The 72,089-nt window shown below is 44.1% G+C and overlaps 1 protein-coding gene across 1 annotated transcript; it reads right to left on the bottom strand.

The window, feature by feature from the left end:
- Positions 1-22,635: 22,635 nt before the first annotated feature.
- On the bottom strand, positions 22,636-37,988 carry DUSP5 (dual specificity phosphatase 5). The gene is made up of 4 exons (XM_032793516.2): positions 36,787-37,988; positions 31,592-31,734; positions 28,069-28,288; positions 22,636-24,284 (listed from the first exon to the last, which is right to left on the bottom strand). The coding sequence occupies exons 1-4, from the start codon at positions 37,178-37,180 to the stop codon at positions 23,884-23,886; spliced, it is 1,158 nt and encodes a 385-aa protein (XP_032649407.1). The 5' UTR covers positions 37,181-37,988; the 3' UTR covers positions 22,636-23,883.
- Between the last annotated feature and the right edge of the window lie 34,101 nt (positions 37,989-72,089).

Genomic DNA, 72,089 nt, shown 5'->3' on the forward strand with positions numbered 1-72,089 from the left:
GCCCCCCTGAAGCAAGACGTCAATGACAGTTTAATAGGCATTGTTATTAGGCAGCAGGTAGGGGCAGCTCCAGGCCCCAGCAAGCCAAGCATGTGCTTGGGGCTGCAAGCTGCGGGGGGTGCTCTGCCAGCACCGCGAGGGTGGCAGGCAGGCTGCCTCCGGTGGCTTGCCTGCGGAGGGTCTGCTGAAGCTGCGGGACCAGTGGACCCTCTGCAGGCAAACTGCCGGAGGCAGCCTGCCTGCCGTGCTTGGGGCGACAAAATCCCTAGAGCCGCCCCTGGCAGCAGGTTTAAAACAAACTTAAGGAAGTACATCACACAACACATTGTCAACCTGTAAAACTCATTGCCATGGGATGTTGTGAAGGCCAAAAGTATAACTGGGTTAAAAAAAGTATTAGATAAGTTCATGGATGCTAGGACCTTCAATGACTATTAGCCAAGATAGTCAGGGACACAACTCCATTCTGTGTGTGTCCCTAAGCCTCCAATTGCCAGAAGCTGGGACTGGATGACAGGTGATGGATCACTTGATAATTGCCGTGTTTTTGTTCATTCCCTCTGAAGCATCTGTCACCAACCAATGTTGGAAGACAAGATATTGGGCTATACGGACCATTAGTCTGACCCACTATGGCCATCATGTTTATGGCAACTGCACCTGTATTCCTCCTCCATCATCCACCAGGGAACTCACTTAAAGGTTTACGGCTTCCAGCCATCACCTCTCTTCAGCAGAGACTCCCTGCCAACTATGCATCTGATGAAGCTGGTATTCACCCATGAAAGCTTATGCTCCAATACATCTGTTAGTCTTTAAGGTGCCACAAGATCCTTTGTTGCTTTTTACAGATCCAGACTAACGCGGCTACCCCTCTAATTCCCAACCATCGTTTTTCCAGGCTGCATAGTTCCCTGCCTACACTGTGATATTCCCAGCAAGGCTGACTGCACTTTGCTTTCTCTCCAAAGGCTATGTACCATCACTACCCTCAGTTACAAGTTACACACAGCTCTTCCTAAGCAAGCACTTAGATTCTTAAGATGAAAGCATTACAGGGAAAACATTAAAAGAACCTCCATACATGCTACCAGGGGTCACCCCAGTTTCAGCCTTGGGCTCTTGTAGATGTCCTTCAAAACCCACCGCTGAGTTTTCCCTATGGTTCCAAGTTCATTACTAGTTCAGCTTCAGAACCAGAACAAGCAACTGGGCAGTTCATCTGTTTCTTTATACATCTCAAGCCTTTGATCTCCAGTCTCTAGGAACAAGTAATCTGCAAAGACTTTCTCCTCATGGTGTAGCTTCAAACAGGCAGGATTTTTGCCTAACCAGAGTTGGGGAATTTGCATTACCTCCCCATAGGTATTCCCCAGGAAATCCATTTACCATGTTATTCCAGAAGTCTATTATTGACGGTCACATTTTCAGTATTTTAACTATGTTTTCAGACCCAAAGGAGAGCTGTGTGGCTTGAAAGCAGTGCTCTCTCTCTCACTGCAGAAGTTGCTCCAATAAAAGATTCACCCACCTTGTCTCACATTTTCAATATAGACCTTTGATCTCCACCACCCCAGCCCCAAAAGAGGTTACATACTATCCTGGCCCACAATAATACATAAACTTTGCCTTTAATACAATGTACCCCCAAAGATATTGAAACTTAATTCAATAAGATTTTTCAAAGATATTGCAGGGAATTGCTGTCTGGATCACAATCATGATATCTAAACACTAAGAGAAAGATACACACCACCTACTGGTGGAGCTGCTATTTGCACTGATCATTACAATAATACAGGGGTCGGCAAACTTTCAGAAGTGGTGTGCCAAGCAGGGCTGGCGCTACCATTTAGGCAACCTAGGCAATGGCCTAGGGCACCAGAATTTTTGGGGGGCACTCTTTTGCTGGGGGGGGGGGGGGTACACGGCTCCGGGGGACCTACCGCAGTCATGCCGGCGGATGGTCCGCTGCTGTGGCGGCTCTGGTGGAGCTGCCGCAGTCGTGCCGGCGGACGGTCTGCTGGTCTAAAGGCTCAGACGGACCTACCGCAGTCATCCCTGCAGCAGGTCCACCGGAGCCTTTAGACCAGCGGACCGCCCGCCGGCACGACTGCGGCAGCTCCACTGGAGCTGTGGGGGGCAGTGAAACGGCTGTCCGCCTAGGGCGTCAGAAACCCTGGCGCCGCTCCTGGTGCCAAGTCTTCATTTACTCACTCTAATTTAAGGTTTCGCATGCCAGTAATATATTTTAACGTTTTTAGAAGGTCTCTCTATAAGTCTGTAAACTATTGTTGTATGTAAAGTAAACAAGTTTTTTTTAAAATCTTTAAGAAGCTGCATTTAAAATCAAATTAAAATGCAGAGCTTGTCAGTTTAGTGCAGTGGATCTTAACCTGGGGCAGGGCCGGTGCAAGGATATTTTGCACCCAAGGCAAAACTTCCACCTTGCCCCCCTTTGACACGCGTGCTGTAGGTTGCCGACCCCTGCAATAATATCACATTGACAGAGCTGTCATTGTTCCACCGAAGTTGTATGCCTCCAAACAGGGCTGGCTCTGGCTTTTTTGCTGCCCCCAGCAAAAAAAACCAACACACACATCTGTGGGGCAGCCAGAGTGCAAACTTTCAGCTAGCGGGACTCCCAGCGCTGCAGACGTGCCCCGGGCAGTGCAGTGCGTGCCCTGGCTAGCAGGGGAAAGGGGGAGGGAGTGGGAAGGGGAAGAGATAGAAGGGGGACAACCAGAGCTTCCTTCAGCAGGAGTACTTGCCACTTGGCCCCTCCTGATGCATCACCTGCGGGGAGGGCTCCGCACTGCTCTGGTCAGCAGGGAGGGAAGGACGTGGGCTGCCGGGCTTGCTGCAGACCTAGCACCGGCTGGGGCAGACGAAGCGCACAGCTGGCTCCCAGCAGGGCGCTCCCTATCTCTGCATCACCGCCCCGTACAAGGTAGCCAGAGCGGCGAACAAAAAAAAAAAAAAAAAGGGCGGCCATGCCGCCCTAGGATTGGATGGAATGCTGCCCCTTAGAATCTGCCACCCCAAGCACGAGCTTGCTTGGCTGGTGCCTGGAGCCAGCCCTGGCTCCAAGACCCAAGCCTAATCTTGCTTACTTTACTTGTGCACCCAGATAGCTCTGAACTGAATGGAAATTTTGAGATCCTGATAGAAATTTTTTACCTTTACTCGATCATTGGCTTACACGCTACTAAACACAAAATATTTTGTACCAGTATAACTGTGTTGATGAGAAGCTTCTTTTGTACCAAAATAATTATACGGTTAAAACCCTTAGTGTGTATAGATGCCTTATAGCAGTATAGCATATTGCCACACAGAAATAAGCTTCTCCAGCATAACTGAATCCACACTAAAGCAGCTGTACCACTTCAACCAGTGAAGTAGTGTATAGCGTTTAGACAACACCTTAGTAGTGTAGGAAACTATGTACCTGTACACTCTATTCACATTTATTTTATACAAGGTAAGAATAAGAGGAAAATACTACTGACTCCTTTACCATCTCCTACAAAGGTTCAGAATCATTTAGTGAAGAATTCTGAACACAGAAGAAAGTGGTGGATGTGCAAGTATCCTTCTTTGTTCCTATATTCTCTATGCAGCTAGTTGGAAAATACTGTACAATAGCATAAAATATATTGAATTTATTTAGAAGCTTTCATCCAAGGATCTCAAAGCATTAATTAAGCACTCATTTACTCATCAGGCCTCTAATATCCCTGAAAGATAATTATCATCTCCATATTTCTATTGGAGAAACAGAGGCACAAGCATTAAATGATTTACATTTATACAATGTATCATTAATAGACTCAGGACTAGAATACAGGAGAACTGCATATATGTTGCTTTGACCATTAGTAACTATGTTTATCTGAATTTCAGACCCTAATAAAGTTGAAACTGGAGATTACATTGAGAATTTCTAGCAGCAGTACCTATAAAAAAAAAAAAAAAAAAAAAAAAAAAAAAAAAAAAAGAGAGAGAGAGAGAAAAATCTATTAGATCTAAAATCTATTAGAATTTTTTGAGAGCGTATCAACAAATGTGGACAGGGTGATCCAATGGATATAGTATAGTTATATTTTCAGAAAGCCTTTAAAAAGATCCCTAACCAAAGGCTCTTTAGCAAAATAAGCACTCAGGGGATAAGAGGGAAGGTCCTGTCATGGATTGGAAAAATCATTAAAAGGTAGGAAACAAAGGATAGGAACAAGTGGTCAGTTTTCACAGTGGAGACAGGTAAATGGCAGGGTCCCACAAGGATCTGTACTGGGATGACAACTTATTCATAAATGACCTGGAAAAAGAGTAACCAGTAAGATGGTAAGATTTGCAGATGATATAAAATTACTCAAAATAGTTAAGTCCAAAGCAGACTGCGAAGAGTTACAAAGGGAGCTTACAAAATTGAGTGACTGGGCAACAAAGTGGCAAATGAAATTCAGTGTCAATAAGTGTGAAGTAATGCACATTGGAAAATATAATGCCAACTATATATACAAAATGATGGGGTCTAAATGAGCTGTTACCACTCAGAAAAGAGAGCTTGGAGTCATTGTGCTTAGTTCTCTGAAAACATCCACTCAATGTGCATCAGCAACCAAAGCTAATGAATTGTTAGGAACCATTAGGAAAGGGATAGATAAGAGAAAATATAATGCCCACACCTGGACAACTGCATGCAGTTCTGGGCACCCCATCTCAAAAAAGATATATTAGAACTGGAAAAGGTTGAGATAAGTGCAGCAAAACAGATTAGAGGTATGAAGCAGCTTCCATGTGTAGAGAGATTAAAAAGATTGGGACTGTTCATCTTGGAAGAGAGATGACTGAAGGGGAATACAATAAAGATCCTTACAATAATTACAAGGTATGGAGCAAATGACTAGGGAAGTGTTATTTAGATCTCATAACACAAGAGCCAGGAGTCATTCAATGAAATTAAAAGCAGTTTAAAACCAACACAAGAAAGTACTTCGCACAGTCACGGGCAACCTGTGGAACTCATTGCCAAGCGACGATGTGAAGGCCAAAAGTATAACTGGGTTCAACAAAGAATTAGATAAATTCATGGAGGAAAGGTCCATCAATGGCTATTAGCCAAGATAGTCAAGGATGCACATGCCCAGTGCTCTGAGTGCCCCTGTACCTCTGACTCCTAGAAGCTGGAACTGGACAACAGGGATGGATCACCCGATAAATTGCCCTATTCTGTTCATTCCCTCTGAAACGTGGCAGCAGCCACCACAAGACAGGAGGATACTGGGCTAGATGGACCATTGGTCTGACCCAGTATGGCCATTCTTAAATGCTTGTAGTTGTAAGCAGTGTCCCTTCTAAAATAGAAATAAAATAATCATACATTTTCAGAGACTAGTATGTTAAATTTAGAAGTTTTGCAACTTCTGATTGAGAATACTAGCACTAACTCCAAGAAATCAGACTCTCTGAGCTAATTAGATCTTTGTAACAGCATTAACTATTCTGGGATTGCATCTACTTACCCCAAGTCTTAAGTGCGGTACTCAAGTTGTTCTATTGCCATGGTGACAGAAGCAAGATAAGATCTTCTTTAAAACAGGCCTTTTTGGTTGGTTGTGTTCTTAAAACCAGAAGTCTCTTTTTAATGCAATATGTTTAAAAATACTTACTATAGCAAGGCTAGGATCTGAATGGCTAAAGAGAAAGTCCAGAGGAGCCCCAGCATAAGCAGATCAGATCTCCCCCAGAACTTTCTGATGTATTAGAATTCTTGTTAAACCAAATACAAAACAAAGTCTGACGGTAACCATAGTCACTTCATGCATCTCAACAGGCTGTATATTCCCAATAAACAATGTAAAACCAGACAACATATGCCAGACAGCTGTTAGCTCACCACAGCTCCCTTTCCCTCCAGGCCAACAAATCCCCAGTTCCCATCAAAAACAATCCAGCTCCACCCTCACCTTCCACTGCCTTAAAGGGTTGAGTCCAAGTTGTCACAGCTGCACCTGATTGATTCAGCTCAAGAAAGTACTCCCAGCTGAGACACTGAACAGCACTCCCTGAATAACTCCATGTGTGGGCACTCTTATTTCAGAATAAGGCTGTCCTGCTCCTGTTTTGCTTAACACATGTAGATTGAGCAAAACAGGAACAAGGCTTTATTCCAGAATAAGGGTGTCCACATGGAATTATTCAGGAAGAGCTGCTCCTGAACAGCTCCAAGTGTAGACAAGCCCTTAGCCCCCTGCTGTGATTTACCCTCCCACACAGCCTGCCAAAATTAAAACATGCTGCTGTCTGGATCAGTGAGATTTTCTGTTAGGAGCACTGCTGGTGTGGGGACTAACAGGACTGGAACCTCCTCCCCAGAGCACTAACAATCCATATACCCTGTCTTAGTTACACAGTGGCTGCAGCTATACTAGCAAGTTTCAGAACAGTAATACAACAGCAGGTGTGTGTGTGTAAAGATATTGTAAAACTAACCTTTGCATTTCCTTGATCCTGGGCAGCTGCATTTTGGATCAGCTCGCTTGACATAAATTAGAGCAGTATAATCTATGTACACTGCTAACACAACCCTAGAGGAACTGATACAGCAACTAAGCGCTGCTAGGGATAGGGAAGCCCTGGCTGTGCACCCTTTCCTTCAGCCACACACGTTATAGTACTTAAGCATCCCAGAGAAGAGTTGGCTTAGAAGCTGCTGCACCATCTCTATCCACTAGAGGATCCCCATACACAGGAGTGATCTTCCGTTAGCCAGCTAGGCTAGCTCTACATTCATGGTCCTTCAGTTATGCACTGAGAAGCAATGGAGAATATTATCTGGTAACTCCTACGTGTTTTGAAAGACAGTCCAAGTGCACATTCTTAGAAAAGGATTTTTAATGTGTTGGGGGTTACGACACTCAGAGCTGGAAGCAGTGACCTTCAATAGTTTGGATAACCAGATTGGTTAACTGAAGATGTTGAAACATATTTGCTTTCACTAGTGTTCTGAAATTGAAGCGCTACATGTGAATAGCATGCTTGGCTTTGCTGCAGCATTTGCTATTAATCCATCTTTGTTCAAGGCAATAACAGGAATGATGTGCATATTCTTGGGAAAAATAGACCAGGCAAGACTAGCCTGAGTCTATACCCACTCATTTATCTCCCAAAGAGCAAATGATCTGCTCAAGAAAGTGTTGGCAAATGCACAAAGTAAACAAACCAAAGAAAGAGAAAATAGTTTTCTTCTAATCTCTTTCAATTACAGTAATTTTAGATGTCACTTATAACAATAGTGGGGGGGGGGGAATTTTCAGAAGGAAATGTCATTTTCAACTTGACTGTGCCCCTTCAAAACTTATAACTGTTATCAAAATTAAAGCATCAGTATAATAGAATCCCTATTGCTATCCTCTTTCTCATTAATAAAAAATTGTTCAAATCATAATTGGCTGGTTCCTGCATCTCCTAGAATAATAGTCTGTGAATTACTTCCTCTAATCAATGTCAACATCCTCAGTGCACCTAGCCATCTTAATTTCCCTCTTAATAAAGTGTTTGTTAATGAATATCCATCAGAAGTACATTTTACCTATTCCTTTAGAAGAAATTGTCTATTGCAGTTTCTGCAGAAAATAGAACACATTGCACAATAAACAAAGAATGAACAATTACAGAAAGAGATGTTTGCAGACATACTCAGCACCTCTGCGCTACATGCTGTAAACAAACTCAGATTACTACTAAAATCCATGGGACTAAGAAGCAAAAGTTAACTTTGCACAAGTTGCACTTGCCGAAGCACCTTTCATTTTAGGATTTCAAAGGGCATTACATACATTATTAAATTCAGAGTCTCACAGCACCTCTCTGAGGTATGTGAGTGCTACAATAGTTTTTAATCCTTATTTTACAGAAGTGTGAACTGAACTACAGAGAGGTTAAGGGATTTTGCCTGAGGTCAGTGTCAGAGTCTTGGATCCCAACCCCCTGATCAGCCCAATAATCATACACCACTAGAGCTGGTTGGGATCGGGGGGCGGGGGCAAAGGTTGCAGACAATACAAAATTACTCAAGACAGTTAAGTCCAAAGCAGACTGGTGAAGAGTTACAAAGGAATCTTACAAAACTGGGAGAGTGGGCAACAAAATGGCAGATGAATTCAATGTTGATAAGTGCAAAGTAACGCACATTGGAAAATATAATCCCAACTATACGTACAAAATGATGGGGTCTAAATGAGCTGTCACCACTCAAGAAAGAGAACTTGGAGTCGTGGTGGATAATTCTCTGAAAACATTGGCTCAGTGTGGATCAGCAATTTAAAAAGCTAACTGTTAGGAAGCATTAGGAATGGGGTAGCTAATAAAACAGAAAATATCATAGTGCTGTTATATAAATCCGTGGTATGCCCGCACTTCTGGTCACCCCCATCTCAAAAAAAGATATATTAGAACTGGAAAAAATAGAGAGAAGGGCAGCAAAACTGGTTAGAGGCATACAGCAGATTCCATATGTGGAGAGATTAAAAAAAACTGGGACTGAGGGGGAATATGAGAGGTCCTCAAAATCCTGAATGACATGGAGAAAGTGAAGAGGGGAGTGTTATTTACCCTTTTACATAACACAAGAACCAGTGAGTTACCCTATGAAGTTAATAGGCAGTGGATTTAAAACAACCACAAGGAAATACTTTGTCATACAATGCACTGCCAACCTGTGGAACTTGTTGCCAGGGGCTGTTGTGAAGGCCAAAAACTGGGTTAAAAAAAGAATTAGGTAAATTCATGGAGGATAGGTATTACCCAAGATGGTCAGAGACAAAAATCCCATGCTATAAAATTACCCTATTTGTAAAAGAGTGTGATGACTGATAACTGGAGTAAGGGAGTGGTGGATGTTTCAAACACCTGGGGAATATAATTTTTCTGTTCAGTGCGTGGAGCTTTAGCTACACACCTCCCATTAAGATGAACTGGAGGTTTGTGACTACATTTTGTTTTCAGAGCCCGCTGGAAATGTCCCCCCTCCCCACTGAAGTGTGATGTGTCACTTCTTTATTCTGTCGTGCCGCTGTTGCTGTAGGAGTACAGCAAAATGGCAGCTCATAGTACACCACACTTTAATAAGTACCTGCAAACGTATAATCGGTGCTTACTACGTGTGGCGTTCACATCAATGCAGCTCTTTCAATACGTGCTGCAGTGCATACATCTTTTTTCATGGCCCTATTTTCTAAGTAGTGGTTTTCTATAAATATACTAGAACTAAACATTAGCATTAGAAAGGGGACAGGAAGTAGGCATGGAGATTTAATTCATTCAGATTCCACAAGTGAAAAACATACACTAGTTATCCCTTTGACCAATCAAGTTCAGTGCCAAGGAATATAATAGGATTTCTCTTTTCCTGTGTTTATTCTCTTCCCAGTTCTGGTTTTTATTGTCAAATTTTTGAGACACAGTAAATATCTTATAAAACCAGTGGATTTTGTGTGTGTGCGTATTTAGATAAAAAGCCATCAAAATTCATTATTCATACATTTTAAACTACCTAAGATATTAAACTGTTATTTTAAAACATTGATTTTAAAAGTCAGAACTTAATAGTGCCACTGAACAGTATAAAGGATTAAGGCTACATTATTCCAATTTGTTAAAGCTGATCATATTTTTAAGGGAGTCTTTAGTCAATCTTGCTTTCTCTTTCTTCATTAATAACAGATTAGTTTTAGAAATTCATCACCCCATGTAAGCACTTGATACAGAAAGAGTTAAGATTCTTAGTGTGCAATCCACCAACTCTGGCCAGCAAAGATCTGCAGTTCAACACTATTCAGCGAAAACTTAGCAAAATACATACAAAATTTTAAGAGCACAATATTAGTCTCATTAAAATGATCAAATAGAAATATTCAATTTCCATAATTATAGAAAAGTGTCCCTTTTGAAGAGTGTTAAATATCTGAATATATTACCACAGTGAAGCTTGATTGACAGCACTGTTATGGGGCATCATTGCTGACCATTTATCATGCAGGATGGGAAAAAAAGGTCAAAAAGTTTCCTCCAGGAGCTGCTGCTTCTAAAATGGCAAGCAGACCACTGAAGCACACGTTGCTGAAGAATACTTACAAAAATTGCCCTTAAGGTTGCTCTTAAACAATAGTCTGGTAGTCTCCCCAACCATTTTAAAAAACCGATATACAAAGGTGTCTTATCATTCTAACCACTTCTTAATATCCATGGTGGGAAACATACTTTCTGTTAATTTTTCATAGAATATAGTTTACAGTTATTCCTTTTTGTACAGAGCATTTTGCCAAAATTTGGGGTGCTGGGGGTTGTTTTGGTTTGGAGGAGAAATTTATGATGGAGACAGATATCTTTGATGCACTCCTGTTTATATGCAATAAAAATGTTCATAGTCCTGTTTCCCTTAACATAGGAGGAATCAAACAACAAGAGACAGTTTCTTTGCTCACAGTTCCTCCAAGCCTTTTAACCAGAACTTAGCCCAAAAAGTTCTCCACTTTTCTCAGGGCCATGCTCTGCATGTTCAGGTTGGGTCTTTGGCTTTCTACTCCTTCTTTATCTCTGTCTCTGTGGTGTTTCTCATGGTTTCTCTCTCTCATAACATCTCTATTAACACTACCCAGTAAAACCCCCTCCGCTCAGGTGTGTGCCTTGCCTGTATCTTTGTTTTGGGTAGAGGCTCCTATTTGTTTCAGCTATCTGGTTCCATAAAGAAGTTTAATAGTTTCTTACACTGATCCTACATGATAGGTGGTTGTTGCAGCCCTCAGTTTCAATGAGGTTTAGCCCAACCTATCACAACATTTTTCTTCAGCTGACTGTTTAATGGCAGGGTAAGTCTTCACACTTCTTTCCTGTGGCAGCCTCCTTAGTAAAAACCTCAGAAAATGGTCTCCACATGGCAATTTGTTTAGTACTTTCCAGCACAGAAACTCGTGTGCCTATGAAAACTAGTGATAATGCTACTATTTTGCTCTCTTCCCTGCTGAGTGTATACGTATGAACTCACGCGTGTAGTTAAATTAGTGCCCTAGACATCAGGAAGTCAAGTATATTTGGAAAAAAAGTGGAGATTATTGTGATGCAGACTTAAAATCACCATCCAACAGGTGGCAATGGGGCACACAACAGGCAGCGTTGGTATTAATTTGAATTTCCACATGTGGTTTTCTGAATTGCTGCAAGTGCGAGCAATGTCTTCCCAGTTATTCCCCCTGGTTCGGGATTACCTGGGTTCCAATTCTGCTTACATCAGTATTTACTTCAAATGCTTTTTAAACAAAATTTGTAATAGCATTTATACTTTGGGAGGGGGGCCAAAATAATAATAATCAATAACATATTGGGGACATATTTACTTTAAAAAAATGATACATTGTATTGTTGATGTCCAAATGTTTTGAATGTTTATTATGGGGAAGGCAATTTTTCTGCTCATTGCCTTTCAACACAACCTCTTTATAAATAAAATATGGCTTGTGGCTCCATGAAAGGATTACATGTTTCCCTAATTGTCTGAGGCAAACCGTACACCAATAAGAAATTAAATACAGAGCTCAGAGATCATTCTGAACACATGTAATGGATTTCTACCAGCAGGTGGCGCAGGTGAAATCCCACAGCATATTTCCTACACAAAGTTGATGTTTAAAGGATATTAGAAGGCCTGATGTTAGCTGGCAAAAACCAGAGGGGTTTCTATAATTTTTTCTAGGCTTGTAAATTAAACGCGGACAAAATGTTTGCAACTTTTGTGAAGGAGAAGCTATTGATTCAGAGAAATTTTTTTCCACCTAGAGCTCTCTAAAAAAAAACACAAGTGAAGGGCTGGATCCTGCTATGTTCAGACTAACCTCCCCTCCCTGCGCCCCGCCCCCCACACACTTTCCCCGACATGATAGTGCGTTGAGTATACACAAGATCCTCAGCACCTCACTGGATCGGATCCAAACAGTATTAGCCCCTACACAGTGGTTCTCAATCTTTTCAATCATCTCTAGCAGATGATCGGACTGAGGACTTAGCTTCACTGCAAAGATAACTTGCGTTATAAGTGAGAGGGTGCCCCTAACTTGAGGCCCACCCACACCTAAAACCTCTTAGCTCAAGTGCAGTGGTGTTTTTTACTCAAGTTGCTGGCCCAAGAAGTTTACAGGCTAAAACCCGAGTGGGCACCACTCATCAGCATCTAGCACAACCATTAAGTATAGATACACTACTCTAATACCTTACCACAATTCCTCCTGTGTGCTAGATCAGAGAGACAAGCTCTCTCACAGTTCCCTGGGAAAGAATTCATAAAGCGGCTCAGCTTAGTGCAGAGCTAAGAGCCATGGGTTGTGCCCATGTGTTCTAGTGTCACAGTCAGCGTGGCCCCAACAGCCGTAGTGTTATTTCACAGCATGGCCAAGTGAACACTGCTGTGAAGACATGCCCTAGAACTGCATCGGCACTAGCTATTTCCTTCCCTCCTCCCATTCATTGTGTCTCCCGACGACAGAGCCTGGGCTGCGCCAACCCCCTCTTCTGCCATTTGCCAGACTTATGGCTCATGGGAGAGGCAGTGTGGACCAGTGGCTAGGGAAGAGGACCGGCACTCAGAAGACCTGGGTTGTATTCTCAGGTTGGCTGTGAGACCTGAGGCAAGTCACCTCACCAATCTGTGCCTCTACTACAGATGGGTAACTGATGGGAGGCATGCAGCAGTGCATTGAGCTCTGCCCAGGGGCCTATTATTGAGACAGAGAGGAGGAGCCTAGAACAACGTGCTCTAGCTAGCTCTCCTACATAGGCACCCCTGCCCCTGGCTTCCCCTTGGAACTTTCTGGGTATCCCAATCATTGAGGCACATTGTGATCACGGAGTCTACAAGAAAAAAATGTCCCTCAGCTCAGGTGCATACACTTTGGTGATTGCCGATGGCAATGCAAGGCATTCCATGCGACTCCCATTTCCAGGGTGAAGTACATCCTGGGGCCTAGTTTCAGGGCCTGTCTGTATTGGGGATATTTGTACTAGGGTAGCTACATCAGTGCAAACCTCCATGCGGATGTGGTGTAAAATTGGGCTAGCAAGGGCAGGGACTAACTCTGGTTTCAAACCAGAGTGTGCTACAGTGGTATAAGCACTTTGTTACACTGGTGCAGACCCTCTGCCTGGGAGGGTGGTGGGGGTTGCCCTGGTTTAGCAGCAGTGTACCTGCATCAAGGCAAATAGCCCCATTACTGACAGGTCCTATATTTCTGGAGATTGGATCTGTACATCTGCCATTAACTTGAGTGTACTCAGGGAGTGCCCCGGGAGTGGGAATGGGGAAGAACTGTTCCTTGTCATAATAATAATAATGACAACAGTAGCCTTACTCACTTACAGAGAATATCCCCACACCAAGATGCTGAGCAAGCTGAACAAGCAATTGCAAGTCTTCTTGATATAAATGAGAGAACTAGTGAACATGAATGAAAACATTATAGCTGCACGATCACTGCTTGCACTGAAGCCATGTCTGGGAAAAGACTCATTTTCAGACACTGTGGAATGGTGGGTGAAGGCCTGTGGGAAATCCAGTAACTATTTGAGGGAAGGACAGGCACATTTCCAGGTACTGTAGGTGTCTCCTCTGGGCTGATGTCAGCTGCAAATCCACCAGCCAGTGGGCTGCTTAACCTAAGAGATATTTTGAAACCCCATCCCCCGTTCCTGGCTGCGCAAGCATATGCTCTAACAATGGGCTGTGGTGACACCTCAGCCTGTAAGGAAACCAGCATGCTGCCACAGAGAAGTGTCTGAAAATCCCGAGGAGAGTCATATGTGGTAAGCTGAGTTGCGGGATGAGGAGGAGCAGGAAAGTTTATGTGCATGAGCTCAACCAGTGCCATATAATTAAAGGGCAGAGTTTTGATTGTTTGTTTGTCTTCAGATGCCAGCTCATTTCTTACTGATTCAGCTAACAGGGCATTTGACTGCCACAGGAAGCTAAGAAACACAGACAAGTCCCTCTTCCCATCCTAGTGCCCACTCATTGGCCCCTTGAAAGGAAAACTTTTGCATTAAGGTTAAATCTGAAGTCCCTCACCAGAAGCTCTTAAGCAAATAGCACCCAGGGATAAGAGGGAAGGTCCTCTCATGGATCGGTAACTGGTTAAAAGATAGGAAACCAAGGGTAGGAATAATTGGTCAGTTTTCACAGTGGAGAGAGGTAAATAGTGGGGTTCCCCAAGGATCTGAACTGGATGGGACCACATATTCAAAAATGATCTGGAAAAAGGGGTAAACAGTGAGATTGCAAAATTTGCAGATGATACAAAATTATTCAGGCTAGTTAAATCCAAAGCAGACTGTGAAGAGTTACAAAGGGATTTCACAAAACTGGGTGACTGGGCAACAAAATGGCAGATGAAATTCAATGTTGATAAATGCAAAGTGATGCACATTGGAAAACATAATCCCAACTATACATATAAAACGAAGGGGTCTAAATTAGCTGTTACCACTCAAGAAACAAATCCTGGCGTCATTATGAATAGTCCTCTGAAAACATCTGCTCAATGTACAGCAGTGCCAAAAAAGCTAGCAGAATGTTAGGAACCGTTAGGAAAGTGATAGATAATAAGACAGAAAATTTCATAATGCCACTATGTAAATCCATTATTACCTCACACCTTGAATGCTGAGTACTGTTCTGGCACCCCATCTCAGAAAAGATACATTAGAATTGGAAAAAGTACAGAGAGGGGAAACAAAAATGATTTGGGGTCTGGAACAGCTTCCCTCTGAGGAGAGATTAAAAAGACTGAGACTATTCAGCTTGGAAAAGAGACGACTCAGAAGAAAGACAAATCTATAAAATCATGACTGGTGCGGAGAAAGTGAATAAGGAAGTGTTATTTAATCTCTTCACATAACAGAAGAACCAGCAGTCACCCAATGCAATTAATAGGCAGCAGGTTTAAAACAAGTATAAAGAAGTACTTCTTCGCACAGTGCACAGTCAATCTGTGGAACTCATTGCCAGGGGATGTTGTGAAGGCCAAAACTATAACTGGATTCAAAAAAGAATTAGATAAATTCATGGAGGACAGGTCCATCAATGGATATTAGCTAAGATGGTCAGGGATGCAACCCCCATGCTTTGGGTGTCCCTAAACTGCTGACTACTAGAAGCTGGGACTGGACAACAGGGGATTTATCACTCCATAATGGCCCTATTCTGTTCCTTCCTTCTAAAGCATCTGGCACTGGCCACTGTTGGACTAGCTGGAACATTGGTCTGACCCAGTATGGACATTCTTATGTTCTGAGTTTCCACTTCAAGTGCAATTTTGGGTCACCCTCTTACATCCACCAGCATGTCAGATTGGCCTCTACATTACATCTGGAATCATGTTATTCTACCTGGATCTAACTCCCCTTTTGATCAAGTGATGATCACTACACCCAGATCCATAAAATCACAAGCTTCCCAGATCAAACACATGGATGGAACCAAAATCAGCACCTTGAAATGACAGTTGAAGTTTTGTTAGGCATTTTAATGCCAAGGCAGAGGCGCCGTTTTATAATTGGCACTAATTGGATCCCACAAACAGCAGCATCCTTTATGGGCACCTGAGTGGCCCTCAAAATGAGTGAAATTTATTTTCATCCTTTGAAGATCAAAGGGAAACAAAGATGAGTTGCAATCTGATCCTGGCAGCTAACTACCCCAGTGTTACACCTGGGAGCGGTTTGGTCCTCTGTCTCCCTGAACCTTGATGGCAACATTACATAGCACTCTTATCTCACTACTCCTTCCCATGGAAGGCAAAGGAAAGAGCAACTTCCTCTCTTAGGCCTGGTCTACACTGGGGGGGAGGTCGATGTAAGATACGTAACTTCATCTACAGGAATAGTGTAGCTGAAGTCAACATATCTTATTTCGACTTACCTCCCGTCCTCACGGCGCGGGATCGAAGGCCGCAGCTCCCCCCGTCGACTCTGCTACCGCCTCTCGCCCTGATGGAGTTCCGGAGTCGACGGGAGCACGTTCGGGGACTGATATATCACGTCTAGATGAGATGTGATATATTGATCCCCCATAAATCGATCGCTACCCGCCAATCCGGCGGGTACTGTAGACATACCCTTATCATGTAAACATTGCCCCGGTCTTACTAGTACTATTGAAAGTGACACGTTTCATTCAATCCAACTCATCATAGGCATTCAAATTACTTTTTCTGGTCACTCTTTCACCTCTGCAAGGAAGTGACTTAGCATAATCACCATGCGTTTGTACATTTTTCTATAGCTAACTGGTAATGCAGCTTTATTTTATAGAAAGACTCTCACACAAAATGCATCTCAAAATGCTTTACAGAGCTAACTGGGACAAGGCAGTGTTTGGGTAATAAGCTACAGAAATCAAAAGGTGTTCGCTCCAAATTCTGCCCTCTTTTACACCGACTTTAGTGGGGGTCACCTTTGGAGTCTACAGTGGAGCTATTGATACTTTCTGTCATCTCAATATCGTTTTCTTGTCCATTGATGAAGCCTATAGGAATCGTCTCTCTGCTGAGCTAGAGTATTTCAGGGAGTAAGGGATTGCTAGCTTTGGCTTCTTACTTTGCTTTATTCATTTGTTGTTGCCTCGTTTCCTGAACCCCTTTTCCCACCCCACCCCTCCTTCCTCTCTGCCTCCATCAAAATTCCCAGCCTCCTTCCCAAAGCAGGAATTTCCACAGAGGAGGATTCTCTGTTGGCTCTCGGAGAGGGCTGAAGGAGAAGGAAGTGGGAAAGGAGGCCAAGATGGGGAAAACATCTGAAGTGGAAGACTTGGCACCTTTCTACTAATGTCTGTAGATACCTCTCATTTGTCTTGGTGACCCTTTCCCACACAAGAGCAAGTCAGACATTCAGGCAATGCAATGCAACATTACTCAAAACCATTCAATTTCTCTCTTCCTGGCAGGTTTCCTGACACCTCCTCCTGCCCCTCCCCCCACATGCACACTTTCTCTCTCACATGCATTTTTTTGAAGCACATCCTCACCAGCCATCATGCTAAACGCCAGAAAAGCAAGTACCCTTCACAGCTGGGTTTAGTCATCAGAACCGTGAGAAGCCACTTCAAGCTCAATAGCACGCAGACTAATACGCTCTCCCATTTTAATTCCCCCCTACAAGTGGCCCCCGATCAATGCTCTGAAGCATATCCGCCTGCGTATGTCATGCTGGCAGCCAGAAAAACAGCTGCTGTTCACAGCTGGATTTAGGAAGCTGAACCATGTCCAGGCATTAGCACTCTGTAGCCCACAGACTTTTTACCACCCACCCAGGGCTTTGCATTGTCGACTTACTGGTAGAGTGGCTGGCATGCCCTGTAGTTTAGTAAACTATTTTATAAAGTGCTGCCTGATGTTTTTGATTTGAAGTAAAACGTATACTGGAAACAAAATCAGTTGAACATTAACAATCTTCTCTCTTATTGAACCTATGGGTTCAGGGAGGACAGAACTTAATAAATAATAGCACTTTACACTTCTGTAGCACCTTCTGTCTCAAAGTGCTTTGCAGACATTGATGTTTTTCTAAAAGACAGGCTCTTGTTCAAACAAGAATTAACTCAGGGAAGTCCTATGGCCTGTGCTAGACAGAAGGTCAGTCTAGATCATTACAGTGTTTTTTTCTGGCTTTATAATCTATGAATAAAGCTTCAAAGCTCCGCTCAGAAATAGGTATCACTATTATGAGATGAGACATAGCGTCTGAATGAGAGCCCCAAGCTCGCCCAGAGAAACAGTGGCAGAACCCAGAACTGCTCCCAGCTCACCTAACTCCTAGCCTGTACGTTAACCAGAGAAACATCCTCCCTCTTTGTCAATTGTTTGAGTGCACTGTGAACATTGCACAAGAGACCACAGTTCTTAGGATTCAAAGCATCCCTAAAAGTAACAAGCACAAGTTTACTGCATCTGTGTTAGAAATCTACCATGCTTAAGCAACCTTTTTTTTTATTATTATTATTAAATCACTCCTTTGAGTGGACACTTCCAGGCTTGTCTAGGCCACAGCTTTTGGTTATATTTTAAATCCAATGAATTGGTTTCCAATTAGCTTGACTTAATTAACATGATTGCAAGTGCTAATGTAGACACTCAAAAAACAATGGTTCTTGGGTGTGGTTCTCTCTAGTCGGAGTTCTATAAAAATAACTCAACAGAAATACAGCACAAATCGGAATTCCAGTTACAGGGACCCACTTTTAAAGTAAAGCTATTCGGAGGATGGAGTGAGATTCTTTTGCCATATGCCTTACCCAGAGCCCAGTTAAATCAATGGAAAGACTCCCACTGCCCACAATGGGTTTTGGGTTAGGCCCCATCAGTGAAATCCAGTGTAAGTTTAAGGACTATTGCTGACTTGTTATCCAGTGCTGTCAGCCTTGCACAGAAAGCTCAGAAACTGAGTGTCACTTAATGACAGGCATAAACCACAAGTCATTTGTTTAACAAAAAGAATAGGTACACAGAAAAAAACCCACAATCCAGCTTTGCTGTAGGGACACAGGGCCCAGAGCTGTAAACACCCACCCACGTGAGTAACTTTTAACACGAGTAGCCCAGGGACTTCAAGGTTGGGAACGATGACCACGCAACGTACTTTGCTGAAAAGTTAATTGAGGCAAATGGAGAGAGAAAAATATTAAGGGTGGGATTTTCACCTGCTCGGCATTGGCTTAACTCTTCTCCCACTGAAGCCTCTGGAAGAACTAATGATGTGCTGTCCAACTGGTATACTGAGACGACTGCCTATCATGCAATATTGTCTCATTGTTTCCATGTGTTCCTTCCTTTTCCTATTGTCTCTTGTCTTATACTTAGATTGAAAGTTCTTTGGGGCAGGGACTGTCTTTTTGTTCTGTGTACACAGAAATTAGCACAATGGGATCCTGGTCCATGATTAGAGCTCTTAATGCAAATAATTAATAATAAAAAAAACCTCCCACTGATTTCAGTATGAGCTGTTAGGCCACTCCTGACCACTTCTGAAAACCCCACCTTAAAGGGATATTTTACTGACACAAACGCTCATGAGAACAAAGTTGAAACAACAGCTGAACATTTAGGACATGAGCATAGAGGCTGTTTTGTTCTGTAGCCTTTATATTCGTTGCATGTACCTGTACACTTCGTACATTACGTATACAGCCAGGGCAGAGAAATGCATCATAACTGGTAATGGAAAACTGAATTTATCTCATAATCCTTAATGCCTCATGAATGGCTGAGTACTTACAATTTTTAAGTTGAGATGGAATCGGCGTGAAATGGCCCCATCATTTATAATACGAATATGAAATAAAGTGGGACTTTACAACTGAAACTCAAGTACCAGCACTTCATTTGATTTACTTCGATGACTCAACCTATCTCAGGAGCTATTTTTCATATTCCTTGTTTAGAGGACTTACTCATGTCTCAGAGAAAGCCTGCAATGTGATAAAGCAAATGTCAGGGAAGTGTAATGTGTGATGGTGGTGGTAACACCTCCCCTGCCAAAAATCTTACTTCCAGATTTATGTGGCTCTATAAATTCATTCTTGCTTTTCCTCCCAAAAGAATGAGAAGACTTTGTCTTTCCCTTCCAATTAGCACAGCCCCATGAAAAAGGGGTCAAACTCCTCCTGGGTGGCACTCCATTGACTTTCACTGAGTTATGCTTAGTGTGAATTTGGTCCTTTGAATTTTCGGTGCCCTGAGTGTTATTTTTAACATACGAATTACAATATTGGCAGAGAACCACGTTCGTTCAGTTTTTGTCTCCTGAAAATTGTCTTCAAGGGAAAGCAAGGAATTAAAAAATAAACAACTAAAGTAGGTCATACTCAGGCTATGGCTTCACTGCAAAAAGAGTGGAATTATAGTTAATTTGATGTAAAATCCCAATGGAAACCAAGTGCAGGTAAATTTTAACCTTCATGTAGCTAGACCAGTTTAACTTTAGACCCCTAAGTTTACCTCAAGGTAGCTAGCCAAGGTAAAAACTACATTGCCCTATCTCCGCTAGGATTTTACACTGAGATAACTAAACTCATTGTAAAAATACACCTGTTTTTCAGTGAAAACTGCCTCAGTGGAGTAGCTTCTGCAATGCGAAGGCCCATAATCATATAAATAGGGAAAAAAATCTATTGCCGCCATCAACACAGAATAATATAGACCTTCCTGAAAACCAGTTGGATGAACATCAGTGCGAGAAGTGCATGAACTTTCACCAACCTTTCTCCATAGTCAGACTTCTAACCCTTTTAAAAGCCCGGGGAGCTGCTAGAGTGTGACTTGTGATAGGAAAAAAAAACCCTTATTAGCAAGTCAAACAACAGTTCTCAAATGCTTTTCAACATAACTGTTGCTTGCATGGTTCAAAGACCAAACTCAATGGGGGTAGAGGTAAGCATAGTGTTGCACTTGCTTATGCCAGGACTTGATTTGACTCAATGTTAACAGGGGTTAAAAATCTGGGCTTCTCAGAGGGCTTAACACGTATACCTCCTGAGCTGCGACTGTTCCTTACTAGTACCACGTCACACTGGAAGTGAGGATTAATGGCTCTAGAAGATAACAGCTTATGTTTATAAAGGATCCCTCTCTCACCAGGGCACAAAATGCCTCACACAACCCCTGCTGTGCCAAAGAGGAAAAGGAAGTCTGATAGTGCCATTTGGAGAGAGGCTGTGACTCAGAAGGGGTGAAAAGCTCCAGACAGATGGGACAGCATCAGTGAAAGAGTAGCCTTTGGCTATGGAGAGTCAAGAGGATCAGCCTAGGCCTGAGCTTGCTGAGTGTGGGTGAACGGGGTGTGAATAGGATTTGGAGATGGATAGGAAGCCAGTGAAAGTGTTGGAGGATGGGATAGAGGCAGAGAGTGGAGATAGTTGTCTGGGACCTCTGGGGTTAGAAAGCTGTGTCTACAGCAGCACAGCAGCTGAGGAAGAGTCAGCCAGGTTAATAGTATGGAAACCAGCCAATTGATTATGGGGTGGGAGAGGCGCAGCAAACAGGGGAAGACAACTGCTGTGCTGTTGTGCGTCTGCTGTAGAACAATAGCGGATAGAACAGTTTCTTGGCTTAGCTTTTTTCTGACAGCTTGTAGATGTATTTGCCATTAGTAGCTCGGATTGGACATCACACTTTCACTGGGGGACATAAAATCATCTTCTTTATGTGAGTCACTGGGGAAGGGGAGGGGGAGGAGAGGAAAGTGGCCTTTAGCAAAGTGCCTAATGCACAAAAAATACGTACTAGAGCCATACGTTGTTTTGAGATAGGAGAAATACAAATGATGGATAATACTGCAGAGCTTGAGATGGAGGCAGCCTGGCGTACGGGAACCACAGGAATGGGAGGCAGGAGGCATGGACTCTCTTCCCAGCTTCGTCACGGACGCACACGGTGACCTCCAACCAATTTAACACTCTATGCCTCAGTTTCCTCAGCTGGAGGGAACAGTTCTGGCCCCTCTCTCGTAAACCATTCGGCCTGCCTCTGATGAAAGCTGCCATAAAGGCACAGAGTAGTACTTACATTAAGGCCAGAGCCAGACACTCCAGACAGAAGCAGCCAGAGGAGGGAGGCGTGGGTATAAAGAGCTCCAGCTGGGGTCACCCTTTTCTCCAGCACCCCACTGGACCCAGAGACCTCCCCCACTCTCAGACCACTAGGACCCAGGTGGTGGCTCCCCGCTGCCCTTGGAGCCAGCCAGAGACTCCAGCTGGAAAGAGCAGAAACAGCCAAGGCAGGGATCTCTGGACATTCAGAGCTTTGACTTGACTTTTTCTGCCCTGAGCTGATTGGCTGTTTCTTCCAACCCTCCCCATCTCTTCACCTTCGCTTCACACCACACCTGCCTTGCCTACTTTCTTCCCCCGTGCCCTGTCTCTCACTCCCTTTCCCTTTAGTTTAGCCTGTCCTACAGATGGATGAGCCATCACACAGTGTTTGGAGGTTCTGCAAAGGAGCCAAAACATTTCCTTTGGATAACTGAGAAAACAGGGTGCAGTGCTGAGCCAGAAACATCACAAGGGCGGCTTCATGGCAATTCCCACTTGCAGCTGGTTCCTGGACAAGAAATGGCTCAGGAACTCTGACATGTCACATGAATTTCCGGGTTCCAAACATCACACCCCCACAGTCTGCTGTGCTCTACATGTCCCTCCCCTCACCCCTTTGGGCTCCATTCACAGAACTCTTAAAGCTCCCAGGTACAGGACCTAAGTCATTCAGTTCAAGATGTAAAAGGCTCATGGTTTGACTCTGGGAATCCCCAGTTCAGTCCCTGCTCACAAACAAAATGGCAGCTGTCACACAGGAGCGTTCCCACAAACCACCTGGAAATAAGCCACCAGGTTTCCTGTGGTTCAGTCTTTTTAAAATAAAAATAAATACATACATACATACTTCTGGGGCCTTCTGCAGGTAGCCCACTTGCTTTTACCCTCTCCTCTTTCAATATACCTGCTTTGGGGTTCCCATGGCCCAAGACTGCTTTCACTTCTCTCCATGGCACAAGCTTTTCATGAGCCTAATGGACTTATTGCAAGCAAAGCAAGCAGAATTTTTCAACAGTTTTTCTTTTATTTTACACTCCATAAAAACATTGCAGTTTTTCTTTCACATTCACAAGATCTTCAGGGAATTATTGCTATTTCCCATATTTAAAAAAATAAAAATAAAAAAAAAAAGTCAACGGACAAAGCAGCAGCACACACACCGAACTCCCTGCAGACACAGAAACTCAACACAAAAGACAGTCAGTCCCCTTGTGAGAGACAATTTTATCAGAAGAAACATTAGGTGGGAGCGACCGTACATATGACAGCAAGCCATGTAACACTGAACAAGACCACTTTTCTCCACATAGTACGAACCAGTAACACTTTGAAGAGGTCAGAGGATGGGGCTGAGACTTTTAGTCTAAATTCCACCAATTACAGTTTCAATGGATGGAAGAGTGACTTTGAGGAGGGTTAGATAGATGTTCAAGTATTACAGGGCAGTTCTTAAATAACAGATGAGATAGTAGCTCAGCAGGATAGCCTGATCACGTCATTTAAAGTCCCCGGTTCTCTGCGTTAGGTAAAAGCACATACAGTACAAAGGCAAGTGCAGAAACACAGGAAACGCCACACCTATATAGATCAATGGTCCATGTAATCAAATATCTTGTCACAGAGAGTGGCCAATGCCTGATGCTTCTGAGAAAGGTGAAAAACCCCTCTAATGCCCCTGATTCTGCAAGAATAGAACCACAAAGGGAAGTTTCTTCCTAACCCCAACTTCAGATCAGTTTAATCCCTGACGCATGAAACAAACAGCAAGGAAACAGGCAAAACAAGTATTAGAGCGCTTGTCCTCCCTGTCATTTCAAGGATTGTGCTTTTCATTTCACTCGCTCTTTCCTGATACAGTTGTTTATTGCTTACACTTTAAACAAGGCTGTTACAATTTTTGAAAGAGACAGGAACCAAGAGACAGTTGTATGGGTCTGATCCTTTTACATGGAAGGGGTTCCATTGTTCCATAGGGATCTGGAAGTACAGTAGTGGTTGCACTCTATTAAAAACTTAGAAAAGCAGTGTTGTTTTGTTTGTTTTTAAAGAGGACATTAAATCTCTAGAAAGCCAGCCCTGCGTACATCACTTTTCTTTGTAGTCAGTGTCCATATACACAAGTTATCACCTACTATGACTATTCGTTTTGGAATAAAACAGTGAGGCCTTCTGTATTGCACGTTCATGAAATGTTCTTATTGGAATCACAGTTGGTATCAAAGGAACATATTATTTCTCATTTCCAAAAGGGTTTAGCATGATGAAGATGCAGTAATAGGACTAAGTTTTAGCTGATGGACAGGAGAACGAATGGGCACAGAACTCAAGACTGAGGTAGGAAATGTGTAACATGAGCCTTCAAAGTTTTTGCTTAAAGTCAATTCTTCTGCAAAAAAAGACACAGCTTCCCTTTTGCATGAGGCAACAGGGGGGCTAGGAGTGGAAGACAGGATCTCTGACTCATACTGTAGCAATTGGCCCATGAAGCCAAAATTTGGTGAGATCAGACTCCTACGTTGTTTGATGTAATCAAATGCCTCCTCCAGGCGGAACTTTTTCGTTTTCATGAGATAAGCCATGCAGATGGTGGGGGAGCGTGAAATTCCGGCTTCACAGTGTACCAGGATTTTGCCTCCAGCTCGCCTCACGCAATCTGGAAAGAAATAATTCATTACAGACATTAGTTCTCCTTACGGACAGGAAGCATGCTGCAGTAGCCACTTCAAGTGACACTGAAAACAAAATGCATCATCTAGAAGAAGCTACATGTCCAGTCATCCAGGAGGAGGGTGAGTCCCCCTCTCATTTGATACACAAACAATTCATAACCAAGCAGAGATGGGTCTGAGTCAAAATACAGATTGGGGTCTGCTTAAGAGTTGTCCCCTTGGTCCCAACACTAATTTTAAGAAGTATTTTTCCCTTCTCTTTTGCAAAAAAAATTAAACAAATTCTCTTTTCCTACAAAGAAAAGATGGAAAGTAATTCCCTAGTAAGCAGAATGTTGTATTTGTTCAGCTTTGTGGGACAGAGTTTTGTACCCAACAGGCATCTGTATGATGCTGCCCTTATAGCTAGCATAACATTTTCTTCGTTAGTACTCAAAGTCGTCAATGCATGGGGCCAGTTCTTGTCCTAAACTGGACAAAGCTGCAGTCATATTCAGTAGGAGTTTCACTTGGGATGGGACTGCAGAACTGAGTTTGATTGGGTAAGTTCACTTGGGCAACTAGTGTTTTTGGAAATGATGAACCTGAACCTCACTTTGGTTTTAAGAGACAACATTACACATATTTGCCTTCATTTGACAGCTGTGTTGCAAAAATACCCACAACACCCCAACCTAAAACTCCTCTTAAATGGTCCCAAACTAGAAGATAGACAGTTATTAGGTTTGCACTGGGCAAGTATCTCAACCCATCTTTGAAAGTCTCCCAGTGAGCTGTTGAGCGCAGTGGGTGAAGATACGTAATTGAGGGTTCATCTACATAGCAAAACTGACTGTTATAACACAAAACTAGAGGAGAAATACAGCACCATAACAGAGCTGTAACAAAGCATGCACCTGTTTGCTTGTAGGGCTGAACTGCTGTATAACATGGCTGGGTCACTGCTATGTAATAGCAAGGTCTCTCACCACTGCTAAGATAGGCTCCTAGCCAACGTGAAATACCATCTTTGTGCCCTGCCTTGGATCTTTCTAAAGTCTCTAATTATAGCCCAGTTAAAGGATACTTGGACTTAAGTCAGGATATAAATGGCTTTTGTAAACTACCATTTTCCACATCAGGAGGCACTGAGGTTACTCACACAACACAATTATTGTTGTTAGATTAAAGAAAAATGCTTAAAATAAGCTCCTTCCAAAGAAATCTAGTTTGAAAATAGAAATTCTCTGGTCAGGCTGACTTGAGAAATATGTTCCCGAGTTTGCTGAGAAATGGAACATGAGTGTGTGCTCTATACATGGCCCTGAAACAACACAGAAAGCTGAACACGTTCTCGTTTTCCTTTCCCCTTTTGTTGTCTGGCAAAGGACCAAATCCATGGCAGTTGGTTAAATTTAGTCGTTGTACAAAATAATCAATGTGCTTGAACTGTCACAGAAATCTAGAGTGCCCACCATGTTAGAAATAAAAAGGAAAGCCAAACGTTACGCCATCCTCAAAGTGTTTGGAGAGTTCGAAGTGACTCACTCTCTACCAGAAAGGGGGTGGGGGGAATAATAAAAAACTCCCTACTGATTGTGGTGCACGGGAGTTTCCTCATAAAAATGTAAAAAGCCCCATAAGTCATCAGAACCAGAAAGCAATTAGAGGCTAGAAATGTATTTTACAACCTATAATCTACCCCTGGCTTTTTAAGAGTCAGCTGAATCTGAAGGTCCGAACTAAACTACCAGCAACAGAGAGGCAGAAAGAAGAGACTTCAAAATTAACTTTGTGATTCCTCTGTTTTCCTTTCAAATGTTATTGACAGCCACCCTTTTACGATGATCAATAGCACAAGTCTCCACCCAGGGTTACACCCATCTACTCGTGTTTTGCACTGTGCCTTCCTTTTGTACTGCTCCATACAGTTAACTGCCATGCCATTAACCCTGTCTAAGTCTAGCCAATATCCTGGGGGTGAAAGGGGAGGTCTGGGTCTTTCAGAAGGCCTCCCAATTTTATGCAAGATAGGGTTACTCTAAAGCAAAAGTTAAGGGTATGTCTACAGAGGGATAAAAAACCCTTAGCTAGCCTTGGTCAGCTGACTTGGGCTCACAGTTATCACTAAAAAAATGCTGTGTAGATGCTCCCCCCTCCCAGGATCCCAGAGCTGAGGCCCTGGCCCAAGCCCAGAAGTCAACACAGTAATTTTTCCCCATGCAGTCCATGCCTAGTGAGCCCAAGTCAGCTGACCCAGGCCCACCACAGGTAAGACATGGGTCTTTTATCCCTGTGTAGACATACCCTAAGTTACTAAGCACTTGTCTACATGTAAAATGCTACAGCGGCGCATGTGCACCAATGCAGCTGTGCCGCTGTAGCATGTCATTGTAGACACTGCCTACTCCGACGGACAGGGTTCTCCCATTGGCGCAGGTAATCCACCTCCCCGAAAGGCAGTAGCTAGGTCAATGGAAGAATTCTTCTGTCGACCTAGCTCTGCACCGGGACTTAGGTTGGCTTAATGCTGCCTCTCAGCATGTGGATTCCTCATCCCCCTGACTGAGATAGTTGATAGACCTAATTTTCTTATGTAGACTAGGCTTTACTAATCAAAAGGACTTAAAGGAGAAGCAAAGCCAAAATGGCTCTGCAATAATGGGGACAGCGCCTGCCACAATGGAGTTCTGGTCCCATGAGTAGGACTCCTAGGCACTACTGCAATACAAACAAATAAATACTAAGCTAACCCTGTATTCATGGGCCGTATCCATAGGCCAAGAAAGCCAGTGGGAGTCTTTCCATTAACGTCATAGGCTTTGGACAAAGCCCGATGTGCAGAGGACACCCCCATACGAAAGCTAGAAGGAAGACCATTGTCTTTGGAAACATCCCTTATTGTGCTAAAATTACATACATGTTTGCTGCAGTCTTACAGACACCTAAAGAAACCTCATTTAATTATCTCCAGCACCATTCCATTGCCCCTGCCCTATGCATGCCTGTAGTCTGTGCAACTTGATGTCACTGCGTTGCCTTGTTCTGTCTTCTCCCGACAAACCCAAATATAAATCACATTTGTCCTCAAATTCTGCTTTCTACACAAATCTAGAAAAGAGACCCGGGAAGAACCTATGCTCCCAGTCCATATTTTCCTTATTTGCCTGCTTTATATTCCTCTGATGGTGAGAAAAAAATATCCGTCTCATTTTATACATGATTACAGTAAGCTTGGGCATTTGCAATGACATCTGGGAATGAACAAAAATAATTTGTGCTTTCCCTTTTCTGGGAATGTGTGTAAATTAGTTGCCACATTTAGCTAGAAGAGATCTTTTTTAAATGACTCATAAGAACGAATGGTTAAATGCAGTTTTCCCTTTCAAAAGTTAATTTGTGTGCCAATTCCATATGGATTTTGCACATAGATCTAGATTTAGTATTTAAACAGCGATTTTCATATTCAGACTGATGTAGATCTAGTTTTTAGGTCTGTTGCCTAGTGGTTAGGACAAGAGAAGGCAATCAGATTGCTGGGTTTTGTTCCTAACTTTACCACTGACTTATTAAACCTTAAACAAAATCCTTAACTGCTCCATATGTCAATTTGCCCTTATGTGAAATCAGTATAACACTTGACCGCATCATGGGCCTTTCATGATTTGAAAAGCACTTTGAGTTCCTTAGCTGAAAGATGCTATAGAAGTACAGAGTATTCCAGATTTTTTAAAATGCAATGACTCTTTTAAATATTTTTTAAAGATACAGGAGAATAGCTATACCTACCAATGAAATCTATGGCTTCCTGGAAGTGAGAGCTGATGTCTGCCATGTGACTGTCCTCCACTGGGATCCATTTATAACAATACTGCTCTTTAAAGGACTCTGAACCTTTCCTGGAGACATTGAGCAAGGCTGTGATGTGCAGGTTGGCTAGGAACTCACACTTGGAAGCATGGTAGGCACTCCCAAGGTAAAGGAAAGGCAGGATTTCAACTGGACCACCCTGGAAGTTAAAGATAAAAATAGTTATTTTGCTTTTTTGCCCCCCCCCCAAAGTGAGCTTTGTCTTAAGTGATGGCAGAATCATTGAACAGAGAAATTCAGCAGAGCCAGCGTGGGTGCTGACTCCCCTGTCTGGTGGTTTTAGGTCCTGGCTAGTGAATCATGGTTAATGGCAGAGCCCACACAGAAAAAGGCTTTCATTTTCTTGTCCGTCCACATCTGTAAGGTCCGAAATCAGTTCCAGCCCACTCGTGCGCATGATGTTTCCTGCTTTCTTTAAAGGCTTCCTTCCCCTTAGAACCCACCCAAAGTGCTTTCATATGTGAAGCTAATTTCCCTGGAGATTTTGTGGAGACAAAAAGGGTGGTGCCATTTCAAAGTAGTGCATAAAAGGTGTGCCCAGAAAGCCAGTTAGTGCTTTGAATGCAGGGCTTGGAACCCACACACCCCAAGTATGTTAACAAGAAACCTCACAGTACCTAATTTGTAACCAAGAAAAAAAAACCAAAAAAAAAACCATCCCGCCACCCCCACCCCACAAGACTTCCGAATGCTTAGATATGTTTGTGTGTTGATTGTATGGCTGCTTTGAAAGCAAACCTGAAAACATAAATGGATTGAAGAGTAAAGCACCTTTTTCACCCACACTTGCACAGTGACAGCTGGTGCCTGTTTGCAGAGCCTCCCCCGACCTTGGTGACAAAGCTTAGCTTAGCTGCCTCCATTTCCTGCCCCCCTAACAGCAGTAACACGGAGGCACAGAACTCTGCCACGTCATATGCACCAAACACTCACTCCTGCTGCTCTGGGCCACCCACAGCTCTCTGCCACCAAAGATGTAATCTCTGTTGCTTCTTCCACAAAAGGAAGTAAAGACTAGATGCGGGGGAGGAGGGGGAGAAGGGGAACAAAATCCAAAACACAGCCTGACAGAGAAGCATTTCAAAGTGACTGAATTTGGCAGGTAACTTTCCCACCGTAAGCTCACTGCACAGAATATCAGGGTTGGAAGGGACCTCAAGAGGTCATCCAGTCCCACCCCCTTCTCAAAGCAGGACCAATCCCCAAACAGATTTTTGCCCCAATCCCTAAATGGCCCCCTCAAGGATTGAACTCACAACCCTGGGTTTAGCAGACCAATGCTCAAACCACTGAGCTATCCCTCCATTCTACATACTAATGCTGTTATTCGGCACATGCTGGGAAAGCAGCTGGAATCCAAGTATTTTCCCATTACAAGTCATGTAGAGACACCCTCCAAAAAGAGTGCCGTTTAGAAAATGTTTTGTTCAGCAGTAAAAAGGAATGAACATTCTCAGCCTGCTCAGGACAAAAACGGCCTCCAGGTTCAAGAAACAGAACCCTACTGAATGAAATCATCTTGATCCCAGACTGAGAGCTGTAAACAGAAGTGTTCCCCTGGGTGTGTTTCTGGTTATGAGGATCTCCCCAGTGGAAATCCCACAAAGAGGAAGTACCTACCCTGTGTGTCCTCATCACGGAGAAACTGATCTTCTAAACAATATACTATTCACAGAACCTAGTCCTCCCACTCTCACTCATAAGAACGGCCATACGGGGTCAGACTAAAGGTCCATCTAGCCCAGTATCCTGTTTTCTGACAGTGGCCAATGCCAGGTGCCCCAGAGGGAATGAACAGAAAAAGTAATCATCAAGTGCTCCATCCCCTGTTGCCCATTCCCAGCATCTAGCACAGGGGTAGGTAACCCATGGCACACATGTCAAAGGCAGCATGCAAGCCGATTTTTCAGTGGCACTCACACTGCCTGGGTCCTGGCCATCGGTCTGGGGAGTGCTCTGCATTTTTACCATAGAATTACAAAATAAATCAACTGGAATATAAATATTGTACTTACATATCAGTGTATAGAATATAGGTCAATATAAAAAAGTCATTGTCTGTATGAAATCTTAGTTTTTACTGACTTTACTAGTGCTTTTTAGGTAGCCTGTTGTGTAAAACTAGGCAAATATCTAGATGAATTGATGTACCCCCTGAAAGCCCTCTGTGTACCCTCAGGGGTACACGTACCCTTGGTTGAGAACCACTGATATAGGGGAGTGAAAAGCATTGGAGATCAAAGGTAGATAGGTGCGCAAGTCCTTAATGGCTGATAATACATGTGGCAGTTCTTTTCTTGCCCCTGCTTTAAGATTTAAGTCCCCTAGGGGGACATTTGCTGTTTGAGGATTTTGAAAAGGAAAGTCTCCTTTTGCTGACTGTGATGTACCTGTCAGTGTAATGAGAAAGTCAACAAAATAGAATATTTGTGCTAGTTATGTTGGTTTGTGGGTTTCCTTGTTTTGAAAACACTAGTACAAGGTACTACTGAGCAGTATTTGGAAGGGCTCTTTATTTGACATGTGGATTGTGATTCACACTACAACGGCTTTTTTACTAGACCCAGCTCTGTTTGCATAGTAGTTGTATGCAGATATTTCACAAGTTCGATGCAGCTATCATTTGTGATCTACTTGGGCTTTAATTCAAGAGGCATCATGATTCCTTTGGCTGGCAGTACCTCCAGAAGACTTGCCGCAGTTTCTCAGATCAAAAATTGGTTATTTCTCAATTGGGGGGGGTGGGGGAGGGGAATCGGATATGTACAAATATTGTTGTCCCAAGATACCACAAAGACTATCTGGCACATCTGTAATTATGGATTTTTTTTAAATAGACAGATGGTATTTTGCTTTTTTTCCTATTGCTTGGGATAAGTGAAAGCTCTTACTGTGGGCTCAGTCCCGTACCATGGAAGTTAATGGGAGTAGAAGCTGGCTGCTGTGAAAATATTGTGTATCACACACTTTATATATATATTTTATATAATAAAGTAGTTAGATTCTAAGGTAACTAGATTGTAAATTTTTTTTGGACTTTTGCACGAGATGGAGGCAACATGTTGCGAAGAGGACAGAGGATTCCCCTAGTGCCTTTCCTTTTAAGCCCCTAAGAAATAACCTGCAACTAATCTGAACCTCAGAGGTGCCACAAATGCTACATTCTCCTTACCCGTTTCCCTTCCCCTACAACATTTGTCAGATCATTTTGAATTTGTTTGCTCTGTTAAGTGGTATTTGCTGGCTCCAATCCTAGTCTCAAGTCTTCAGCACTTAAGACCCCAGGAAAACAGGAAAAAACACAGACCCATTCTTTGACAGCTTAATTGAAGCACCAGATGAAAATAACAGAGTGAATAGTCAATTATAACAGGAAGCCCTGGAAAATGTCTATGTGGGGGAGGGGACAGAGAGAATTATTCACAACTTCCCCTAAACACACCTGATCATAAGCCGGTTTGTGGTTGGTGCTCTGCTTCTCACAGTGGCTGTTGAGGTTTCTCTCGGTTTCATTTCTCTCTGGGGAAATGGGTTTTACATCGACACAGCACTCAGGATATTGAGAGTAAAAGGTTTCATATCCCCCTAGGAAAAAACAGAGAGAGAAATATGAATTTTCAGGTTTCTGAACATTTAGTTAATTAACCTGGCTCAGAACTTAAGCTTACAATAAATCAGAATACTGCGTAATAAATGACCAGGCCCATTCGGTGTTCAATAACAAAGGAAGTTCCATTCAGTCAACATGTTTGTTTAAAAAGGCTTTGTGCTCTCAAAGAAAAACTGTGCGACAGCTAACAATTATTAACTTGCTAATAAACTGATGGATGCAGACTAAAACCGCTTGTGAATGTAAATCTCTTGGATCTGGCAAATATTAACTTCATGAGGACTAAACGTTTAATGTGTTTTATAAATGATCAGAATTTCTGGCATTTGAGACAGAAAAGGAGATTTCTATATACAGTTTTCATCCTCTTTATGTCAATTATTACTCTATGCATTGTGACAACATAAATAAACAACATAAATGAATTCCATATATTTGCATTTTTATACGAGTATAAGCATATAGGAGGTGTTTACACTGTGATGATTAATTACACAATCACCAGGGATTGCAAGTTAATGAAGATGTTTTGAATGAAATCGATCCATTAAATAACAGCCATAAAACTTAATGAAATCCTGTGATAGCCTTTGACAACTGGATAGCCCCACATGAGCTATTCTGCACTGTTTACGTACAGTGTTATAGTCACTGCATTGCTAATGAAAAGGAATTAATCCTATTATTGCATTGTAACTCAAAGTTTGTCATTAGCTAAACTGACATCTATTTCACCACCATGAATATTCTGCACATCACTTTCAAGTGTGAATGCAAATAACAGTTGGAACAGAAACCATTTAAAAGCCATTTTTGTACTATATTAATTGCACCTTTTAGTGAGTTTCCAGTAAAAGAAAAAAGGAAGAATAAGTCTTAACAGTAAATTTAATAATCCTTAGGAGTGCGGCCCATAAGTAAATAAGACCTCTAAACCAAATAAATGCAAGATATTCTTAGCTGACTCGCAACCCTTTTAATACCACTATGCTATGTCAGTGCAGGGTACCATATTAATGGAATTCCTCAAGAACAACAGAAGGGCTAAAGTTTTGAATGACTGCATAAGAAAGCTGGATGTATTCGCTACCCAAATAAAGATACAGACATCTGAGGCACAGGTTAAAATGTCAGCATGACTAATAAACGTATGCAGCGTTTGAAGGGACATATTCTGAAATGCATGCTGCTCTTAATAACACAAGTGCTGGAGTTGCAATATCTTTTCTATTTTCTTCAATGGGCTTTAGATCAGGCCCTAGAAGGACAGTAATTCCATCCATCCATAATTCAGAAGTATACCTTTCCACCTACTGCAAAACAGGGCAGCCTTTTGCCAGTGAGTATGCAGAGAAAGTCACTAGGTCAGGAGGCAAATAAATAAATAAAATACAGGGCTTTCAAGGGGCTAATAAAACAATATCCAAGGCAAACAGTGTTGGCTTTTTAGGTAAGTATTACAAGCCCTCAAATTCACTCACAGCCATGCTTTGAAATTGCCTCTCAAACACCCCAAACTCCATCTAGGTTTTGATCAGTCTTCCTTGTCTTCCTGCTGGCCTTGCATAGGAAGAATCTATGTTATTTATATATTTTAACCATTATAGCTATTTATGACCCATATTGTTGTTTTCACTCTTGAATAAGCATAGAAATCTGCTCAAGAGAAATCTAGATCTGTCTTCCACAGAGACACAGATTTCTCTTGGGCAGACTGTGTGTGCAGCAGGCAAATGGTTAATTGCAAGCCTTGGGGATCAAGATATTTGCAGACCATTCTTAAAATGAGTCATCTTCTCATCTGGTCCTCCAGCTCTCTCTCTCTCTCCCCCCTCCTCCTTCCGCAACCTAACTTCCTTGAGGTCATTTCTGCAAATACTAGATTGCTCATTACATTAAAGCACAGGACAGACCTCTGTTTTCATCAATAATTAACGTAATTCTTGTTATATGAAGCTAATACCACTAACCAGCAGTAAGTCATTTACTGTTGTACCTTTCAATGACCCCTTCTCCCTACATACACACATGCACTCACACTTCACCTCCACACATGGAAGATCTGACATGTTGAACACCTAGAGCTAACAAGTTAAGGGATCTTACAAAAAAAAAATCAACAACCCACCCAAACAGGCACGATGTACTCAGTACTAAAAGCAATTCCAAGAGTTCTGACTCATCCCTCTATCTCATCATAACTGCCTGGGTCAGGCCCCAATGAGCTACACTTTCCCTGTAGCCAGTGCCCCCTCTCTTGACACCACCCCCTTGAATGGTAAACAAGGATGACATGGAGAAACTGGGTCTCTTATGGCTCTTTCTGTTTATGTCCTCGCTCTACAGTCAGATGATTTTTAACATAATTCGAAACACAGATTGCGGCTTTAGGACAGCCTGCCTATCAAAGCCAGCAACAGCTTCCAGGAAAAAATACCCTTCAACAATCAACAGGATGATCCATTTCACGTATGTGGGATTAGGCAGCAAAGTTAATGTTACAGAAAACAAAATTAAACTGTTTTCTGAGTGATTGGAGAGTTTCAAAAGTGATTCTTTCCTTCTGGCATTTCAGAAGAGGGCATCTCCCGGAACTATAGTGACTTTGAGGGGTCTGTCTCCTTATTGAGTCAGCCTAGCTGCCCACTGAGTCAGCCTGGCTTGTTTCAAACCGCACCATTTCCTAAATGCTGCTACATGTTTTATGTTCCTGGTGTGGTGGACTCAAGCTTTCAGTGTGTTTACGGAGGGGATTGGGTGGGGGGAAAAGGGAAGAGAGTCTGTAGTTTTACTAATTAAGGGAAAGTACTTCTACATTGAATGGATATAAAACTTTTTGCAATAAAAACCCTGCATGTCACTCTTCCTCTGGTATATTACATATCCCACAAACACAACTTCAAAGTGAGCGGCAGCGCATTACAAGGGAAAGGATGGTCTCCTGGTTAAAACAACAGGACTGAGAATCAGCAGATCTTGCTGTTTTCCCAGCTTTTCCTGAGTGTCCTTGGACAAGTCACTTAACACCCCTGTGACATAGAGGTTGACAAGCTTAACTCGGCATTTGGAAAATGCTTTGAGCTCATCCAAGGGAAGAGGATATAATATTACTACATATTCCCATCTCGGGTGATGGGGGCCTTCCTTCAGCCTTGTACCATGGAATATATGCCTGCATCTCACGCAACTACACTCTTCTCTCTTGTGTTGTTCCTTATATGACGCATAAATTGCAATGAGACTATGCGAACAGAAGAACTGATCAAATTACCCTGTTGTCACTAATGCATGCTTATCAATGGACATACTCTCAGGTTTGTAATTCACATAAACCACCTATGATTTACAACTTCTCTTCTCCTCACTTACAAATGCCCTAGTTTCCCAGCATTGCTACAATCTATTTGTTTATTGGGAGGGATGGAAGCCTTTTTCTTTGTTTTAAATTTCCACTTTACATTTTAAAATCCTTTCAGGAATAAAATCTTCTGTTATTTCCTGGAATAGAAAACTACAGCTTAAGAGCTGCAAGACCACAAGATGAAGTGTTACTGAAAAAGTATGGGACAGGGCTTCTGTTTCTTTCCACGGGATTTCCCCCTTCTCTCCCCACCCACATACTCCACTTTACTAACAGCTAAAAGCAAAGGCAGACAGGATTTAAAAAAAAAAAAAGGAATGAAAACGCAAGGCTAGAAGGACAAAAGAGTTACAAGGAGAAATGAAGGAGAAGGGTGAGCAGGGCGGACAGAAGAAAGGGCTGATTGCTCATTTTTATTGTTTTATGACCCATGCATTACACAAAAGGAAAACAAAAACCAGCAATGAAAATGCTATAAATAGCCATTGGGAGTACTGCACTGGTGCCATCAGCCATTGGATTCTCACGCTGGTGAATTACTGTGGCCCCAGAGAACCCAAAGATGTCTTTTCAGCACTGTTTTTCCTATGTTACTTAGGTGTTCTCAGGTCTCTGCTCTGCTGAACACGGGAACAGATTACGTGGATTTTCAGTTATACGCAGGAGTTATGACATGTCTGATTGAGGTAATTTCCACCATTTTAGAGGATTTCAGACACTCAGCAACACTGCGAAATGAAATAATCTATTATTCCCTTACTGGCAGAAAGAGGAATTCATCATTTAAATAGTGCCCACACTGCCCAGGTAACAGCAATGTTCAGGTTAGCAACAACAGCCCAGCATACTTTTACCTGCGTGACTCATTAACCTTGCAGATGGCTCTAATTCATCTCCACTTGAAGCCACCTGGTTCCATGGTAATGAACCACACACACACTTCAGCTCTTATTCCTTAAAGGTGGGTTCGGCCACCACAACACCAGGTCTAGTGGCCAAGGGACAGACAGGACCGGGTCTACCAGGGGGTGATTTGCAGGGTGAGGAAAACAAATTAAATGAAACTTCAATCCTTGAGGGAGCCATTTAGGGATTAGGGGCACAAACTGGGGGTTGGTCCTGCTTTGAGCAGGGCGTTGGACTAGATCACCTCCTGAGGTCCCTTCCAAACCTGATATTCTATGATTCAGGGTGACCTCCTGTGTGCAAAATATGGCTCATGTCCCCAGCCCAGAGGTGGATGCTGCTTTTTCCATCAGGTATGTTGTTCTGTGGGGATCGCAGCTGTTACCTGGCTCCACTGGCTGGAAGCTTTTATCTGATTTTGTCGATAAATAATTGAGCTGGGCTCTCGCTCCACTGTGAGCTCATCTCTTCCCTCCACTCCTTTGTTTTCTATTCTACCCACTGTTCACTACCTTTCTATGCCCCCATTTCTCCCCCCCCCCAGAAACCAATATATTGAGATACACTTATCTTCTAGGGGACCCTGAAAGGTCATCAAACCCAACCCCCTGCCTTCACTAGCAGGACCAAGTACTGATTTTGCCCCAAATGACCCCCTCAAGGATTGAACTCACAACTCTGGGTTTAGCAGATCACTGCTCAAACCACTGAGCTGTCCCTCCGCCCAGCTTCCCATCGCCCCTTCCCATCGCCCCCTGACCTTTCAGGAAGCAGACCCTGGCCCCGGTCTCGGGCAGGCTGGACAGCAGCGCGTTGAGGACGATCTGCACCGTGCTCTCCTTCTTCAGCTTCTGCCAGTGGCCGGTGCCTTGATCCAGGACAATCACCGCCGCCAGCCGCGCCGCGGCCGCGCCTTCCCCCGGCAGCAGCAGCCGGGTTCGGGCCGCCTCGTCCGGCACCACGAAGTTGAGGGGCACGGGGCCGCCGCGGGCCCGGCGCATCACGACCGAATTGAGGTTGACACTGAGCGCTCCCCGCAAGCGGGAGGCCGAGTAGGACAGGTAGGGTCTGCAGTCCAGCACCAGGCAGCGGGAAGGCTCCTTCCGCAGGAGCTTCCGCAGCTGGCGGCAGTCGAGGGCCGTCACCTTCTTCATCACTGTCCCCGGCCGCAGTCCCTCTCCTCGAGCGTCGCCGGCGGCGGATCGGGCTGCACTGAACAGGGGTCTCGCTTTTGCGTGACTTAAATTGAGGATAGGAAGGGAGGGGGGGATCCCCGCTACTGTAGGGGCCGGGAGCTTAAATGGGCGGGTTACAGCTGGTCCCTTAATCCCCCCTGCCTGTCGCTGCGGCGCGCCCCGCTCCGCCGTTGCATTTCCACCGGAGCAGCAGGGGATTCCGTTCGCCGGGGAGGAAATTTATCTGAATGGAACGGCGGCTCCTGACGGCACTGCCCATATAAGGAGAGTGACGCCACCAACGTTCTAAATATGGGCAAACCCCGCCCCCTTCACGCTGGGGCCGCGGCCACTCAGGTGGGGTGGCGGAGGGAAGCGAGCCCCTCCCCTCTCCCCCCGTGAGCAGCGCCTGCGAGGAGGAAGAGGGGAAAGCAGAGGCGCTGCTCAGTAAAGAGTTAGTCAGACCCGAGCAGAGGAAGTTGAAGAACGGCTCAAAAATTCTCCAGTCATCAGCCTTCTTCAGCTCGCTCACTCACTCATCACCGCGGGCTCCGGCGACTTAGTAATGGAAGCAAGGAAGCATGATGAGGCAGGAGGAAGAGAGAGGGAGGAAGGGCAGGGGTTGCTCACCTTTCTTAGAATCTGGCCCCCAGAGAAGGCGGAGGCTTCAAAGGGCTGCAGCGACCTCATGGGGTTGGTGTTAAAACCGTAGCCAGGCTTCTGATTGAAGATGCAAACTGGCAAGGCCCTGGCTACAGTGCCAGTAGGCCCTGGTTGCAGGCATCAGGGCAGAGGCAAAACGGCTAGAATTTGCACTTGCACTTTACCTCCATTTCTAGGAGGAATACATGACCCCCCTGAGAAGAGAAGATTTGTCTTTCTGCAACAGGGGATTCTAGCCACAATGGTGGCTAAAAGCAAGGCAGATCCCCAGTGTAGATAAGGCCTAAGATACAGCACAGTCTAGCAAAACACAAGGTAACGCTGAAGGAGAATTAGAATAGGTTTGCCATGGTAATAGGTTTTAAAGTGGGAGGAGATGGTGTAGGGGAGGGTATGACATGTGGGAATAAGTCCTGAAATCCATCAACTCCATTTTTGCTTATTACTCTTACTTATATCATATTTAAATTCTAGCTTATAAACTCTTTAAGGCAGAGGACCTATTTTACACTCCGCAAATCACCTAGTACACTTGTGGATGCTATAAGAATCATTATGTACTTAGATCTACCCTCTGAGAGAGTGTGGGTGTGGAGAGTATCTAGCATGGTGGTTCTCAACCTATTTAGGCCCACAATGTGTTATGTGGGCCGCATCCAATACTACCTGTACAGCCCCGAGGATGTCACATGGACTGCAGCTATGTGCTGATTGGGCAGCAGGTTGAGAACCACTGACTAGCACAATGGGGCCCCTGTCCCTAACTGGGACCTCTAGACACTACCGCAATACAAATAATAAATACCACTTAGGGCATCTGGTGTGACATTTTATTTCATTGTAATTATGTTTTGTAAGATGACCAAATGGACACTGGTAATACCTGAAAGGTAGGCACAACTGATACACGAAAGCATAAGCTCAGAACCAAACTACAGCAGCCACTAAAGATCATGCTGGCACTAATTCCAAACATTATGTATATTTGTCATTGTTTAGCTGATGCCTCAAATGTGTTCCAGGCAGCTCACAGAACATACTGAAGATGCTGTCCCTAACCCAAATTGCTTACAATTTAAATAGATAATAAATGATAATCCACCTTAATTTTTTCAAATACAACAAATATACCAAAGTACAAGATTCATCCTAACACAAAAAATAAGTAAAGAGGGTTGTGATAAAGGGACAGGAGAGGAAGTGATATATCTATCTCCAGGGGGTCTGCATTAGTCATACACCTCTGAAAAGTCAACCCAAAAGTCATCCCAAATTCAGGCATCGCCCTTCTGCCGAATGCCAGTTATTTGTTAGCTGTGAGGTCAGCCATATCACCAAGCCACGTGTCAATGATTGGTGGGGATCAACTTTTCCATTGTGTAGCATTAATTTTTTAGCAACAAAAGCTGCTCATTGGAACAACACTGTCTTGTTACCAGGCAGCCTCCAGGTATCAGGAATATATTCAGAATGAACCTTAAGGGGGAAGGCTCCAACTGAGCCTCCAATATCAAACTGGTCCTTTGACCTACCTCATACCAGAAGTTCTTGATACGTAGAGAAGATAGATTTGACGAAGTAGCAGACAACATACAAAGAAAATGTTTGAGGTGGCATTAGGTACATGTTATTATTATTTTTATAGTACCCCTTTCCCTTGCCTCTTGTAATCTCTCCACATGCCCCAGACTGCTCCATCCACCCTGACATCCCCCCAAACAGCCAGTCTCATAATGAGACAAAAACAGCCAATCAGATGTTACCAATGATGATGATGAAAGTTTCTGGTGGGTGGGTAGAGCCTACATGCCTCAGCTACCTCTAACAGCTTGAACATAGGCATACTTTGTATTCCCATAGCACCTTCTACCCCACAGTCTCAAAGAACAGCCTTACCCCTAACCCTGAGGGAGGTAACTATTATTACCATTTTGCAGGTGGGGAATCTAACAGAGAGATGAAGTCTCAGGCACAGGAAGTCTAAGGCTCAGCATGATCAGAACCCACATTTCCTGCCTCCCAGGTCTGGGCTTTAGCCATGGACCACTCTTCCTCCCGCTCAGGGAATCTCAACTGTACAGAGTGGACCTTGGAGAGACTTCCCCCTTAACATTTACTCCCCCTGATTGAACCAGTCAGTGGGTGTGAAGCGGGGAAATTCGGAGACCAGGCAAGGGAACTCACCCTCTCCAACTAATCCTTCCTGACTCACATCCACAGAACACAATGGAAGAGGAAGAGAAGGCTACAGGAAAGAAGCAGCAAAGTTCCCCTGCCCAAGAAGGGGGGAAACCAGTCACAGGACATCTTCTCTTACTCTCAGGATAGAAGCACAAGAGAAAAGTGAGGGGGTAGAGGAGGGAGCCCGACTGTCCCATTCCCCAGCCCAGCCATCTGACAAAGCCCGTGGTTACACTGTTAAATGACAGGGACTCTTTCCTGTAACACCCCTCTCACATTTAGGAACACGTCAGCAATACAGGACCTGATCCTGTAACCTATTGAGTGCATGAAGTTAGTCACGTACGGGCTGCAGGACTGGACCCAGGCTGTTTTCAGTTTGGTGTGAGGCATTGGTGTGGTTCCTTTATTTTGTGCTTAGCAGGTGCTCAAAGTGAGAAGAGAGAAGCGGGTTGGATTCTTGTAAAGGGAAGTGGTCGAGCAAGCCAAAAACCACCCTGGTTTAGGTAGGAAACTCCCCTCTCCTGTTCTGCCTCTCTCTTTCACCTTCCATCATTACCTCTTGCTGCTGTGCTCTCTCTCCCCTCCTCCCCCTTGTTAATCTCTCTGGCTATTTCTTCCACTGTTCTGGGCTTTTTTATCAGCCCTCTCAGAGCAAATGGTCTCTTTCCTTTTATTTCTCACTATTTCCTTTAAATTATTTCATTCTTTCCCCCACAATCCGAGACTCTTTGTTTCTCCTTGTTCTTGGGAAACAATGAAAAACTTTTCCTTTGTATGGCAGACGCGCTGGCACTTGGCTCCCGCTAGAGAAAAGGGTCAGAACAAAGCTTAACTGTAAATACAGGTAAAAGCTCCAACATGTGCAGTATCCAGGGTACACTATTCAAGAATAATATGCTGCCTCTTAACAGACCCAGTGTGCCTTTATTAAGAATATAATTAAAAAACAGCTTTAAAAAGGCTTAGTCAAATAAATAAACACTGCTCCTTTGGGCACTACATATTTTAAAGGGATGAGATACGTGATCAGCCAGCTTTCCATTACCACCTGTTGTGTTCATTAGTATAATCATAGCATATAAAGGCCCTATTGTGTTAGGTGGTGTACATGCCCCTTGTAAGAGAATCTTTGCCTCAAAGAGATGACAGTCTAAATAGATAATACTGAGAAAGGAAGTGCTGTAAGCCGCATTTGAGAGATGGGGAACTGAGGCACAGAGAGTTTAAGTGACTTGTCTGTGGTTACACATGGAAATCTATGAGAACTGGGAGCTGGACCAGTTCATTAACCGCAACCTCATCCTTCCTAAAGCAAAGACCTTAAGCTGCTCTGGCCCCAATTTGTGAAGCTACATTTCAAATGTGAGAGAGGCTCAAAATAAGGGACAAAACCGCCGAGCAGACAGCTTGACATTTCTTTAAAGGCACATGAAGTTTTCCATAATCTCCCTTTCTAAATTCAAACTTGCTGATGTCAAACACAGAGCAGCAAGCAGTGAGATGGCAGGTTTGGGTCAGTGATGTTGGTAAACCTAGGTCTAGAAATAAAGGTAAATACCTGGGATTGAGGGATGGCTGGAAGACAAGAAAAACAAGATTGGAGAGTTAAGGACCGAGAGATTTGACAACTCTAATTCTCACCTGTTCATACTCCTAATAAAGCAGAGCAAATAATGAATTAATAATCCCTGCATTATAATTTATCTCAGTCTGAATATAGTAACATTGCCAAGTTCTGATTTTTTTTTATTGCTATATGCAATCAAAGATAAATACTCTGCATTCCATTACAATCTCTCACCTTGCTTAACGGCACCGCCAGTGTGATTCATTGTTGAATCTGACCCTCTTTTCAGAAAGGTGTTGCTAATTTGAAGACTAGTAATTGCATATGCATTTGTGATAAACTGAGTTAGTTGATCTTTGAGTGCAGCATATGTAGATTCCAGCAAATCTGCCATCATAAATGGCTGTTGCCAAGGAATTATGCAAAACTGGATGCCACATATTGTAAAATTAGGCCCAACCAGCTGATGGAATTGGGGTTTTATTGTAGAATGAGTGTACCAGACTTGGAATCTATTCCAGATCTACCACTAACTTGCTTGTAGATCTTGAGCAAGTCATAACCATTCTGTGCCTCAGTTTCCCCACCCATTAATGGGGCTAACAACATCACTTTTCACAGTGCTTTGAGATCTGAGGATTGAAAATGTTTCTGATAACACAGAGAGGACTTGATTTTCAGAGATGGTGAGCACCTGCAGCTTCCCCTGAGTCTAGTTTTATGAGCCAGTGGTTTTATGCACCATAGGCCTGATTCTCATCTTGCTTACACTCACAAAACTCCATTGATAGCTGTGAAGTAACTCCTGATTTACAGCCATAGAAATGGAGAATCAGGCCACTTGTCTTAATTTAGAAGCTGCTCTTCTCTCTATTACACCTGCTGGTAATTACTTCCACCTGTGGCTTTAAATGGAGAACAAATTTTATAATCAATCATTCCAAATATATTTAACAGTCAGACTGACTCCTGGGCTAGGGGCTTTCATACTTCACAGAGCATGAACTCACACCATTGATGTTAATAGAGTATCTTCTGAACATCTCTCCTGCCAATCATGAGTGCATATCTCACCTGTCTTCCTATTTCTGATCCCATAATCTCCCTGGTGCAATTACTGCAATTGCATACATGGAGAAGTATTTGTATATTTTAGCTGTCTTCAATGTGGTATAAAGCCCTTTTGCTTTTTTTCATTGACTCTTCAAATCCTATTTATTCTTTTCCTGTTTCTGCCCCTACTCTACAGCACATGTTTCTCTGACACTTGCATCCAGGGGAAAAGAGAGAGATTGGGAACATGTCACAGTAGTTTAGTCCTCCTCTCCCCCAGCACATGCTCCCTGTCTCCCTTACTCACCCGCCTGGTCTGCTTTATTCATACTTCCCTGGACATACAGCCTGGTCATCTCTTTCTAGTCTTCCCTGAACATTTGTCTGCTGCAGGTGACCACAGTCCCTGTGGGTGGTCTTTGCTTCCTCTCTATAGGATAGTATAGGGAGTTGGCAGATGATGTTATTATAGTTGTACATGTTCTGGTTGACTGACTGCATAGGCAATTAGATCTTGGAGAAATGATAGTATGGTGCAAGTTAGTGGGGGGATTGGGTTTTTGTTTTTTTTTTGTTATGCTTTCTTTTAAGCAGACACTAAAGCTGCTTTTCTGTGTTTTCTGACTCAATTGCTTCATCAGTTCCAAGCTGATGTCCACAGAATATAATCATGCAAGTGTACTCCACTGTACAGAATGCGTTCCGCGTCCCTCTCTGCGCCTGATTCACAGAGAAAGGCTAGTCCAGTTCCTGCCGAAAGGAGTTAGCTCTTTAGCTCAAGATGGAGACTCTAATGGTTTTGGCTCTGTATGTCCCTGGTTCAACTCTCAGAAATAACCAAGATGGTGGCGAACATACAAGCAAACAAAATCAATACAGGAATCAGATGTTGTATCCACCTCTTGTATTAGCAGCAGCCTTTAGCAGAGGCAGGTAGGCTGGCTCCTGCTCCTTGTTCTTAGCAGTCTTACAGATCCCCAGGCTTTGTACAGACACAACAATAGGACCAGCCAGCTTCCCACAATGTGTTAAGTGCTCCATAGACCACAGTTTGAGAACTGCTGTTTCTAGACCATCATGAGTTGAACTTTTTACCATACAGTCTTTGGAAAGACACTTTTCCCCCTAGATCAGCAAAAAGACCTAGGCTTTTCTCTACATTCTCTAATCTTGATTTCAGCAGCTATTTATGATCTTTTGCAGAACCTTTGACCCTTTCTTGGTAGATTATCCTTGTAATGTAACAAATTATAGAAAAACCTTACTAATAGAACCCATTAATTTCCAGGATGTAACTTACACTGATTGTACCTCCATTGCTCCAGTAGCTCTATTAGTATTTCTAAGGTTTTTCCCTCAGTGACATTTTGAATCATCTAAAAGGAGGAATCAAATCATCAGAATTTTAAAAGCATTTAGTTCCAAATAATCTCAAACACACATTTCTCGTGAAGGGAAAGAAACTTATACAAGAGTAGAAAATAATTTGCATTCCTTAGCTTTCCTCATTTCTCCAAGGCTCCCACCTACTTAACCCCAGGTAAACTTTGTATCAGCTTATAACATCCGGTGAAAGTACACTATTAAAATTTAAAGCCATTGCTCCAAGGGAAAACACTGAAAGCTATTTTATGGATTAGCCAGTGGGCAGGATGAGGCTTGTACTTTGTATCTTTTTGATAATATAGCCAGTTAGAACACCTTTATAAAATAAAAGTCGTTCTCTCCCCCGCGTGCACTTTCAGCTAGTTATATTTTTCCACTTTGTGCTCTAACTGGTGTGGTGCTAAGAAGTTTTGCATTCCACTCCAGAAGTGGCTACATTTCATTGGTGGGTGAAGTAATCACATTTTGTGTAAAGCACTTAGAGATGCTTTAGACGAATGTGAATGTGCAAGGATAATAAAAGTAACTTATAATTTAAAAGAGGATGAGGGGTAATTTGAAATTTGAAGGGTAACTTCTTAGACATGTCTTTAGTTCACATATGTACTGTGGGAACAGAGGCCACAACTAAGGGCTTCTCTATACAGAAATGTTTGACCAGTTATACTGATGTAGTTAAATCAATATAGTTATACTAGAATAACTCCCTGTGTGAACACTCTTACTGCAGCATAAAACTAGCTTTTTTCAGTTTAGGTTACACACCTTTCCCAGCACAAGTGAATTAAAAAAAAAAAATAGGCACTCCTATACCAGAATAAGAGTCTCCATGAGGGGAGTCATACTGGTATAACTATACTGGTTTAAGTTCACACTGCAGTATGTATTGGTATAACTCTTCTCCAGTAGACAAGCCCTTAAAATCCCACTTCTCTATTTCCCTAACTTCAAGTACATCATATGTAACTTCTCTGCCTATAATTGATGGTTTGGGAGGGGAAGGGAAATAAGGGATTTCCAGATTTATTAAGAAATTCGTAGTCATTAAAAAAAAACCCACTTAAGTTTCTCAAATTCCATCTGGGAAATACCCCTGTGTATGTAACAATGCTGCAGTGCTACCACAAGTTCTACAGAAAAGGAATAGTGTGTAAGCCCTGGGCAAATATTCATAATGAACAATTTTTCCAATTAATTTAGCTTTTGCTTTCTGTTTCCAGGTTATCTGCAAACACATGACATTTCTATAAATCTGGCATCTTATATAGCAGCAGTGTCTAGAGGAGGCAGCTAGACTGGTCCCTCCTTCTCATTCTAAACTGCCTTCATCACAGGCCTTGAGGCTCTGTAGAATCAGAAACATATTTTACACAAAATAATTCAGCCTAGGGATTGTTTGCAAATTATGGGCATCTACTGTCACTATTATTAATAGTTTGTGAGCGGGGAGGGAAATCACATGGTATCGTTTCTGCTCCCCGATTGGATGTCTGAAGGTTTATAACTGTCTTGGGAGGAAAGCTTCTGGCACAAATAGCGAGTGCTGGTGTCAATGCACCAGACCCATCAGTGGCCTGAAAATATGGGCGCTAGGCTGCTGGGATATTAAGACCACTGCCTGTCATGCTGACAAGTATTGTCTCATTGTTTCCTTTGCGCACACACACACACACTCCTCAAGGGTCTGTCTATCTCCATCTGCTGTCTCTTGTCTTATACTTTGATCATAATCTCTCTGAGACAGGGACTATCTTTTTGTTCTGCGTTTGTATAGCATCTAGCACAATGGGCTCCTGGCCCAGGACTGGGACTTCTAAATGCTACACTAATACCAATAATATTCATGCAGTGAATGGCCATTCTCCCAATGTTTGTATGAACAAAAATCTATTCACTAGGAAAAGGGAACCAAAAAGGCAGTGGGACTACAGCTTACCTGGGAAGCGATTCAGCATTTGCCAAAATGTTTATTAAAGATTTCCCCCATTATTCCCTCTTCTCTAATACTGCCTCACTTGAATATATCATCCTCCAAGCACAGCAAGCTGGTATTGTAGCTAGCCTGCTACATAACTTGTAAATCACATGATTTCAGACCTTCAGTTTGCACTTCATACAAGAGCATTTGTATGCTCTTTGCACCATAGGTATTTCCAAATGATGCGCTCTGTCTGACCCTGCCTTAGAGCCAGATGCCGGGTGGGTGTTGTATGGCCCTGGTTCAACTCTCAGACATGACCAAGAAACACAGTCTGGGACGTGGGGGTGAAGAGAGACTCTATAGTCTGCCATTCCCAAGGCTCTACTCACTCACACGTGTTTCACAAATGTGCCTATTTCCTTTCCTGCAGCCCACAGGATTCTTGCAGAAGCCACCATAAGAACCACAGCCCTAACAGAAACCAGTAACAGGAATATTTTAAAGGGGCAGCAACCTTGATAGGCTCAACCTAACAGCCTCCTTTCAGAACAACCTTACCTTCTTTTGAGGAAGATCACACAAAGTCTGCCCCCCCCACACACACAGACACTTCTTCACCGTAACATGGCTTGGGTCTTCAGCAATGTTGCGTGTGGATTACTAAGCAACCAACTGAAGTTCCCCCCACAAACTGACGTTTCTGAAAATCCTTACAGTACCTCCACTGGCAAGGGGAATAAAAATGTCCTTTTGAACTGATCTGGAACCTTGGAAACTGTAGATGTCAAAAAGCAGCTTTGGCTTTTGAAAACATCAACCGAGGAAGGTCTATGCGCGAGAACTTTGGCACAGCACAACCCCACCACGCCTGTAACACAGCTTGTGTCCACAAATCATAGTTGATGTGATGGCTGATTTTCATGTTTATTTTATTTATTAACAAAATCAAACTGGCTACCCTCACACTGCACAAAGCCTGTTTATTAAAAATATACTTGTAATACTGTTCTAGCCCATTCTCCCTTCCCCTTGCTGTGTCTGGTATTGCACTTAGCTTGTAAATGTTTGGACCAGGGATTGTCTCCTCTATATGTTTACAATACCTACACACAATAGTGCTCTCACCTGTCTAGGGCTTCTAGATGCTATCGTAACACAAATACGTAATTATAGCTGCTAGAGTGGTGCACTGGTAGGCATCCATCATCACCAGTAGATCACAGATTTCTCACCATAAAACAACTTTACTTAGCATAACTCATCTGAGAACAAGTTTCCTTTGAAGGCAGTGAGTAGTGTACAGCAAATGGAGTTTCCTGTCATTCCCCTCTTTCCATTTCCTTCTTTTAGTGGACAAAGGGGATGAAAAGATCCATTGCAAAAACACTGACAGAACGGACAGTGACCCATAGAATTATGACTGGACATGCAGAATAATCATAAATGTTACATGATTTATTGACCACTCCTCCTTGTCATAAGTTAAGCACAAAGCTTTTGGATTTGCATTTTTTCCCCCATTTACTGATTCTATATATGAAGAGGAGAGAAAAACAGCACACATCTTGCAGGGATGCTGCATAGGAAATACTTGTATATTTTAGGATCTAAAGAAACTGACACTGTCCCAGAGCAGTTCCCAAATTTGGGTTCAATATTTGCTTCAATCCTTACTGGTTGGGCAAACTGTATTCAGACAGAGTAAATCTGAAGTGGTTAAAAACAAGTCTGGTAACCGTGGTTCTCTAGTCACCACAGCTGGAGCCAGGTGTGTTAAATCTTCCCACATAACCAGGGCTTAAATTCAGCCAGAGCTTTTCAGCGTGGAGATCTGGCATTCCCAGTGGGGCTGAAACCCTGAGCCCCAAATGGGGGTGGGGTGATAAATGGGGGACTCCTGGAAATATTGTGAGAATTAAAGTCCTGCTCATAACAGATATATACGAGGTTTTGCTCAGGGCATAGCGACAATACCTTTGGGATAGGTAAGAAACTCCAGTCCAGGATTTCACTCTGATTGGTATTAGGTTATCCTAATGGATTATGCAAAGGGAAGAGACTATCATCTGTTTGATGATAATGCAGACTCACTTAGCTTACATCCTACCTAGACAAATCAGCATACTATTATCCGCCAGGGCAAATGCTTCCTTACGCAAACAGTTGGGGTTCCCAAGCAAGAGCCAGTTAATGAGTTCTGCAGACACTTGGTGCTTAAAGTGGTCTCAGCAGCCTGCAGCCCATCTGCACTCAGCTTTCTCAACATTACTAACACCTAGGGCTTGTCTAATCAAGGACAATAGGTGCATTTAAAAGTGCACAGAGAGCAAGATGTATTTTAACATGTTAGTTGGTTATATGTGTAGCCTAAACTCCTCACTAGGGTTCACCCTGACCAGCTCACATGTTAAAATGCAATTTACCCTGTCTACACTGAAGTGTTAAACCATGGTAGTTAAAACATGTTAGCTGCTGTGTTTTAAGAATACCCTTTAATCCTAATCTAGATAGTGCCTGAGCTCGGATACTATGAGAGTGCTCAGCATGCACCTGGCAGGATTGGTTCTTAACAATACAGGATGGTATTCCCAACAGAAAGCCCAGCCACATGATGCAGGGTCAGACAAAGAAACCAAGTTTACCCTCTGAAAAGGGTAGGAAAATCAAGAAGAGGCCTGAGGCAAGTAGACCCTACTCCCGCATTCTGGTGCCCTATGGAGGTCAGTGCAATCAGGCTGTTTTAAAGGAGTATATTAGCTGCAAATGTGTCTTTTTGGGTCCATCAGGATGGAAGTGCATTGGGATAGGGTGAAATGAGAGGTCTATCGACCTCTGCTCTGGCCCTCTTTGTTCCCTTTAATCAGCACTATCACAGCTCTGGCCATGCCAAACACAGAAAAAAATGGACCCCATAGTAAACAAGAGTGTAGGTGAAGTCAGACATCTTTAAAAGCTATCTGTGGCTTCCCGCTTTTGATACTGGAAATGTACTATATCTGCTCTCAAGCCTATTCTCAAGAAATCTCCAGGCCCATCAGACTTCATAAACTAACACCTGGTATCCAGCCTCCCAATTCCTGAGCAAGGTAATGAAGAAAGTGCTAAGAAGCACCTCCGAACATCTATGCAAAGAAGTGCCCTATAGAGGCAGAGAAGGATGCCCATAACTGTACGCATGGACCTGTCTGTGGCATTCGATAGTACTGATCAGAGCACGTTGCTATCCTCTTTCAGATGTGTTACTGAATCAAAGAAAAGCACTGAACTGGTGCCAATGGATGGCCCTAGAGAGTGCTGATGGGCAATTTATTCTTCCACCTCCAGACATCAGCACTTGGCTGGAGCTAAACCAGAGCAAAAGCAGAGGTGAGTGGGAAGCAGGACAATGATTAGCTGCTACCATCATCTCTTCCATTAAAGATTGTGAGGCACGAAGATATTACTGTGATGGAGAGCATGTAAGTATCTTAGATAGAGTCTCAAAATAGCTACAGCTATGAAAAATACCTTCCTCCAACTATGACTGGCTAGAAAACTGCCTCATCCTATCAGGCTGATCCATGCATTAGCAACCATACTACAATGCACTATATCAAGGCATGAGCACAAAGACCTCCAGAACAGCTTAAATTAGACCAGAATGCATCAGTCATAATTTTTCCACAACAGGCAACTTTATCCATTTATTCAGCTTCTGTTCTTTGCCTGAGTCTTGGACTGGAAATGCACGGCCTGAATAGAAGACAGTTATCCAGTCCAGTGACTATCGATAGCATGTTTAGAATACATGCTTATTGCCTTGTACTTTAACTGTCAGTATATATCAAATCAGTTTGGACACACTATGAGAAGCTGTGCTGCAGTACACTGAGCCCTGTCACGCTGAATGCCATGTGGAGACCTATCAGGGGAGGTAGGATGCAGTCTGACATGCTGAGCCCAACACAGAAAAAAGTGGATGCACATCCAGAAATAAATTCTTATTCTAGTTTACTAAAGGCAAGTACCTTACTGCACATAATTCACTCACTCACTGATGGATGGGCAGCGTGTGCATCCATTCAGCATTTATTTGGGCACAATGAAAGTGGTTATCATGAGATTTGAATCAGACACATGGGATTATGAGATGCATTTTATTGCAGGGGCATATAATTCTACCCTGTTAAATCTTTACCTGAGCACAGTTCAATGGGAAACAAAGCCCATTAGCAAACAGAGATTGTGTGTTGATATTTGTTTGCTGTTAAATGGAATGGCTCCAGCACCATGCAAAGTAGCAGCAACAGCGACATCTGCATATGGGCAGTCTCCTGTTTCTCAGGTTAGGCATCACCATAGCTACAGTGCTTAGGATGTGAAAAATTCACACCCCTGAGTGCCAGAGTTAAACCAACCTAACTCCTGCTGTAGATGCATCTTGGTTAATAAAAGAATTCTTCCTTCCACTTAGCTTCCACCACTTGGGGAGGTGGATTACCTCCTACAGCGATGGAAAAGCCACTTCCTACAACGAAGGAAGGATCTTCTCTACGACATCACAAGGACATAGCTTCAGTGCTATCACTGTGCTGCAGCAGCGCCATAATGTAGACATGCCCTCAGCCTTGTTTCTTTTCTTCCACGCAGGGTATAGCAGAGTTCAAGTAAAGCAGAAGGATGGTGGTTTTGTTTCCAGTTACAGTAATCTTCTAACTCCATGATGATTAATTGCAAAACTGTTTTACCGGAATCCATACATAACAAGGCATCTGTACAAGGTACTGGGCTTAATACAGGAATAAGAGGACAAAATTATACCCTAGGAGTCTATTAACATGATTTTAAAACACTGATGCAACACGGCGTGGTCATAGCCACATGTCCGCCAAGCCATGCTGTAAACTAGCTCTGTTGGAATTGGGAATAAACAGTGTTTAAAACACTAACAAGTGGTCTTTTGACCATTGTGAACCAGAGAAGACAGGGCTTGTCCCCACCAGAGCAATGTACATTCTAGTTTGTACTAGTGTGTTGTGTATGAACTGTCCCATTTGGACCCTGCTGGTATGCACTAAAAGTTCCCTAGTGTGAGTTAATATAGTACTGTCTGAAATGGGATTACATTAGTGTGCACTAGGGAACATTTAGTGCATGCCAGTAGGATCCGTGTGCACTACTCATGCAATGTGCTAGTGCACAGTGGAATTTCACACTTCTAATGTTCACTGACACACAGTGCAGACAAGCCCTACGCAGCATACCTGCGAGCTGAGGTATTCTCAGGGGGAAGTCGTTCTTTTTAACAGCTGTAGCTCTTTAACAGTGGACAAGGGCTATTGGCACCCCAGAGTTCCAATCACAAGAGAATGCTGTCTTTTCAAGACAAAAATCTCACTATTCGAAAACTGAGCATGTGATAGATGTGAAATAAAGAGTGTTGCAGTAATTGGCTTTTACACTGCAGCCCTGGATCGCAAAGTTCTTTACAAAGAAAGGCTGGGACCATATGTCCCCATTTTTCAGATGGGGAAACTGAGCCCCAGAGAATGGAAGTGCCTTGCCGAAGGTTACCCAGCATGTCCAATGGCTGAGCTGGGATCCCCCCCACAACTCCCAGGCCGGTGTCCTAATCCTAATCCTAAACCTAACCCTGTGCAACTGTTTAATGTACTCGCTTTTTTCTGTCAGACAGCTGGGCTATCTCGTCTTCATATTGAAATTGACACATGTTATCAGCAGTGCAAGTAGGGTGGTCCAGTCCGGTATGCCGTACCAGCAAGATATTTATAGCCAGTACAGTGTACCGGAAAGACACAGGGCAGGAGGAGCAGAATGTAGGGCCACTGGGCAGCCCCACGCTGTCAGCACCTCCAGTGCAGCTGTACCACCCCCAGTCCCGCCCCCCAGCCCTGTCCTCCAGCTGTGTTCCCTTCATGCCATTGTATTTGTACATATACAGGCCCTTAGAATCTCAGCACTAGACCACCAGTCACAGGTGCTGCACAGGCAGGAGGACCCAGGTGCAGTAGAGAGCTGTGTTGGGAAGCATACAAGGCACTTACTTATGTCATGCCTAGCTGTAGTCGTTTAACAGCTGGCTAGTCTTAAAAACAACACCTAGCAATACAGTGTAACACCTGTGGTTCAAGAGACTCTAGGATGCTGAAAGCGTCCCCATTCTTCCGGCTTTCAGACTGCCTGGACCGTGCAATTTCTTAAATCCTGCCTTATGTCCCCTGAATCTGGTGTAAAGGCTTTGTAGACAGTTAGACACAAGAAGCCACTCTCTGTCTAACGGCAGAGATAAAACCTGGGCCAGAGGAAGTTTGCTGTTTTGTTCTGTAGAGCTACTCAGGGATTCTTCAAATAGGGGGAGGGATAGCTCAGTGGTTTGAGGATTGGCCTGCTTCAGCCCAGGGTTGTGAGTTCAATCCTTGAGGGGGCCGTTTAGGGAACTGGGGTAAAAATCTGTCTGGGGATTATTAGTCCGGCCTTGATCAGGGGGTTGGACTAGATGACCTCCTAAGGTCCCTTTCAACCCTGATATTCTACAAATTAAACTGTTTTTCATCAAAAAAAATCAGTCCATTGAAACCAAAACTTTTCACAGGAATGCATCAGGGGAAGGTTTCTCACGTCCAAGGGTGGAATTTGGAGTCAGAGTGTACACACCCCAGAATAGTTACATGGTTCAGGTCCTCCCTATGATGTGGGAGAGCCAGGCTCAAGTCCAGAGGCAGGCAAAACAGGGATCTGAGAGCCTCGGTTATTCAGGGTGCCTCGTTCTCTCTCGTTTTCCACAAAAGGTTTCTAGCTCATCTGAGGAAGAACCGGAGAATTTTTGAAATGTTTGGAAGTTTTCATGGAATGGGAAAACTGTTTCGCACCTGGCTCTATTGTAAATGTTTTAGAGGATCTAGTTCTTGTGAAAGGCCCTGGGTTGACAGCCCTGGAGTGAAATCCTCGTGTGGAACACGTACAGCACAAGCAGCAATAGCTCACCTTTTCCACTCTAAACAAGAGAGAACAGAGCTAGGGCTAAGAAGTTAGTTCCATCTTCAGGCTTATTCTGCCCTTTGATTCTCTGTTAAGACTGCCAATAAGGTTGTTCATTATAGTAACATTTTTTGTAACATGAAGATCGGCCCATTGGGATCTGGCCTAAGACCCAGCAAACTCATTTCATATGGGCCACCAAGAAGCCACCAGGTAGTGATTTTCAATCACTATCAACCTGAGCTGGATCCATTTTCCATTTCCAGGCCAGCTCCCTTTGCTAGTTTATATTGGTGTCTGGGTCAAGATCCAAGTTAAAATTATTCAGCAATCCTTTCCTTACTGGTGAGAAACACTTAGACCATTCTTATATCAAAAGCAAAACCAATCACTGTGTGAAGTCAATCATATATGGGGAAAATAATTTTATGCTTACATTTCAGATGGATACTTTCCATCTTTAAATGACTGCATTTCAGTGGTCAGGCATACGCTGACATACTGGACAAATTTGCCTTGATTAACACCCTCTGCAAAAGACTCAAAGTTACTAGGGCTAAATTAAGGCAGACTTCAGCACACTATGTGGGTGAATCACAGAGATCCTTTGGGATGAAAAAAAAAGATTGCTCCTGTTTATAGACTTTAAAATCTGGTGAAGAGCTTGGCTGGGTTATATTGCAAGTCACCTTGCAATCTAGATTGATGTGAAAAGCATTACCCACACTGAACTGGTCATCAAAGAAAGTACACAACACCAACACAATGCCCATTGCACTATGTGCAGAGCATACAAACACAGCAACTAATTGGCTTCTCTAATCAGGAGCCAATCTTTGACTTCTTCCAACCATGCACCAACATGAGGGAAACTCGGTTCTGAGACACAACAATGTGTGGTCTCCCCAGGCCAGGGGCTTTGATCAGATTTCCTTATTTAGCAAAACTACGACTGATGCTTTGAATTCACGAAGGCAAATCCAAGAAGAATTTGAATGATGGGATTGCAGCCATAGTGGCCAGCCACATCTTAATACTGAGAGTGTCTCATGAACTCCACCTGCTCCCATTCCCATTTGCACAGACTGTCTCCCCCACCGTTTGCAAACACATCACATCCTTCTGCAACTGCTTAGAATGTAAAAATTAATATTAGGAAAGTACTCCATGTATTTTAGCGCCTTTTAATGCAATTTAACTACTGGAAACAAGGGAGAGTCATCCCTATGAGCCCAGGTGGGGTCCATGCACCATGCTTTGAGAACCACAGAACCAGAATATTTCAAGTGGCAAGAGAGTAATGCTTCAACAAAATAAGAAAAATGTAGCACAATCATGCACCTGATCGCCCATTTCTTGCCCACTAAAAATTCTCATTGCCTTCCGTGGAAGGTTTGGGCTGGCAAGATCAGGCCCATAGCAGGCGACGGTATCAATTTTTCATGGCCATGGGCTTGGGAAGCAGTGCATAACTGAGGCAAATGAGTGTCGTCCCTCCCGCCAACTGTATTCCACACCACCACATAGTCTAGCTGGTTACACTTGCTGTTAGTCCCAAGTAGGGCTGACATCCTGACAGAAAATTCTTGGTGAAGGGTCCCTGGCTTTGGATTTCCTTTTGCCATCCTGCAGAAACCATGTTTTGTTACTTTCAAACCAAGCTTCAAGGCTCATCTATACTACGTTCCCATTATTTGGTCAGTAAGCTGAGGGTGTGGGAAAGGGAAATTAGTCAGCATGTAGGATTAATCGGGCTCAGTGCCAGTCACCAGCAGCACTTTTGTCATTGTTAATTGCGTGATGCACCCACATGTCAAGCTGATGGTGCAGTGATTTCATTAGATACACATATGAGCCTACACCACAGATATCTTGGCCCTGATTTGCAGAGGTGCTGAATGCCTGCAGCAAAGCTGACTTTAGTTAGAACTGAGAGTGATCAGCACCTTAAACTATACCTGTTCTTATCATACAGATCTATATGTACGCAGTGCTACGGTCATTAGGTCACTTCCTCACTCCAAGATTCTATTTTTGTTACAAATAGATCCTTTAAATTAAGTGGTTAATTACAGTGGTGTTTTATATATACAAATACACTGATAAAAGACACACAGGGACACAGCAAGAAACAATCCTGCTCCCTTAATCACATTTGAAGTCAAACTGAAATCAGTGGGACTGTTTAGACGAGCAGTGTGTGATTCTGTCTGTGTATATTTATAATGCCCACATTCGTACACACACAGTAATATGCCATACATCATTAGTTTAGTTTTCAGTGAGTTGGCCTGTAACTCCCTTCATCTTTATTCTTCAACAGGAATTGGAGGACTGCTTTCACAGCCTGGGTTTTGATTCTGTTTCCAGTGATGGAAGCTCTGGTAAGGAAGTCAGGTTTAGTCAGTGCTGAGCTAGACGAGACATTCTCAGGTGATCAGTCTGATGCATGTGACCTCATGAAAGTATAGTAGGAGGAAGCTGTGCATATTGTTTACCTACTTGGTTCTCAGTAATACTCCAAACTGCTCTAGAGCAAACAAAGTGTTTTAAAAACATTTGCCTATCAACATCAAAGACATGAAGGAAGGAAAGAACTTGATTGGATTTCCCTGCAGTCAACAGGAACCCTTACCTCTCAGCTGCCTCCCTTTATATGTTAATCCAGCCCTCATTTTCTAACCCAGTCCTCCTGCAGCCTCTGGGATCTGATAAAAGCCCCACCATTTGCTGCAGTAGTTAATTATCCATAGACCCAAAAAACTAAAAATACAAAGTTCCAGAGTAGCAGCCGTGTTAGTCTGTATCCGCAAAAAGAACAGGAGTACTTGTGGCACCTTAGTTTGTTAGTCTCTAAGGTGCCACAAGTACTCCTATTCTTTTTTAAAAAATACAAAGAAGCCTCATTTTACTTTTCAGCCATCATTTCTGCATGGAGAGTCAAGTCATGGGTAATCCTTCACTTTAGTCTTTCTCCCATATCTGTGTTTCCATTAACGTCCCCCACATCCCCTACTTATCTTAGATAAATTTAGATAGACAATTATAAGTGACAGATTCCTTTTAAAGCTGGTTATGTGGAACACCTTTGCAGTCCCATTACGGACTTTCTAAAATCTGCAGTCTGAGGAGGTTCTTTATTGGGGTGGGGTGTCTCTGTAGTCTAGCATTCCATAGCAGGCTCAGAGAACCCTCCAATGAGGGGCTGAGTCAGACTGGCTGCCCAGGCAGATTATTAGATGGCATTTGGGTTCAAAGGAATGACTTTGGGGCAACGCAGTAGTGAGGTGGAGTTGATGCTTCCCCTTAGCTGACCAGCAGTCTATCAGCCAGGTAATTTAAAGCAACACTCTGGCTCCAAGGCCGTAGAGCAGTAGGAACTTTCAGAGACAGTACTGGTCCATCAGGGATGGAACAAGGTGGAAATGGCATGGATCAGAGAAGAGAGTTGTAGAGCATGCAGACGTTGCTCTCCTCTCCACAGTTACATACAAAGCTGGGGGCAGAGGGGTTTGGCCCCATCTCATCTAGGTGATATTTCTCCAGAGCACATCTGTCTACCATCTACAGAACAAGCTACTTCTGCTGGATTGGGTCCCTCCGTGTATGTGTTTTAAAGCTACCCACCCTAACACAGAACAAAGAACAAGTATTCAGTTCATTAGGAGGTGTGAATAAGGTCTGACCCAGCACCTTACCGATAGAGCAGAATGCACAGGAACAAAGCCCATGTCTTGATCTTGAGCCCTCATTCCCAGGCAAAAGAGGGGTGGGAGGGAGAGATCTCAGGCACTTGCATTGCTCTCTGCAATATTTGCTTTGGCACAGCAAGAAGGATACTTGACAGCCCCCTCCAGAATCTATGTCCTTAGCCTGAAGGACAATTGGCCAGATATGGAGTTAGGAGCAATGAAAACACAGATCCTTGGAACTTGAGGAACTCGGCATGTAAACAAAAGTTTGGAATAAGAGTGAAACTACTGGCTGCCTTTCAAACTCTGCATCTAAAGTGAATAACAAAACAATGCCAACAAGCTACTGAGCTACTGTGAATACCTGGTTTCAAGGCAGTTATGTGTACAAACTAATAGAGTATTGAAAGCCACTCCAGGAAAGTTTGATGCTAATTTAAGTCAGGGCTGTGGAAACTCCGCAGGGTTCAGTTATGAAAGGCTTTGTGGTTTGAACCCTACAGTTTGCTTTGCAGCAAGTGGAAATGAATTAATACTTGCTGATTTCAGTTTGACAAATGAGAACCTCCCAGGGGACACCCCACACAGAGTACCCTTCCTCAGTAAGGGATGTCTCTATATGGGTATGGCCTCCTTCCTCCCAACAGACCCTGTTCCAAAAACACGTAGGCTAAGGTGGTGTGTCCCCAAGGCCCGATGTGGGAGTGAAGGTTCACCAACAAACTTTGCCCATGTTCACATGGGCTGAGATTGGCAAACGCCTCACAATGTGAACCTGAAAGACGAAGTCTGGGAGAGCCGGTGATTCGATGTGACACTGGGAGGGCCTGAGGTTCTATGTGATACTGTATTTTATAAGGCTCTGGTTTGGGTTCCCATTACTATTCCATTCTTATCGCTCAGGAGATGCTCTGCTTGCCCTGGGATTCCTGCCAAGCTCCCCAGCCTTCCCTGCTCCACAGGTGCAAGCAGAAAATACATTTACTATTTCCATCTTATGACGTGCAGGCATCAGTGCCAGAATGGGGGTGCCTGGGGGCCATGGCCCTCCCACTTTTTGCCATGGGCCCCTCTATCTCTGCCCCCGTCCCCTAAGCCAGGCTGGCAAGTAGAGCCCAGCCAGGGAGCCCAGGCAGTGGAAGGCACCGTGTCACGGACCCTCCACCTGCCCGGGAGGGTGAGGGGGTCTTAGGGCAGCCTCCCGGTCAATGTCCCTGCCCCTGGGCCCCCCACCCAGGGGAGGTGGAGGGTCCAAGGCTCCTCACAGCTGCCTGGCCACCCAGGTCTTACCATGGCCAGGCAGCGGCTTTGACGCCCCGTACCCTGGCCGGAGCCAGGTCAGCCTAAGAGCTACGTGGGCAGCTGTGGGGAGCCGGGAATCCTCCACCTGCCCTAGGTGGGGGCCCACAGGGCAAGAACATGGGCCGGAGGTTGCTCTTGGGCCCCACAGCCCAGGCAGGTGGAGGATCTGTGGCTCCTGGCCCGCTCCAGCTTCTGACTTGACCAGAGGCAGGGCTTCAGGCATAAGGGGTGAGGCAGGGCCACAGAAGGGGCAGAGTCACAGCCTCCCTACTTTAGGGAAATTTCCACGGGGAATGTGTGGGGGAGACTGGGCAATAAGCAAGAGCACAATTACAGAATCCGCCAGGGCAGTGTTTCTCAAGCTCTTTGATACCAGGGGCCTGCTTGCTGCCTTCCTAAACTGTGTCGGAGATTTCAGGGATCGGCACTGGTCCACAGATCGGTAGTTGAGAAACGCTGCTCTAGAGAACCAGAGAAGATGTACATTGGAAGCAGCCAATAGACAGACTGTGGGCCAAATCTGGTCAACCAGACACTTTTGAACAGACCCTGAAATATTTTGATTTATTTATTATTATTGTTATTAATTTTTTTATTATAATTTTCTCTGAAGTCTGGACCTTGGCCATGCCTTCACCAAGAAATCTGGACATTTACAAAAAATAATTGTCTATCCCTGATGTACTCTCATGTATTTCATACATGAGTACTCTCATGTCCTCTACAGGGTTGGAGAGTTACACGTACACTGTAGCCTCTGCTACCCTCACTATAAAGCATTACATCAAAATCAGACTTGAAACACAGGTTGTCACTTGAGTTTCTCCACAAATCATGGGTCTGCCCAGCATGGGTGGCGGGTGAACCCCCCATTTCAGGGCGGCTAGACCCTGGTCCTTCTACCTGAGGACTCATCCCTTTCACCCACTGGAGCCCTAAGGGCCCCCACCGCAGCAGGAGGAGCCCCGGCTAAACCACCCTGACTCCTGGGCCACCAGCTGGCCTGATCCTCGAGCCTGCCTGACCCACCCCTGGCCATCAGCCAGCCAAGCCCCGAGCTCCAGGCCACTGGCCAGAGCTGAGTCCCTGCTGGCTTCAGGGGAGAGGGGAGTGAGGGCAGGGCCTCGGGACAGAGCATGGTTGGGCCCTCGGCCTGGGCTAGGGGAGGCCTCCCCTGGCCTATTATATCCACCGCCCAGTTTCCCTCGGGTTGCAACCGGGAGGAGTATGCATCACCTCACTGCCAGAACGCCCACTGACAGGATAAGGAATGTCAAGGCCTGGTTCCCTCCTTTTGGCAGCTAAATGTGCTGCTGTCAGCTACAGGCCCCTGCAATGCAAACCTTGAGAAAAATGACCTAACAGATTTTCTTGATTCTCTTCCTCTCATTTCTGCCTGCCAGTTTCCTGGTTTTCTGTACTTTCTCAGAATTGTGGGTGAGAAAAGAAAACAGGCAAGGTACTAGAGCTATGCGGCCTTTCCAAATCAGTATCTGATGGTTTCATTTATTCAGGCCCTGGAAGCTCTGTGACCCGTTTGTGTGGGGGCCCAGCCTGAGTTTTGTGCCATGAAAGCAATGGGGAGGGATTTATAGCATCGAACTGGAACTATAGGAAGCTTGAGACTTCAGCTCAACATTTAAGGGATAAGGCCGCAAATGAAGCACACCTGCCATGTGCTCTATTCCATGTTGTAAGATATAAAGCCGGGAGTGTGAGCTGAAGAGAGAACTAGGAATGTTAGCGGGCACTCCTAAGTTAGAGGGTACAAAACACATCCCAATTCAGGACAATGCTTGTTGCATTAACACTAATTGCACTTAGCTCTCCTTTCCCCAAATTGCCACTCACTCACTCCAGGGTTTTTTGGTGCTGGTGGCAGATTTGGCAGGTCACAGTGGGTGACAGTTGTCTCTCTATTCTCTCTTGCTTTGATTACATTTCCCTTCACTGAACTAGCACAGCGGGGTGGGTCCCCTTTAATAGTATTTGCCTCTTTTATAGCATTTTTCATCAGTAGATCTCAAAATTATGTGTGCCAAGGAGGTCACTATCATTCCCCTTTTATAGATGGGGAAACTGAGGCACAGAGAGGTGACATGCCCAAGGCCACCCAGCAGGCCAGTGGCAGAGCCAGAAATGGAACCCAGGTCTCCTGAACGTCTGTTAATACCCTACCTGATGTAAGTGGGCAAATTTATTGACATCAGTAAATTGCAAGCACTTTCACCAGGTCTGAATGTTGCCCAATGGCTATCACTGGCAATGGATATAGATAGACTAGTTCCTGATAAACAAGAGTTTTAAAAATCTTTAATGCTTCTTAAACAGCAACAATATTCAGAAGGGAAGCGTTATTCTCCACCATGCCCTATAGAGTCTGCATTTATAGTATCTCTACACGGCAAGCGGAGTGATTGCAGCACAGGTAGGCAGACCGTTCGCTGTAAATCTACCTAGTATGGGTAACAATAGTATTGATGATGTAGTGGCATAGCCTTCACCACAAGCTGGCAACCAGAATACATACCCAAGGTTCCCGGAGACGCTGGATCTAGCCCGTGCCACCATGTCTACACTGCTATTGTTTATTATTATTAAAGCTAGCATGGGTGTATGCCTCCCCATGTTGCAATCACACCTTCACCTGAAGTGTTGACATACCCTTAGAGGCCAAATTCAGTGATATATCTCACTACTAAGTGCCTGTCTAGGTTACAAACCCCATCCACACAGTTCTAGGATCTTCTGATCAACCGTCCGGCAAACAGAAAAACTGTTCTCTTACATGTAAAGCTATAGAGAATATAGAATGATAATACCTAGTCCTGCTTGAGTGAAGGGGACTAGACTAGAAGACCTCTCAGGGTTTCGACAAGTCCTAAAATTCTATCACCAGAACCTGATGATCCAGCATTTTGATTTAGCCCATTACATGGACAAGGGCAAATGCTCCTTAATCTGCACTCCCTAAAGATGCTCAGATGGAAGGTCCTATGGAAGTAAGAGCCAGTCAGTCTCTCGCTCTGTCTTCCCACTTCTCCCGCCTCGCCCAGATGCTCCCAAGGCGTTTCATGCTTCTCATCCCTCCAGGATCAGACTAGTCTCTTCCACGGGAGGGGATGCACATCTTCCTTCAAAGAGAGAGCAGCTGCCAAGCGTCCATATGAGCCCAAACCATTCCAGTCAGAAGCTCCTCTAATCTCAGACCACCTCAGCTGGTGGCCAGCAGCCAATTGCCATTACCAAATCCTAGCAAGATCTTTCAGCAAAGCCAGTGCAGCGTCACCACTTCTGGAGCTTAAAAGCAAAACAAAAAACCCCTATGTCGCATGGCCAGTCTAACAGCAGTTGGCTGATCTGATTTCAGCCGTCTGCTAAGACACAGCATGCCTATTTATCATAATCAGCTTACTGCACAAGGACAGTGTTAACTAGGCTTTGCTGGACTAAAGCCTGCCAACTAATTCATAACACCTAACCAATCAGTACAAAGTGCTGATTCCTTGTTTTGTTTAAAAATATTTTATCTGGCATTAAAAGAGGGAACACAAGGGGCAAGGAAAGGGAGAAGGATGGATACTTAAAGTGGTAACGATCTGTGACTGGTACAAACAGTTCCCTAATAATATGGTACAGGAAGTAAAAGGACTTTCTGCCCAATACCGACGCATTAATACAGCGTAGAGTCCTGAACATAAAGACCATGTCCCGACAAATGCATCCTCTGGAGTTCATGACCTTTTCTAAAGACACCAGCAATACCAGCATTCTGCCAAGTTTCAGTTGCAAAACTCTGATCAAATTGCAATTCATGGGCAAAAGACATCATTAAACTGGAGTTTAGGCTGTAAATACAGATAAATTAGTTAAAGGGAGGAAAATCTTAACACCACATTGTCGTCTAATTTTTTTTTTCTCTGAGTGGACTCATTCCAGATCTTACAGGTGTAAGTGAAAATGGAACTTCACCCATACTTCCAATGCAAGAAAAAGCAAAAATAAAGTATCCATAGCACTGGAAAATATGGAATCCTTTAGCATCTTTCTATAAGTAAGCACAGATTTGAGTAATGAATGACCCCGCTCTCACGGGGCTGTAGAGCATTACATACAAAAGTAAGTTTTAGCTTTTACAAATTCTTTTAGCGCCTCTGTCATGCATGGTATATTTGCTTTAAACAGTGGAGATGTTCTCTGTGAAGACTGTCTGTACATAGTACAAGGTCCTCTCAGACATTCATCATAGATGTTCTCAGATCATTTGGGATAAAACATCTGTCTGGGATGGTTTAGGTATATTTAATCCTGCGTCAGCATGGGCAGACAGACTAGATGACCTCCTGAGTCCCTTCTGGCCCTACATTTCTGTGATTCTGTGATATCACTGGGAAAGAGAACAGTTAAGCCATTCCTAAATCCTCCCCAGGACACTTGAAGTATTCACCCTGAAAAACATAATCCAATTTCGTTCCTCTTCACACAACTCTGACCACGGTTATTATCAATTCCTGCCTTGCACATTCTGCTTAATGACCAATAGGTAATAAGAAAAAAATTATGATTGTGTTTATTTGAAGCCCAGCTCCTCATGACACATACAGGTCTCATGTATGCAAGGAGAAAAAAAAGGTTACTAGGTTAAAATATTCCAGCCAACTGTTGTGTAGCTCCTGTACAGAACCTTGTGTGTGTAACCCACACACCTCCTGGGTGTGGTGTTCTGTCCCATCTAGTGGCACCGAGACCACTTACTGAGAGATTAATGAGTCTGCTCTACAGTCTTAACTAACAGCTATATGGCTTGAGACTCTACATTTAGCTCCAAAGGTTCTAGGTTCAATCTCACCTACTGATGACTGGGATCTGCCAGTCAGTGTTACATGTGCACACACAGTCACCCTGATGGTCATTCCAGGTCTGACCATTGTCCCCAGTGTTGTGTTGTGTTCTTCTCAGTAAGGTTTAGAGACCTTGTATATAAGCTATTTCAGTGTTGCCGGCTCTTGTGATTTTATTTCAGATCTTGCAATATTTAGTTTTTCTTCAAGCCGCCACTCCTGCAGTCATGTGATTATGTGAAAATATCAGTTTTCACCTACTTACCCTCATGACTGTGGAGGGAGGCTTGAAAAGGTGACCCCACCCAACCCCACCCCAAAAGGCTCAAACATTGGACAAAACCAAAGAGAACCTCAATATTAATTTATTTTTAACTCATTATCTTAAAAACTTTGGGCTGGCAATACTGAAATTATTTCACACGAACATTACATAACAAACCACCACCACCAGAACTGGGTGTTGGCTGCCTGCCGCTCCCTCCAGGCTGGTGCCTCACCTGCCACGATTGAGGATGACCTTTGATCTCTGCAGTTACACCCCAATCCTTATGTAACCATGGCAGCTGTTGCACACACTGTGGATAGGAAGTGCCAAGCCCTGTAGCTGCACTGGTTCAGCCAGGCCTCCTAACTGCATTCGACAAAGGAATGCCTTGTGGGTGAAAGATACTCCACACAGCGCCAGCGCCCTCAGTGGCTGCTACGGAACAGCCCCACAGGAATCCCAGGATGCAGTGATACAACCACAGGTGCAAGGCATTATGCATGTGGATGCCCCCAAACAGCTTTGTCAAGAACAGTGCCCCAGGGAGGCACAAAGCCCTAGGACAAGCAAGACTGTTCCGTGTAGCCAGTGTCCCGTATCTATCTATCTAAGTTCTTCTGTCGGCAGTCACTGCCTGTGATAGACCAGGGGATGATATCAATGGTGAGAGGGAAGGTAATAACCAAGCGTTAGCGCTGTTTTTACACTGACTCTATTATAAATTACAAACTCAGCTTTTTGGAAAGAATTCCCTGATGAAGCTTCCTCAGAGATACAGCATTTGTCACTTGCTTACCACCCCCAGATGGGTACTGCATGATGGTCTCGGGTAGATAAAAGTCAGGTACTGTTGATTCGTCGTTTATACTATATCTGGGCTCCCCGAGGAGGAATTTTTGCTGAGATGATGCCGCCAGTGGCTTCCCACTGGACGCTGCTCTGCTGAGGCTGGGAACAACAGTGGAGAGGAGGCGGGAGGCTGGGTTACAGAGTCAGAATGTAAGATGAGAACCAAGAGTGGTTTTCCTCTCCCACCCACTCTCGCTGCAGTAAATGAAGCACAAGGGCAGGTCTGCAGACACTGATCACTGATCACACAAACACCAGACCCACAGGACCCCCCCACAACACCCACATCAAGGACTTTCTCAAAGAAAGTCAGTCCATATCTGAGGCCCTTTAAAACACTCTCTCGCGCTCGCTCTCTGCCGCCCCCATAGTTTGGTAACTCTCCCACAAAGCCCTTGCTCTCATTCTAATTGACCAGGCAGCTTATCAGCAGTGGAACCTAAAGGAGGACAAACACCGATACCTAAAGGTGCCATCTCAGAACTAATTTACAGCAGCAGTAAAGATTATATTGGTCCTGACTCAAAACAGGGTACGCAAAACCCATCAGCTGGACTGAGGAGTCTTGCACTGCTCAGGACAGCAAAACATTGGAAGTCACACAACATGGTCTGAACGAAGCATAAAAATGGGAGCCACGAAATCCCGGGTTCTAATTCTGGCTCCATCAGGGCCGGTGCAACCATTTAGGTGAACTAGGCGGTTGCCTAGGGCGCCAAGATTTGGGGGCACCAAAAGCAGCGTCCCCCAAAATTTTTTTAAATGGTTGCGGCGGCCGCTGCTGGATATATAGTCTGAGCTGCTGGTGGCCGGCAGCCCATGGTGCCCCCGGGGTCAGGGGCACCGCCGCGGCAGCCAGCAGCCCAGGGCACCCCCGGGGTCAGTGCGCCCCCGTGGCAGCCCAGCAGCCCAGGGCGCCCCAGGGTCAGGGAGCCCCCGTGGCAGCCCGGCAGCACAGGGCGCCCCAGGGGACAGTGCACCGCCACCGCAGCCCAGAGGTTCAGGCTGCCCGCGGCGCGCTGATCCAGGGGAATCCCTCAGCTGCAGGCAGAGGCTCAGAATCCCTCCCCCTCCCAGAGCAGGGGCTCCAGCCTCTGCAATTTTTCTGGTTGCCGGGGCGGGGGGCGCTGGCAGCTGGGCAGAGCTGCGCAGTTCTGCTTAGGGCATGTGGCAGGGGCCCTGCGACAGCGGCACAACACCAGGGCTTCGCTTCTAGAGGAAAGCGGCTGCTGCCCCCTGGCTCAGTCTCCACGTCAGCCCCAGCGAGGGGCACGGAGAAGAAAAGAGCCTCAGCGGTGGTCTGGTGGAGCGCAGGAAGAAAGAGGACCCTAAGGCTCATGCATTGGGCAAGATAAGCAAGTGCTTCCCCAGAGCTTGGCCTCAGGTGCCTGTGCTCCTGCCCCTTGGTCCTTGGCTGGTCCCTGCTCCTGCTCCCCTTGTGCCTGGATGGCTGGAGAGAACAGCAGCCTGCAGAGCTGAGCTGCCCCAGTGCCCCAAGGCACCCCCTTGACCCCATCCCCCCCACAGCCCTGACCCCCAGCTCCGAGCCCAGTCCCTCTGAGCTGGAAACCCCCTCACCCCATCCCCCTCACAGCCCCTGACCCCCAGCTCCGAGCCCAGTCCCTCTGAGCTGGAACCCCCTGACCCCATCCTCCCCACAGCCCTGACCCCAGCTGACAGATAGTGTCCCTAACACAGTTATTGCTCTTCGCATCCTCTTGAGTCTCCCAGTTTCTGTGGCCAGTGGTGAGCGGAGCTTCTCGAAGCTCAGTTGATAAAAACATACATGCGAAACATCAATGTTGCAACAAGACTTGTTTGGGCTATCTTACCTTGTCACTAGAACATGACATTGCTCACAGCATTGACTTGGAGGAACTTGTTTCTAAATTTGCTAAACTTAAAGCGCGGAAACATAAATTCTAAATTATAACATGTTACTCTGTGACCGTGTATTGTGTATAATGTATGTGATTTTGGGGGGGGAGGGGGTGCAAGATGGAAGTTTCGCCTAGGGCGCAAAATATCATTGCATCGGCCCTGGGCTCCATCACTAACCAACCAGGTGACCTTGGGCAAGTCACCTGACAGCGCTGTGCCTCAGTTTCCCCATTTGTACTATGCTTACCTAGCTCACAAGGGTGTTGTGAAGAGGACCATTATTATTAATAATAATAAATAATGTCTGTATTGTTGTAGCATCTAGTCTCAGAAAAAGATGCCAGACCAAAAAGACTGACCCCACCCTAAAGAAATTATAATCTTAGTAACAATCTACAATTGTTAGAGGGGGTCTCTTTTCAAGGATGAAGGAATTAATGGCAGCTAGTACCATTTTGGGAACAGCAGTCATTTCTCTAGGGTATCCAAACCATTGATGTCACCTCTGCCCTCAGACAGACCTCACGTAGTGTCTAAACTGGGGCGGATAACCACAACAATGCAGCCTCTCTTAACGTTGTTTCCACTCCTGCGCACAGGAAGCCATGGGCTGAGCAGAAGAGCTGGGTGAGCCATCTCTGTTTCATTGACGATGGTTGTTGATGCAGGCAGGTTTCTCGGTGGCGGAGCTGAGGAAGGTGTTCCGCCTACAGCACATAATCAGTGACAGATGTAGGTCTATGAGCACCCAGATACAAAGATTTGTACTACTCATTTCAGCTCTTTCTGACGTATTCTCAACTGTGCTAGTAGAGCACAGGATTGTTCTGTAACTAACAATAACCTTTGGGCACCAGTATTTTAGCCTCTGTGTAAGTGGCCTAGGCTGCTATGCGACTGCTACTAAAAATAAAACAGATGCAGCAGTAAGATAGACTCTAAAAGCTTTTATGTCATCCATAATGCTACCCGGAGTTGTTACTCGCTGTTGTATAACTGCAAACTACAAGTAAAGAGATACTAGAGACAGCCTCGCTCATGTTTAAAAGAGATTTCTGTGTCTCTTCGCCACATCCAAAATTATTAAAGTCTAAGGCCTGGGCCTTCTCTTAAAAATTAGGTGGACACAGCTACGGTTCTCATGGGAGTGAAAAATTCACACCCTTGAGCACCGTAGTTAAGCCAAACCCACCCCTGGAGTAGATGGGGCTAGGTTGATGGAAGAATTCTGTGGAGCAAGCTACCACTGCTTGGGGAAGTGGATTAGCTACAGCTATGGAAAAACCTCTTCCATTGCTGTAGGAAGCGTCTACCCTAAAGCATTATAGCAGCATAGCTGTTGTAGTAGAGTGTAGTGTACATCATATGGCCTAAGGAGGGAGATTTTCACAGATGCCTAAGGGATTTAGGAATGCCTGTGGGTGTTGTGCTTCTAAATCCCTTGAGCACCTTTTAAAATCTCCCCCTAGATTCTTTTAAAAAAAAATCTGATTTGCTGTTCATCTTTCATGCTGTTTGTTTTGGCATTTCACTCAGCTTGGACATGGGCACAAGACTGGTCAGTTTCACTTGCTGGTTCTCATGCAGGAACAGAGTGCTGTGGCATTAGGTGTTTCCAGCACTGCAGAGGTACATTGAAATAAATAAATATGTAATTTCATTGGATTATTTTAAGATTCATGAGAACAATTCTCTGATTCTATTAATAATGTTTGCATGGTCTAGCAGATAGCGCTCAGGACTAACAGCTAGTGTATAGGGTTATGTTCACAGCTCTGCTACTGACCTGCAGTGCTGTCTTGAGTAAGTCATTCTACCTTTCTGAGCCTCAGCTTCCCCTCTCACCCTTTCTCTGTTTTGCCTGTTAAGACTAAGTTCTTCTGGCCAGGGACTGTTTCACACTATGTACTTGTGCAGTGCCTAGCGCAGGGAGTCTGCAATCTTGGTTGGGGCCTCTAGATTCTATCTATCTAAACAAACACAACATTTGGTTTTGTAAGAGTCCTTTCTCCCATAAAATAAAATCTCCACTTTAGAGCAAAAATATCAGCCTGACCCCTTTGACATTTCATGCATCATTTTACTACTACTCATTTAAAAGCTGTGTGATTTATGTGATGAGCAATATCATGAAAAGGGCACATATACACAGCTGGATAGGTAGGTAAGCGGTTATTAAAATCAGAATGATGGGGTTTCAGAATAATTTAGAACTGGCTTATTGCAAGAGTGTATAACACCCCTTCTTTTGCCTGAATATATGTTTTAAGAGAGGATTCATGGAACATTTTTCACAGAAAATCCTGCTCATTGAGATCATCTTGAGCCCTTTGCTTTTCTGGAGGGGTGAGGGTGGGGATCCTGTTGCCCCAACAATATAACATAAGGAAGTGCCTGAGGCAGAAATGGAAGCTGTTTTTATATAAGGAAGTATCTGAGCTAGAACCTTTTTATGCAGGGTGGGGACCACGGGCTATTTATTATAGGAAGGCATCTGAGGTGGGCCACTGGTTTGTTACAGACACCCTGGAGCAAATGTAAAATAAGCAAGCTTCTGTGGGGGAGGGAGGAGACTCAGGATATAGTAAGCTTAGAATCATAGAATATCAGGGTTGGAAGAGACCTCAGGAGGTCATCTAGTCCAACCCCCTGCTCAAAGCAGGACCAATCCCCACCTAAATCATCACAGCGAGGGCTTTGTCTTGACCTGTTAGGGTAACAGCGAGGTGTTTATAGCATTGAGAAGAGGCTGGGGATGCATAAGAATCCCCCATCTTACTACACAGATGAGACCGTCTCCTATTTAGTTTTATAGTCTCCTAGGATAAAAAGTGTCTGCAAGATGCTGCATTGTCTGAGGCCATGCCTACGCTTACAAACTTACAGTGGCACAGCTGCATCAATACAGCTGTGTCACTGTAAGAGCGCTTGTGTAGCTGCCTTATGCTGACAGGAAAGAGCTGTTCACACCCCTGCGCAACAAAAGTTTTTCTAACCTAAGTGCTAGTTTAGATGTGGCCTAAATAAGAGCCCAATCCTGCAAACCCTTGCTGGGTCACCCAAGGACTCCCATGGGACTACTTACCTGAGTAAGGTCTGCTCATGTGAATAAGGATTTGCAGGATAAGTCCCTAAAGTTTTATTCAGTGCATGCATGTGATTGGTAGATTAACAATGCCTCCCACACCTTCACAATGAAGAAGGAACCAATATGCTCAGGAAAATATTTAGGGCGGCATTTTCAGGAGGCTCTCAGTACTGGCCTAACTATTCAATGGGAACTGAATTAGGTCAATGCCGAACACCTTTGAAAATCCCACCCGTCATTAACTTACATTTATGATATTGGCTCATCCTGAGTCATGACATAATCCTGCCCAGTAGCCCACATACTGTACACAGGATACAGTGACACTGCAATCAAAGAGAGAATCTTGGGGATGTTTACTGCAACCAGACAGTGTAGAATAGCTGTGGCTAGTCTTACTGGCTACATTGGTCACATAATTTAATACTTTCATGCTGACAATATAAGAGAAACAGGAAGTGAAAACAAACAAACCCCGTCTCCAAACAAAGTCACAGATTTTGCATTTCTGCTCTGAAAATTAACAAGAAAAACCTCTTTGAATAATATTTAGCACTTACTGACAATACTTAGGGCCCAGATTTTTAGAGTTATTTAGGCTCCAAAAGATGCAGAATGATCCCTAGGAAGATTTTCAAAAACACCTAACATTTTATAGTGCCTTTTATAGATGAGGAAACTGAGGCACAGAAGTTAAATAACTCATCAGTGGAAAAGCTTGAGAAAAATTTTCAGAAATTTCAAAAGCACCAAAGTGTCTTTGTAATCAATGTTCTATTTTCAGAGTAAACTTGGGCACTTAGGAGCTTAATTCTAATTCAACTTTAAGGGGCCTTTGGTTCCTAAGTCACTTGGATGCTTTTGAAAGCGTTACCCCAGATGTTTCTTGGGCGGAAGATCTTGTGGCTGAAGAGTAGAAATGGCAAGCAGGAGATGTGGGTTCTAATCTCACTGCTTCTGTAGAATTTTTGTGCAAACTTCAGCAAGTCACGTAAGCCTTCTATGCCTTAATATTAACCTCACAGGGAATATATTTCCCTGCTTCACAGGTATATCATGAAGATTAATTTAGACTATTTGTCAAGTGCATTGAACTCCTCAGACAAAAGGGACTATAAAAAGAGAACAATGATATTTTTACATATTGCTGATCTCTCTTTCTTAGCACTCATAATTCAGCTTCTCTCTACATCACATGATGATAAATATGAGAATGGGACCTAGCTAATTTTCCTGTCCCGAAGCGTTTATGCAGAGGAGTCCCATTTCTATCAATATGAGCTACAGATGCAGGAGGGTATTCTATGGTGTCTCTGTAAGAGAAGGTTGCTGTGAGAGACAGAACACATACACAGGCTATTCTTAGCAGACAGCAGCTTGTCATGTAAGACTATTTCATATCCTTTTATTTAAAAAGCTAATTATGTTAAGGTTTGACTACATGATGGCCAGAGACAATTGGGGCACGTTAAAAACTACATGCTCCATCTGCTGCACATGAATGGATCTTGCAGAAAAATCCTACCAGCTAATTACTAGTATGTATACAGAACTGCTAGGTTTGTTAGCCACAGTGTAATAATGTGGCTAACACAGTAAGGAGAGGAGGAGGAGTGTCTCAATCAGGGCTGCAAATCAGCTAACCAGAACGAAACTGGGAATCTTTGGGAAACTCTAAAGCACAGTTTTCCACTCAAAGTTTGATCTATTATTACGAGTGTTGCATCCTGCCACAGGAAAGTGGAAAAATAACAGGAAGGATTCCAAGAAGAAGAGGGGAGTCTTGTAACAACAAGAGTTAGAGAAATAAAGGCTTTGCAAGCGCAGCGGCTCGACTGGAAAATAGTTATGGGATCATCCTGTGTAATGTAATTTGCATGCACTGCAGAGCGGTCAGAGGAAGGAGTTAACCGGCTCCTGTTAGTTATGATGTTACAGGTGCAAGATCTGGAATTCCACATGTCATTGCTGCACACATCTAGATTTCATCATTTTCAACGTTATTTTTAAAAGAAGGGGAAAGGGCAGGTGTAATTGGCCCTTCTGCTGACAACTTCAGCAGATAGGCCAAGGGTCAAATGGGCTATGAAGAGTGAGCTACTCTCTCAGCCCCAGTGGCGCTCTCTCCAGGTCAGGATCTAATAGCAGAGCACTGTGGAGAAAGCTTGTACAGCTGCTGTTGCTACTCATACTGTATCTGCTTGAAGACAGGCAGGGTTGTTCAGCGCTCAGCAGTGATAATCTGGACTAGATAGAAATATTTAGAAGGAGAAAATGATCGGATTGCCAGCAGTCACATAACAGCCACATAAACAGGACTGTGAGGCCATAGGTACAACCTTCCATCTGTGGATGTCAGAATCCTTTGCAGTCATTAACAAAGCAAGCTTCCCAATATCCATCTGTGGCAAGTAAGTGTTATGGCCTTAAAAATTCAGATAGTGAAACCAAGTGACAGAGGCAGGGTCCATCTTTTTGCCCTGTGGTTTGTTCAGGGTACAGGTCCATGACCGGGGCTCCTTGGCATTATTGCAATACCAATACATTAGGTGTTAGACCAGAGGTGGGCAAATTATGGCCCGTGGGCCACATCCAGCCCGTGGGACCCTCATGCCCAGCCCCTGAGCTCCTGGCCCGGGAGGCTCACCCCAGCTCCTCCCCTGCTGTTCTCCCTCCCCTGCAGCCTCAGCTCGCCGCGCCGCAGGCGCAATGCTCTGGGTGGCCGGGCTGCGAGCTCTTGCTATCTTCCACACACTCCTATAGCCATAGCAATGCGGACAGGGCAAAGCACCATGCCTCCCCACCCCCTATAAATACACGTGTGTGTGCTTCATTTTAAGCATCTGTGCAGTCCCCATTGGTTTCCTCGGGACTAATAATGTGCCTAAGCGTTGGCAGCATGGAAGATGGGACATGTTTTCTACCCGCTGCTCAAGATACAAAGATATGTCAGCAGCTGCCAGCATCTTGTCTACATTAGTGGAGCTGCGCTAGTGGTGGCAATAGTGGGAAATTTGAGTAGTATACACAAGCCAATGCTACAAAAGAAACCATGTTTAAACATGACTGTGGCTGCACTGTTATAGTGTGGCTTATTCTTGACTGTGTAGGCAGTAAAAGTCACACTAGAGAACCTGGTTTTAAACACCTAGGCTGAAAACAACAGTAAGACCTAACCCCACTGAAGTCAAAGGGAGTTTTGCTATTGACATCTC

Source organism: Chelonoidis abingdonii, unplaced genomic scaffold, assembly GCF_003597395.2.
Source record: "Chelonoidis abingdonii isolate Lonesome George unplaced genomic scaffold, CheloAbing_2.0 scaffold0027, whole genome shotgun sequence".
Taxonomy (NCBI): domain Eukaryota; kingdom Metazoa; phylum Chordata; order Testudines; family Testudinidae; genus Chelonoidis; species Chelonoidis abingdonii.

What these genes read in the sequence shown, in the direction of transcription:
- DUSP5 (XM_032793516.2), bottom strand. Translation starts at nt 37,180, where the DNA reads ATGAAGAAGGTGACGGCCCTCGACTGCCGCCAGCTGCGGAAGCTCCTG. An exon ending in ACAAACCGGCTTATGATCAG is followed by an intron (nt 28,289 to 31,591) that starts GTGTGTTTAGGG and finishes TTTAACTTCCAG; the next exon opens with GGTGGTCCAGTTGAAATCCT. An exon ending in GGAAGCCATAGATTTCATTG is followed by an intron (nt 24,285 to 28,068) that starts GTAGGTATAGCT and finishes ATTTCTTTCCAG; the next exon opens with ATTGCGTGAGGCGAGCTGGA.